We start from the raw sequence: 71,244 nt of genomic DNA, 5'->3' as shown, positions 1-71,244 counted from the left end.
GTTAAAGTGGCTAAACATTGCAATTTATGGATTTTTATGGTAAAAACTTCATATTTTGTAGGTTTAATGATTCAATCATCAAATGAAGTGCATTGAGAAGATATTTGGATGATTGAAAATGGATTAAAGTGGTGAAAATAAAATATGAAGGGTAAAAGGAAAAATGCAATTTGAATCAAGAAAAAGTCAGCTTTGACAACTCAGACAAATTTTCGTATTTTGACTATATCTGGAGCTACACAGATCAGATCAAGGTGATCTTGGTACCATTTTGAAGCTAAGAGATATATCTACATTTGGTATGAAGACATTAAAGTCCAATTCAGCCGTTTTCATAGTCCAAAAGTTGAAATACCGAAATTCAACTCAGCTGTCCAAAGTGGAAAACAGGGCTTTGACCAGTGTTTAGTATTTCGATCATATCTCAGGCTACAAAGCTCAGTTTTGGATGATTCTTGAAGCATTGGAAAGCTAACTCAAAGGGCTACAACTTTTGTGTTTTACAAAAAAGCCAGTTCAGCATTTATGATAGAGAAAATCGCAGATGAAATAAGGCCAAAGTGTATACGCGAGTACACAAAACGTGACTTGTAACCGGTTTTTGTGTAGGCGCGTTTTCTGGCCGCAATTCTGCAATTTGCTCAGTCAATTCTCTTATGTTCAAACTACTTTCCAGCTACAATCTGCAAGAGAATTCGGTGCACATGCCTCAGAAGACAAAAGGGCAATAAAGATGGCTTATTTTCAAGTCAAAAACATTGATTATTGACTATGCTAACAAAGTTAGATTTGAAAATCAAAAGTTGGAATTTGACTTGGAAAAAGAGAGCCTTTGAGTAGTTTATATGCAGAGACATTTGGGAGCCAAAAGAGGATCATACAAATAGCCAAATAATAAGCACTAACAATCACAGAAAGTTCAACCAAACCCAAGGTATAAACTTTAAAAACACATATTAAACATAAAATCCAGAACTTGCATATTAACTAAATTTGGAATCAAGTACAAAAGATAAAGACTTGAAAAGGAATGTAACCCATGTCACTTGAGCTCATCACCTTGCCTTCTTCATCTCCATCTTAATCCTAGTCTAGCAATGTACAAGAGTGGATGAATTACACTAGCTAAACTATCCTACACTAAGGAAATGGAAGAACTACATTTCTGCACTCTTCAAGCTTCTCCCGTATGATCCTCTTTTGACTCCCAAATGTCTCTGCATATAAACTACTCAAAGGCTCTCTTTTTCCAAGTCAAATTCCAACTTTTGATTTTCAAATCTAACTTTGTTAGGATAGTCAATAATCAATGTTTTTGACTTGAAAATAAGCCATCTTTATTGCCCTTTTGTCTTCTGAGGCATGTGCACCGAATTCTCTTGCAGATTGTAGCTGGAAAGTAGTTTGAACATAAGAGAATTGACTGAGCAAATTGCAGAATTGCGGCCAGAAAACGCGCCTACACAAAACGCGGTTACAAGTCACGTTTTGTGTACTCGCGTATTCACTTTGGCCTTACTTCATCTGCGTTTTTCTCTATCATAAAGGCCGAACTGGCTTTTGTGTAAAACACAAAAGTTGTAGCCCTTTGAGTTAGCTTTACAATGCTTCAAGAATCATCCAAATCTGAGCTTTGTAGCCTGAGATATGATCGAAATACTAAACACTGGTCAGAGCCCTGTTTTCCACTTTGGACAGCTGAGTTGAATTTCGGTATTTCAACTTTTGGACTATGAAAACGGCTGAATTGGACTTTAATGTCTTCATACCAAATGTAGATATATCTCTTAGCTTCAAAATGGTACCAAGATCACCTTGATCTGATCTGTGTAGCTCCAGATATAGTCAAAATACGAAAATTTGTCTGAGTTGTCAAAGCTGACTTTTTCTTGATTCAAATTGCATTTTTCCTTTTACCCTTCATATTTTATTTTCACCACTTTAATCCATTTTCAATCATCCAAATATCTTCTCAATGCACTTCATTTGATGATTGAATCATTAAACCTACAAAATATGAAGTTTTTACCATAAAAATCCATAAATTGCAATGTTTAGCCACTTTAACATAAAATGTAGTTTTTTACCAAAACCTTAGTTATTTTACTTATAAAACTAAATAATTAAACCAAAATTAACTAGTAAAACACACTAAAAAATACGTAAAATATATTCCTTGCAGATTGTAGCTGGAAAGTAGTTTGAACATAAGAGAATTGACTGAGCAAATTGCAGAATTGCGGCCAGAAAACGCGCCTACACAAAACGCGGTTACAAGTCACGTTTTGTGTACTCGCGTATTCACTTTGGCCTTACTTCATCTGTATTTTTCTCTATCATAAAGGCCGAACTGGCTTTTGTGTAAAACACAAAAGTTGTAGCCCTTTGAGTTAGCTTTCCAATGCTTCAAGAATCATCCAAATCTGAGCTTTGTAGCCTGAGATATAATCGAAATACTAAACACTGGTCAGAGCCCTGTTTTCCACTTTGGACAGCTGAGTTGAATTTCGGTATTTCAACTTTTGGACTATGAAAACGGCTGAATTGGACTTTAATGTCTTCATACCAAATGTAGATATATCTCTTAGATTCAAAATGGTACCAAGATCACCTTGATCCGATCTGTGTAGCTGCAGATATAGTCAAAATACGAAAATGTGTTTGAGTTGTCAAAGCTGACTTTTTCTTGATTCAAATTGCATTTTTCGTTTTGCCCTTCATATTTTATTTTCACCACTTTAATCCATCTTCAATCATCCAAATATCTTCTCAATGTTAAAGAGGCACTTAGTTAATTTTGGTTTGATTATTTAGTTTTATAACTAAAATAACTAAGATTTTGGTAAAAAACTACATTTTATGTTAAAGTGGCTAAACATTGCATTTTATGGATTTTTATGGTAAAAACTTCATATTTTGTAGGTTTAATGATTCAATCATCAAATGAAGTGCATTGAGAAGATATTTGGATGATTGAAGATGGATTAAAGTGGGGAAAATAAAATATGAAGTGTAAAAGGAGAAATGCAATTTGAGAACAAAAAGAATCAAGGAAAAGTCAGCTTTGACAACTCAGACACATTTTCGTATTTTGACTATATTTGGAGCTACACAGATCGGATCAAGGTGATCTTGGTACCATTTTGAATCTAAGAGATATATCTACATTTGGTATGAAGACATTAAAGTCCAATTCAGCCGTTTTCATAGTCCAAAAGTTGAAATACCGAAATTCAACTCAGCTGTCCAAAGTGGAAAACAGGGCTCTGACCAGTGTTTAGTATTTCGATCATATCTCAGGCTACAAAGCTCAGATTTGGATGATTCTTGAAGCATTGGAAAGCTAACTCAAAGGGTTACAACTTTTGTGTTTTACACAAAAGCCAGTGCGGCCTTTATGATAGAGAAAAACGCAGATGAAGTAAGGCCAAAGTGAATACGCGAGTACACAAAACGTGACTTGTAACCGCGTTTTGTGTAGGCGCGTTTTCTGGCCGCAATTCTGCAATTTGCTCAGTCAATTCTCTTATGTTCAAACTACTTTCCAGCTACAATCTGCAAGGAATATATTTTACGTATTTTTTAGTGTGTTTTACTAGTTAATTTTGGTTTAATTATTTAGTTTTATAAGTAAAATAACTAAGGTTTTGGTAAAAAACTACATTTTATGTTAAAGTGGCTAAACATTGCAATTTATGGATTTTTATGGTAAAAACTTCATATTTTGTAGGTTTAATGATTCAATCATCAAATGAAGTGCATTGAGAAGATATTTGGATGATTGAAAATGGATTAAAGTGGTGAAAATAAAATATGAAGGGTAAAAGGAAAAATGCAATTTGAATCAAGAAAAAGTCAGCTTTGACAACTCAGACAAATTTTCGTATTTTGACTATATCTGGAGCTACACAGATCAGATCAAGGTGATCTTGGTACCATTTTGAAGCTAAGAGATATATCTACATTTGGTATGAAGACATTAAAGTCCAATTCAGCCGTTTTCATAGTCCAAAAGTTGAAATACCGAAATTCAACTCAGCTGTCCAAAGTGGAAAACAGGGCTCTGACCAGTGTTTAGTATTTCGATCATATCTCAGGCTACAAAGCTCAGATTTGGATGATTCTTGAAGCATTGTAAAGCTAACTCAAAGGGCTACAACTTTTGTGTTTTACACAAAAGCCAGTTCGGCCTTTATGATAGAGAAAAACGCAGATGAAGTAAGGCCAAAGTGAATACGCGAGTACACAAAACGTGACTTGTAACCGCGTTTTGTGTAGGCGCGTTTTCTGGCCGCAATTCTGCAATTTGCTCAGTCAATTCTCTTATGTTCAAACTACTTTCCAGCTACAATCTGCAAGAGAATTCGGTGCACATGCCTCAGAAGACAAAAGGGCAATAAAGATGGCTTATTTTCAAGTCAAAAACATTGATTATTGACTATCCTAACAAAGTTAGATTTGAAAATCAAAAGTTGGAATTTGACTTGGAAAAAGAGAGCCTTTGAGTAGTTTATATGCAGAGACATTTGGGAGCCAAAAGAGGATCATACGGGAGAAGCTTGAAGAGTGCAGAAATGTAGTTCTTCCATTTCCTTAGTGTAGGATAGTTTAGCTAGTGTAATTCATCCACTCTTGTACATTGCTAGACTAGGATTAAGATGGAGATGAAGAAGGCAAGGTGATGAGCTCAAGTGACATGGGTTACATTCCTTTTCAAGTCTTTATCTTTTGTATTTGATTCCAAATTTAGTTAATATGGAAGTTCTGGATTTTATGTTTAATATGTGTTTTTAAAGTTTATACCTTGGGTTTGGTTGAACTTTCTATGATTGTTAGTGCTTATTATTTGGCTATTTGTATGATCCTCTTTTGGCTCCCAAATGTCTCTGCATATAAACTACTCAAAGGCTCTCTTTTTCCAAGTCAAATTCCAACTTTTGATTTTCAAATCTAACTTTGTTAGGATAGTCAATAATCAATGTTTTTGACTTGAAAATAAGCCATCTTTATTGCCCTTTTGTCTTCTGAGGCATGTGCACCGAATTCTCTTGCAGATTGTAGCTGGAAAGTAGTTTGAACATAAGAGAATTGACTGAGCAAATTGCAGAATTGCGGCCAGAAAACGCGCCTACACAAAAAGCGGTTACAAGTCACGTTTTGTGTACTCGCGTATTCACTTTGGTCTTATTTCATCTGCGATTTTCTCTATCATAAATGCTGAACTGGCTTTTTTGTAAAACACAAAAGTTGTAGCCCTTTGAGTTAGCTTTCCAATGCTTCAAGAATCATCCAAAACTGAGCTTTGTAGCCTGAGATATGATCGACATACTAAACACTGGTCAAAGCCCTGTTTTCCACTTTGGACAGCTGAGTTGAATTTCGGTATTTCAACTTTTGGACTATGAAAACGGCTGAATTGGACTTTAATGTCTTCATACCAAATGTAGATATATCTCTTAGCTTCAAAATGGTACCAAGATCACCTTGATCCGATCTGTGTAGCTCCAGATATAGTCAAAATACGAAAATTTGTCTGAGTTGTCAAAGCTGACTTTTTCTTGATTCAAATTGCATTTTTCCTTTTACCCTTCATATTTTATTTTCACCACTTTAATCCATTTTCAATCATCCAAATATCTTCTCAATGCACTTCATTTGATGATTGAATCATTAAACCTACAAAATATGAAGTTTTTACCATAAAAATCCATAAAATGCAATGTTTAGCCACTTTAACATAAAATGTAGTTTTTTACCAAAACCTTAGTTATTTTATTTATAAAACTAAATAATTAAACCAAAATTAACTAGTAAAACACACTAAAAAATACGTAAAATATATTCCTTGCAGATTGTAGCTGGAAAGTAGTTTGAATATAAGAGAATTGACTGAGCAAATTGCAGAATTGCGGCCAGAAAACGCGCCTACACAAAACGCGGTTACAAGTCACGTTTTGTGTACTCGCGTATTCACTTTGGCCTTACTTCATCTACGTTTTTCTCTATCATAAAGGCCGAACTGGCTTTTGTGTAAAACACAAAAGTTGTAGCCCTTTGAGTTAGCTTTCCAATGCTTCAAGAATCATCCAAATCTGAGCTTTGTAGCCTGAGATATGATCGAAATACTAAACACTGGTCAGAGCCCTGTTTTCCACTTTGGACAGCTGAGTTGAATTTCGGTATTTCAACTTTTGGACTATGAAAACGGCTGAATTGGACTTTAATGTCTTCATACCAAATGTAGATATATCTCTTAGATTCAAAATGGTACCAAGATCACCTTGATCCGATCTGTGTAGCTGCAGATATAGTCAAAATACGAAAATGTGTCTGAGTTGTCAAAGCTGACTTTTTCTTGATTCAAATTGCATTTTTCCTTTTGCCCTTCATATTTTATTTTCACCACTTTAATCCATCTTCAATCATCCAAATATCTTCTCAATGCACTTCATTTGATGATTGAATCATTAAACCTACAAAATATGAAGTTTTTACCATAAAAATCCATAAAATGCAATGTTTAGCCACTTTAACATAAAATGTAGTTTTTTACCAAAACCTTAGTTATTTTACTTATAAAACTAAATAATTAAACCAAAATTAACTAGTAAAACACACTAAAAAATACGTAAAATATATTCTTATCAGAGACCAAACTCTAGAGACTTTGGAGACTTTCTTGATTTGCCTGTATTTTTCTTTCCTTCTCTTTCTTTCTTCATCTTAGGAATCTTCTTTAGCTTGCTTGCATCAATTTTTCTTGGTATATGTTTTTACAGTTTCATTTTTTGTCATGACTTTTTTGTTCAAGTCAATACTAGCTTTCTTCCTCTTTCAAATGTTTATCATTTTCTATTTATCACTAATCTGTTGGGGTAAAGGTTTAATTTTTCCTTTGTAATATATCTAATGTCAAATTATAAGGTGCTAAATGTAATTACCCTCTAATATCACAAAGCACATTTTTGTCCTCACAGAAGTCTACCTACTTGAAATCAACTTTAAAGTCACTGTTCTAGAAGTTGCTTCCTTATTTTTGAGAAAAAGAATGAGGCAATCAAATTTTTTTTAGAGAATTACAATATGCTAGGAAGTCACCTGAAAATTCAAGGTTATCCAAAATATTTCAATTAATTTCATAGTGTAATAATAGGACAAAAATGTTCTCGTGCATATCACATGAGCTCTACTTGAAATTGCACTCTCATGCCTGTCACATGGTCTTCGTTCAATAATGCACTATCTTGCATGTCCTGGGGCTTCAATTCATCATTTTAAATGGCTAAAATTAATATGTTTTGCATAGACTTTCATCTTTTGAAAGGAGTCACCTACAAGGCTAAGTGATGTACACACATGTTACTTTACAAAAATTAATTTTTGTGTGTACATATATAGACAAACACACATACACACAAAGCACAAGTTACATATTAATTTTCATCTGTTGATCTAATTTTCTTGGAAACTTCAATGGTGATGTAAAACATTTGAAGTAATATTTTTTCAAAGTGCATTTATAAATTGGAAAATAGAGGGTTTTCTCCTTTCTTGGCAAATAAATCAATTATTGATCATTCTTTTGGCAAATGAATCAATTAATGATCCTTCATAATGAAGTGATCCAAGTTCTCTTGCAATAAACGATACCCTTTCATTAGAAAATGATTTCGATCGAAATTCACACATGTTAGTTAATCGTGCTTTTATGGAGCCCATATGGTTTAATTTTTGGTTCATATGTAGGAAACAAACTTCCTTTCTAATATCTGAGTTCCGCATATTTATTTTGTTAAAATTTGATCTCTTGGCCCCACTATAAAAGGTTTTGCCTACTCAAAAACACATAGTGTAGTTGTATTATGCTATTAGTAATTAATTACTTTGAAAAACAGTTGGGAGGTATAAAATATCTATTGTCTTCTCTCTTTTTGATTTTCTAAATGTGGTCAGCTTCTGACATTGATTTTAACTATGCAGATCGATGCTCACTTGGGATGTGACCTGATCCTGCATTCTCTTCACCATATAATCAAATTCTTCTGGCAATCGATTGAGAGGACAAACTCTTGCAGGTCCAAATATTAAAAAAAAAAAATTAAGCTCCAATAGTTTACTAGTTAGAGAAAATAGGCAAATTATCTCTTTACTTTTTCGTCAAATGTCGAACACTATCACCCGGCTCCAAGCAACGTACATTTGAATATCATGGTGCCCCAACATACTCGTTATGTGCTCATCTAAAAGAAGATCCTACTTCTTACCATTAATGACTTTCTTTTTTCATGTGTTGTAATGTTTTGCACTTGGTTAAATTTATTCTTCTTCTTTCTTCATCTTTTTCTGATTAATGCTTTGCGTTTGTATTTTTCACATTAACAAATGATGGGATAAAAGCATGGTTGTTTTATTTTACGGTACCAAGGATTGTCATTGGTGCATTGGTGACCTAATAATTCTTGTGTGAAAATGCATTAAGTGCTGATAGTAAAAGGTAAGTCATGGATTATAGAATTACGATTCTCTATTAACTAAGTCAACTATTCAGTTTTAAAACCTTTTTAGGCTCTTTTCTTATGGCATAAATGGAGAGGGTTTCAATGGTTATGCCATTACCTCTAGAATATGCTTGAGAATGCCTTCAAATAAGGTAATTACAACCGTTCCATAGTGATTATTTATTTAAATGGGCACCTTCTTCTACCATGCCAAAAAGAACTTGTACTATTTTTTCCCTCAGGTGGGGCTGAATCTCAGTGATTCGACGCGAGGTCCGGCAGATTTGGCAGTTAGTCGAGGATCCTGCTCGATTCTCCCATTGCTATAGGGAAGCTAACACAGTAGCTGATGCGTTGTCCAATGTGGGTATATCTCATCCTGAGCACCAGGTCAAAGTCTATGACTGCTTTCGTATGTTCCCGAGGTTGGCCCGCGGGGCAATCAGGCTGGATAGATTAGGCATGCCTTCAGTTCGAAAATTTCGGCATATGTAAACGGAACTTATTGATTGTTTCGGTGGAATAAGAATTACAGTTTGATTAAAAAAAAGGACCTTCAAAGCCATGGGTAGAATGGAAACAAACATGAATGTTATGTTAGTAAAAAAAAAAAAGTATTACAAGATATATATATATATATATATATATATATATAATTGATCTAATTTTTCATTTGAAAACTTTAGTGTTGGCATAGAATTGTAAGATATTTTTTCAAAGTAAAATTTGTTTGAAATACAATTATGATCTAAAAGAAAGAGTCCATCTCCATGATCTTATGGTAAATAAATTAATTTTCAATCATTGTTCATCATTTATATATCGGATCATCTTATTACTTAGCTTGCATTCATTTATTTCTCTAAGTATCTTTTTTGATCAGTTTTTTCTCCTCTTATTAAACCTTTTAAAACCATGTTAGAATCAAAATCTCCATTTGTTTGCAAGTCAGTGGCTCCTAATTTACCATACTTAACACTCAAATTTCAAGAGAGAGAAGAAGGAGGGGGAAAGAGAGGAGAAAGGATGGGGAAAGAGAAAGAAAAAGAAGAAAGAAAGAGGAAGAAGAAGGAAGGTGATGGGTGGTGGTGGGTGTTTTTTTTTTTATTTGTTGTTTATCGTTCTGTTAGTTGTATTTGAAGCATGTATAAATAGTTGTTTTTTGGAAGTGTTTTTAGGAGTATATTACTGTAACATTGTGAAAAACTTATTTTTTAGAAAATTGGGAATCCAACCATGATTTTTATGTACAATAGCTGTAGTAGGGGTAATTTTTCTTCTTTCTAATTTTGCCCACTCCAAGCACCATTTAATGGAATGGAATCTACTCCCTTCATTCCATTTATTTAGTCATGTCCGGTGAATCCAATTTTTTAAGAGTAGTAGTTTGATTGTGATGTTTTTGCTTCTTTTTCCAATTTTACCCTTACAAATTCAAATTTTAAATTTGAATGGTAACATGTATATGATTAGAAAGAAGGATTATATTGAAAAGAGACACTAAAATGTGTTTTGACTTTTCTAACATAACAGTTGTTTTGAAAATCTTAAAAAGAAAAGTATAATACTTTTAATAGGACGGAGGTAGTAAATGTTTTCAAGACAAGTATGACATGGATGGCCCACAATCGTTTATTGTCTTTATGGATATTTGAATCTATCATGGAGCGCCAAGGACACACACACATGCTCCATGGTTGGGCGTGCAATTGACGCACATTACGAGTTGATGTTTTGATTTTGAAAATTCAAGTACACAATAAATAATTAATAGTAACAACAAAAGGTAGAACTTGAAAATCAAAGCGGAAGTTTTGCTATATTGGATAAGTGACAAATATTTTCGGACAAACAAAAAATGAAAGCATGACACTTTCAATGACACTGAAGGGTATAATTTAATTTCACAATTTGTGTTAAATGTATCTCTATACTTTGCCTCATTTGGCTGTTAACCCTAAATTTATGCCTCTTTTTTGAAGATAATCAAATTAAAGGAGAGTTAAATCCATGCCCTTCCATACAAAATCCATACCTTGTACACTTATTAGCCATTTATGTCCTTAGGTTTTAAGTTTATTTTTTGATTCTTGTAGTTTCAAGAAGCATATGTTCTTATAATAAAAATAGGAAAAATAAATGACTACATTGAAAAAGAAAATATATTAAAAAAATTTACAAGGATTTAGGAATGTTTACCAATTTAAAATTTAATATACTAATCCAAAATTTTCAATTACTAATAAGCATGTAAATAGAAATGTTCATATATTTCAATTCCATAAAATTAAAATCAAGCAAGTTCCAAGGTGAAATATGCAATGACATTGATTTCATACTAATATTTACCATTTGGTTACATGCAAGTTTTAAAGAAAGTTTAATAAAAGAAAGATAGTAGGTCATAAGAGGGAAGAAAAAAATTAAATCAACTTTAGAACAACATAAATGTTGGAATGAGAGAAACAAGAAAAGAAATTTCTATATACGACTTAAATAAAGAATTGTGTATGAAATTTTTCTGTAGAAATGATATTACTATTCCCTCTAGAAAGATAATTAAATACTATAAAAAGTGTTGATCTAATGTACAAAAGTTAAGGCCATACAATTGTTTAATAAGTGTGCAGTGTGTGAATTTAATGTGTAGAAGTGTGGATTTAACCCCTCCCATCAAATTAATAAGATGAAACAATAGACTAAAACTCGTTGACATTCACTAATGCACAACTAGATTTTATCTAGAGGTGGCAATTATACCCAAAACCCAACAACCCATCCAACCCACCCACTAATTTAAGAGGTTGGATTGGGTAAATTGGGTGTTGGGTAATAAAAACTCACATATATTTTGGGCGGTTTGGGTAATTAAGTTGGGTACCCATTACCCAACTTAAAAAAACAATGGAGGCCTCTCGTCTGGGAATTTTCAATCCACCACCGTTTTCTGAACTTTAAGCATTTTGGCACATTCTTGTCAACTGCATCGGGCTTGCTGCATCGGAATTGTATCTCTCTTATCAAGTTTCAATTTAATTAGGGCGTGATTGGATCTTGTTTAATATTGGTATAACATTTTTTCATGCTATATTCAATTTGGACCAAAATTGTTTTAGTGTGTGAAAAAAAAAAATTTTGTATGCAAAAATATATTTGAGAGAATTTATGTATCAAAATCTATTAATTAATATATTGGGTCATATTTGGGTCTTGGGTTTGAGATGACCCAATATGACCCAACCCAAAACTAACCCGATTTAAAGTTGGGCAGGTTGGGTATAACCCATTTAAGTAAAAACCCAATATCAACCCGCCCAAAACCCGCCCAACCCGCCCAATTGCCAGGTATAATTTTTTCCCTTGCAGTCAAAATGAAATGAAAATACGGTGTTCACCTAATGCCAACGCCAGACTGGGGCCAATTCCATAAGTTGATTGCGAGTCTTAAATCTTTGTTTCCCAAATTCTTTGTTTTTGTTGTTGAAGCCTTCTTAGATCAGGTTCAAATTATCAAGCCCAGCTTTGTCAAGTCCACCGTGTCCGTCCAAATATTCCCCCGAGAATTCGAAATTGTTGACTGATGTTCCTCGTATTGTTTGTCTCTGTTGCTGAAACATTCTTAGATCAGGTCCAAAAGTCTCAAGCCCAGCCTGGCAGCCTTGACATTTCCACCTTGTATGGTCCACTAATTGCGCTGAGAATTACATCTTTTTAGGCAAAGTTTTCCACCTTTTATTAGTACCAGCGGAAAAGGCACACTTATGTATTTGCAAATTAAAAGAAAAGAAATTCAACAAGATATAAATGACATGTTGAATGACTTATTGGCTTGTAAATATGAGTCTTATTATTATTATTTTCTTTTGGAAGATAGTAATCACTAGCGATTATTAGATATTTTATTAAATAAATCTTATATATACTGATAGTTTACATACTATCACTATTAGATCCATGACTTATGTGTAAAAGTTGAATTGCAAATTTAAATTTTGTATAATTATCATTCATCCAACCCAACGCTGGCTGACAGTGTATAACGAAAGAAAGATTAATTCTATTTTATTGGGCCTACAAATCTGAAGTGGGGAAATGGTTCTTTTCTATCTTTTGCTATGAGGGACTAAGAGGAAGCACAAAAGGTGACCAAAAAGAGATGACACCATTCCTCCTCTTCCCACTTTGTTGCCTATTCTCCGTTACAAAACAATGTAATTGGTCTTTCACGTTTCTTAGAATTAAATTCAATCCTTCATATTTTTAATTTCTTAAAAAAATTAGAGAATAATAATAATAGATCGATTGTAGAACTTGTTAAATATTCATGCATTAATTGGTCACAAGCGACAAAATTACTTCTCTAAAACTCGAATATATATGAAGGGGGTGTGAAGTTTCTTCAATTGGAAAAGGGTTCTTGCTTTATATCTGATCTGATCTGATCCATGGAGTTGCAGTGTTTAGTGACTTTAGTCCATCATTTCACTAGAAACAACTTTTGTGCAAGGCATCTCTCCAATACAAATTTATGTTTTTCTCCCCTAATATTATGAAAGTTTTCAATAATATCATTTATAAGTAGAATTGTTTGCCTCATCAAAAATTTTATATACTTTCATGTCAACTCCAAAGTACATATGAGTGTGAAATTCGCCTTCTCAAAGGAAGTCTTTTTGTCATTGCTTTTGTGGAAAGGTGTGGAAGTTAGCTCTGGCTGATTTTGCTTACCATTGCAGGAGCAAGGTTCGATTCATAATTGATGGGGCCTAATGATATGATACCATTACCCGCATCGTTACTGCAACTAACTCGGATACACATCACCCAGAATACGCCGACATGACATGGAAGAACGGCGAGAGCTCGGTGATATCTACTGTTATGAATTGGAAACAAGAGAGAAAAATCTCAAGACGCGAACTTGTAGCTAAATAGTAAAGCTTCCTCGCCCCTGTGATATGAAATAGTATCACATTTCGAGTACATATCAATCGTGGAAGTCTCTACATAGATAGGAAAATCTAAACCAGCCAACAAAACTAAATTTACTTTTTATCAAATCTCCATGGTCCTAACCTCTACTTTTTTTTTTCAAACAAGAGGAAGGAGACTTGAAATTTGAATAATTCTTAATGAAGGACGGAAATATGAATATATATTACAGTTTCGCCTTCAACTATTTTCTTATATGAATGTTGATTTAAACATTACACACATAACACATGTTACATATTTAACCGTACAATTAGAGTAGATTATTTAATATTACAATTTGGTGATTTTATTTAATGGTAACTTTGAATTTTGGTTTTGGTTTAACCAATTAAGTAAAATAAAATATTTTATTTAAAACATATTTTTATTCTTATACTTAAAGTTGTATAGGCTTGTTTTGCAACTTATCATGGATAGAATTATATTATTTAAATTACATTTCTAAATGTTTTTCTATAATTAATTGTGTATTTTAGTTCATAAATATGCTTAAATATATATACTTGTATGTTCATGACTATGCACACAGATGCATAGAAGACCAATTTTAGTAATTCATCCACTGTGGAAATAGATTAAATTTTGTTAACTGATTATTCAAATATACTGCAAATTAATAAGTTTGACGAAAAAACTTTCTTAGATTTATGTGACGCTATGGATTTACTATGGACGTCAATACTGATAGGTTAATTGGATTTGTTATTTTAAGGGCATCAGTTCTGATACTTTTCGAATTTATGTGATTAATATCAAAACATTTTACAATTTTTCTGAATTAAATTATTCTATTATTAATGATTTTGAAGCCCAATATTATTCATCTAAAGGTTTAAAAAAATGAGAAATATCATGATTAAAATTTTTTTAACTCCACGAACCCTAAGGAAAACATAATTAAGGTTACATGTATCTTGAAGGCTGTAAGGCCAAAAATTGATGCAGCTTTCGAGAGCATGAAGATGGTGATGCATAGTATCTCTCCAATATTCAAAATCATTTCCAGTTAGAGAAGGAGAACTTGTGTACATTCTATATCCCTTTTTTCCAGTTTTAGCAGAATTCTTGCAGAAGATAGCTTTTTCGTCAATGGACATACAGAAGAACTCTTTGCCCATATTTATAGCTTCAATCATTAATTCCCTTGGTACTCCATGGTTGATCACCTATTTCACGGATGCCATACAACCCAATTCACACTTATAATTCCTAATTTTTTCAAAATAGTATACTACATACTACCAAAAAATTAAATCTTTTTTTTTTTGATAAAAAACCCGCAGCCGCTATCCAAGAGTGTGCACTAGGTAAACCCCGCCAAGTATACGGAGGGGTAAGATACATTACGCAAGCCTATGCAATAGACAGATGTTCCAGGAGAGATTCAAACTCGAGTTGGTAGGAAGACATGACTGAAATATCCCAAATTCTTGACTTGCTTTGCTTTCATAATTTGTTGTAATAAATCAGTACGGTCATTTGCATTCCAAGATCAATTACTGGCATTTCATTGCTTATTGGAATAGGAAAAGCCCCTGGCCTTTCTTCTGCAGGGGCAACATATTTAGCAGGCAAGGATCCCGTGGTGGAAGACCAACTTGAGACAGGCGATGCCTTTATTTTTGTGTTTCACCGTCCAGAAACACAGAGTACAAATGTAGCTTGTGCATGTAGGTAAGGAAACCTTAATATAGCACTCAGTGTTGAGGCAAATTCTAGCACGGACCATGCTTTACGCGGCATCATTTGTCACTTATTAAGATGTGATGTGGTGTGAACTCATGGATTATTTGAGTCATAATTGAAGTCACGTCAATTTTTTTAGTGTAAAATAGTACTTGTTGGCGTTACCTGATGTCACATTTTAAAGTGTACAATGGTGTGAACTCATAGATAATACGAGTCGTTAATGAAACCATGTCATTTTTTCTGAAGTGGCGTGAACTAATAAATTGTGTCAGTTATAAATAAAGTTATGTCATTTTTTCTGAAATGGTGTGAACCAATGAATCATGTAAGTCATAAATAAAATCATGTTATTTTTTTATGTATAAAATGCTGCTTATTGACATTATTTGATATCTGATATTACTTTTTGCAGTGTAAAGTGGTGCGAACTCATAGATAATGTGAGACATAGATGAAGTTATGTGAGTCAAATTATTTTTCTTATTTTTTTCTCTCTTTTTGTCTTATACTCTCTCTCTCTCTCTCTCTCTCTCATTTTTGTTTTTTATTTTTCTGCAGTTCTTCTTTATCATTTATTACTCACTATATCGCTATTATCAACTGATCACAAACAAGCTCTTAAGTTCTATATTCATAGCTAAGTATTTTTAATTTCTAGGTTATACATGTTTTGTAATACAAGAAACTAACTATAACCAACAACTAAATTACCACCGGAGTTTGTGGCAATTAAAATAATTAACAAAGGCAAAAAACTTCCAGCACAATAAATAATGACCAGAGAAAATTAAGAAAACCAAACTTTTAGTGCTGCAATATGAAATCACTTTTTTTATATGAAATTAGTTGGTAGAATATCTATTCTTATGAATTTTGGTATTTTATCTTCCATTTTTTTTTTTTGCCTGCATAAATTTTAGAATAGTACGAATTATTTAATATGAAGTTGGCACTGGAGGAGAAAGAAATCTGGAGGGAGGAAGCTAAGTGCAACTAACTGTTAGAACAACCATTGTTTTTATCAGATTTTTCTCTTCTAGATTTTCTTTGCCTAAACAATTATTAGAATAGCAAGGATAAGTTGATATATTGTTGCCATAAAAAGACTAAATAAGCAGATGGTCTAAGTGCAAAAAAATTTGCTAAAATAGCCATTCTATTGCAGCGATTTTGGTTTTTCTCTTCCGTATGCTTTTGCCTAAATAATTGTTAAACTAATAAAGGTGGTTTGTCAATCCAAACATTTTTAGGTGATTACGGATCCCATCTCACTGATAAAGAAGGTATGTGACATTGCTGAAACTTGAAGGTTTTTAAATAGTTATAGCCCAAACCTCAAGGGAGGTTTTCGAAATTATCCCTATCCATAAATATATTGATTAATTGAATTCATGCCTGAAGTTCAGTTGATATGAAATCAGATACATAAAGACTGCACAGATAATGTTTTTTAAAGTACAACAAAGTAAGATAGTTTTTCTATTCCAAGAAGCAGAAAGCTATATAGATTAAATCTCACAAGGCAACAGTATCATTTGCTGGCTTGGCTTTTGATTTTGAAGTATTCACCTGTCACTTCGCTGTCTGAGTTGTTGCCGAAAAGGACCTCAAGATACTCCTCCATATGGAATGCTCCGAATGCTGGGGGATTGCTTGGACTAACAAGTGACTTTACAGGTTCAATCAACCTGTCAGATGGACAGTTGACAAAGTTTACAAGTGATGTCCTAAAACAAGCTGAATTTGTAACCACTCGATGCACTGCGCTTCTTAGCTTTCCATTGCTAATTACCTGCAAAAGACTCATGATTCATATATAGTCTTATTTCGCAGATATTAGTATTGTAATTTGTACCATCATAAAAGTGTAGTTCAAGTTAATTCTATGTCTTTACAGCTCCAAAAGCATTTGTACATTTTTCCTTTAGTCTTTTCTCCTTTCATTTCTTACTGATGAATCAACAAAATTGTCATCCGAGCTTTGCACCAGCTAGGAATAAAAGAGATTACTTGGATACAGATATAGGTCAGGAGACTTGTATATATACCTCCATTGAAAAACTTATAGGGATGCCAAAAGCATTTGGAAGAGGTTCCACACCAATCCATTGGCCATCCTTAAATAGTTGCAGACCATAAATATCCTGCTGAATTATGGTTATGAGGTTAGCATCACGGTGTCCAGAAACTCCCAAGGCTGAGCTAGGATCTGGACATGCCGGGTAGTTGTGAATCGTCAGGAGCAAATCATGGTAGTCATAATTTTCCTCGGTCAATCCTAGTCCTTCATAGATCATATCCAGAATTCTGATACCCAGCTTTCTCACCTCAACTGTATATGGACCTATGGTCCCCCTGCAAAATTGAAAACTTAATCCATTTTGTCCAGAAAAATAAAGTAAAACCAGTTAAAATTGTCTGTAAATGAAAGGAGATAAAAGAAGCCAGGAAATGGCCTTCTTGATCAATATAACACATACATTTTCCTCATCTATAGAAGATAATGGCTTACAAAGCTGTATTTTTTAATATTAACAAAAATAGGATTTCTCGTCATGAAATATCTTATCTGGGCGAATATTCAACAGAAGAAAAGGATATCATGATTAATTGTGTACCGGTATCCTGCTGGCTTATCAGGAAAGATATTAGTCCATTTCTCAAGTGGATGGCAAGGGTGTTGCAGAGTATCCCTCCACAATCCGAAATCATCAGATCCATAATTTCCAGAACCTGTGTAAACTTTGCATCCCTTTCGTGAATCCTTAGCAGCAAAATTCTCCATTTCCTCAGCAGGCATGGAAAAGAATTCTTTTCCCACATTCACAGCATCAATCATCAACTTTTCCGACACTCCATGGTTGATCACCTGTTTCATAATCATACATCATACCAGTTAGGAAGGTTTCAAGTACAATCACAAGTTCATGTTTCGAAAATGTTAATGTCGGATAGAAACCTGAAAAAAGCCAAACTCTTGACTAGCTTTCATTATTTTCTGAATTATACTGGCTCGATCTCCCTCACTGAGATCAATCGCTGGTATGTCCTTGCTTACTGGAGCAAGTAATGCTCCTGGCCTTTTCTCTTCAGTACAATGTATTTTTCTGGCAAGGAATCCAGGTCGGAAGACCAACTTGAAACAAGATTTGTCATGTTTTCTCTCAGAGAACAGTTACACACTTGCACTGCTGAAGTTTGGTGGATCAGCAGGTCTTAAATAGCCAAAATGCTTGTGCTTATCCAGCTACCAGCCAAAAGAAAGTTCAACAATAGTCTTACCTACATGAGCAACTGGGACAAAAACATTCATTACTTTCCTTGTAATCAGTTAGAAAAAGTCATCAAATTAATTGGTTTAGCTTTAGATTACAAATTAACCACTTTGCATCTTTGCATAAATTTATGAGTCTTGCCAAAGGAAATCAGTTTGTGTATATTTAACAAACATGATGCACATCCTTGAAATTGGTCTCATTTTAAGTATTTTGCAGCAATCCCTATAAGTTTTCTCCAGTTGTAAAGTTAAACTTGACATAGAGTACACTTGCTATCTATTATCTGTATTTCCATTATTTTGAACATAGCTTCACTTACCGACCCCCCCCCCCCCAAAAAAAAAAAAAAAAACAAAGAAAAGACATTAGTACAAGAGATGACAACATTACCTTACTCCAATTATATTATAAATTTCATGTTATCCTTAAAAATTTTATTATGAAGCTCAGTTTGACTTTCACCGATTCCTGCCTCGGTCTTAATTTGGAGTATACCTAAATTTAAAAATTAAAAAAATCCTCTTTTCCTTTTGTCTTATCTTTGAGAGAAGATCGATTGTTTGTACACATATATGATTGCTATTCTTGACCATTTTCCATAAGAATTTGTTGGACTAGGGTGCGAGCATTTCTGCCTAAAAACCTTAACGCGGATCCTTTTTGTATTGAATATATCTTGTATTCTGGCAATATATATATATATATATATATATATATATATATATATATATAAAATGAACCCAAATTGCAGTATTGATTTGCTGACAGATATGTTACTTACCATCTTGTGTCCTGTTATGAAGGATAACGTTAATAATATATGGCTTTAGAAGAATTTTAACTTCTTTGATGTTGGCTGCAGGCCAATAGCCAACTTATACCTTTTTTTCGATTTAACAATGCATGTTTTCCTCCATACCACACTCCAGTTTCTTTCTTGTTGTATCCCTAATTATAGTGTACACAAATCTAATCCACACCCTGAAGTAATGGATCGGTGTATGGTTTATTTATCATCATAACGTCTAGTCAACAATGATGTCAATGTTATACTATACAAATTTTTTGAACCCAATATTGTTTCAAATCTCTACTTTGTAGGGTACGTTTTGAACACGAATTTCAAAATATAAATGACTGTTTTGCAATTTAATGGCTGCAAGCTTCATCTGTTGGCAAATACTATATTTTTAAATTGAGAACTCTCTCTGTTGTATTTGAGCCAATCAGGAAATTCATAAGTTTCGTGCCTCGCATTGAGTTTTAGGAAATCTACTTTGCCTTCATAATCTTGATAACTTCTTTAAGCTGAAGACTAGTATTGATTCAGCACTAGGTAATATGAGGTGGTGTAGATCAAAAGGTTAGAATCCTAAGCTCAGGGATTGATTTGTGTTCAAGGGAAAGATGCAATTACTGCTAAAAACACATTCAAATATCAATTGAGTAACTCGAACTTATTTTCCACCAATTATATAGTTTTATACTGCACATTATACAATGCCAACGAGATCCAGCATTACGGTAGAGAATTTGTTTTAGTTGACAAGTTCTGCTGAAACTATAGCTTTAGGTAAATCATCAATATTCCAATAGGTTGGGGGGGGGGGGGCATATAATCCAAGACAACATTATTTGTTGGTTTAGTTCTTGATTTTGAAATAGTCAACTGTTGGATTGGTGTCAGAATTCTTGCTCATTAGAACTTCCATATACTCTTTGAATAAGAACCTTCTGTATACCGGCGGATTGCTTGGACTGACAACTGATTTTGCAGGTTCAATAATCCTCTCAAACGGAAGATTAAAAAAGTTGGCAAATGATGTCCTAAAACGATCTGAATTCGTAACTACTCGATGAAAGGCACTTTTTAGCTTTCCATTGCTGATTACCTGCGACAAAACATGAGGAAGACAGAGTCAAATTAATATTCATATATAGATTCTATTCGTCCAATTCTGTCCGATGAAAACCGTAGCTTCAGATTTCCATTTGCTAGTGTTTTTTCAAATCCAGTCATTCTTCTCAGGATAAGGATATGTAGGACTAAATCAATTCATCAGTTGGACAAACTTGGAGAATCCTACTTTCATGAAATTTTACAGGATAATTTCCAACAGGCATCTCTTGAATATTATTATTGTTTAATTAACTTTTACTTGCTCAAGTATCAAGAACAATAACTCTCAAAGTGAATAATACCTTGGGCTAGCATTTTTAGATGCTGAAGACAAACAATCAAACAGTCCTAATAAAGGTCCTCAATTAGTTGGGAAAATGGGCAAGAAATCCATGTATGCGTATTCTTTTGCATAAAGATGGAGGTATACCTCAAGGGCGAAACCTATATTTATCACGAATGCATTTGGAAGAGGCTCAGCCCCAAGCCACTCGCCATCCTTGAATAGTTGTAGCCCATAAACATCTTGCTGAAGGAAAGTTATTAGGTTCCCATCATAGTGTCCAGCTGCTCCCAAAGCTGAACTGGGATCTGGGCATTCTGGATAATTGTGGATCATCAAGAATAAGTCATAATTATCAAAATTATCCTCAGTAAATCCTAATCCTTCGTAGATCAGTTCCAGAACTCTCTTGCCCAATTCTCTCACTTCAACTATATATGGTACCATAACCTTTCTGCAGAATAAAACTTTCTTATTCAGCCAAAGAAATTTAGAAATTACATATTAGTGTTTTTACAGAGACGAAGAAGTTAGATGGAATAAAATGACCTTCTACAAAAAATTAAGAAACAACTCTGGTTTAGTTTTTAAAAAAAAATAGCGAAGGCATATAACTGTAAAAAAGATTCTAAAATAATTTTTGCAAAAACTCGAGAATCAGATGAACTACAGGGAACAATGATTGTACATATATACCGGTATCTTGCTGGCTTATCAGGCCAAGATTTGATGCAACTCTCAAGAGGATGACACGGATGTAGCAAAGTGTCTTTCCAGTAGTCGAAATCTTGGGTGCTATATTTTCCAGCACCTGTATAAAGCTCCCATCCATTTTCAGTATCACCAGCGCTAGCAGTCAACTTCATTTTCTCCTCAACAGCTATGGAAAAGAATTCTTTCCCCACGTCCATAGCATCAATCATCAACTTCTCTGTTACTCCATGGTTGATCACCTGTTTCATTATATTCATAAGTAAATTCAATTAAGTTCAACTTCTGAAAACATCATTTTGCAAATATGTATATACAATACATACATACATAGACACACACACACACACATGTCGAATGTGACCGTGTACCTGGAATAATCCGAATTCTTGACTAGCTTTTATGATTTTCTGAACTACAGCAGCTCGATCTGCTTCACCTAGATCAATTACTGGTATATCCCTGCTTATTGGAGCAAGCTTTCCTGGCCTTTTGCCCTCTGGCACAGCATAATTTTCAGGCAAGGATTTAAGATTGGAAGACCAACTTGAAAGTAGGGATGCCATTTTTTTCCTCTCAACAAAGCTTAATTTGGCAAACTACGTTTTGGTGATGCATGTCATGGATTAAGACAGTCTTATGTAGCCCAAAAAATAAAAAAATCTTGACTGCTTCCCAATTATTCGTCAGCAAGGAAAAAAATTTATCAGTCAACAGACCAATGAGCTTGATATATATGACTAAAGATAATGATGAATTAATCACCAATGGCGGATAAATCCAGTTAATAAGTTACTTATCTACATGTTAAACATTCTCATATTCTTCACATATTAATAGGATATTAATTTGTATTCACATTTATCTAGAACTAAAATTAAAAAACTGGAGACTTGTATTGGCAATGCTATCATTTCATTCATATTATTGGATTGTTCCCATTAATGAATTTTCCAGTAATATTTTCTTGCAGTTCCCTTTATTGTTATCTTTTGGAAGAAATTATGTTCATCAGTTAAACATCCTAGGCTCCCAAACATCGAGTACAAGAGAGACAGTGAATTAACTTTTATCAACAATGCTACTACTATGAAATTAAAATTCTGGCCCCAAAAAAAATTAATATTGCTTTTGCTAATTAATTTCTCTCATATCATTTTATGTTATTTAGCGATTGCCTTCAGTCAACTTACATGTATTTTTTTTTTATAAATTGTGTTTTCTCCAAATATTATACTCCCCAAGTAGCCGTTTTGTTTGACACGTATAAATTATATCTAGTCGCTATTAATTTAAGTACTATAATGCATATATAATGCAATGACACTGGTTTCTTCCACAGCATTGCCAAAATTTTCATTTATTCCATTCTTAATTTTATTTTTTTTCGGACAACGATAACATTTGTATAATCTAATCTATCATATTCTACAGGGAGAAAGAACCATCTGACTGGACCAAAAGTATGTTCTAACATCTCCTTTGAATTTTTTTTATGACTGGACCAAAAGTATGTTCTAACATCTCCTTTGAATTTTTTTTATTATAGGTAGGGTTCGAATCCCAACCTACTTTTTGATAGGTACTGAGCTAAAACTCAGCGGTTCAATTCTATTTTTTAATTAATAAGGCTGGTGTCACATACATTTTTTCCTCATAAAACCCGCCAGTGTACTCGCCGGGTTGACCCCAAAGGCCGAATTCTAATGCTGCAATAATAATTGGGACGTGAAAAACATTTTAGAGTAGCGGAAAAGAAAAGGCTTGCGGATTGAGCTGGGCATGGCTAGACCTTGAATTCTTAAATTCTTTTCTCTAATATTTGCCCTGCATGCCAGGGAAGACCGAAGGCTACCAGGTAACAACTGAAAATGCACACTTTTTTTATATATGTGACAAAGAAAATAAAGTATTCATAAGATGGGGGGAAAAAAAAAACTAGGCAACTATTGTTTGAAATAACAATCTACTCATACTAATAATCCAATCATTTGTACTAATACAACAAGTACACATATTATATTGGTAATGTATAATTATAATACATAAATATAAATGGTTTCATGTTTATATTTGCTCAAATCGTATTTTTCAGTTCACTGGCCCAGAATCTAGGATTTTATAACAGTTGTCTTGGTTCTTAATCCAGCATACTACTCCTAGATCTAGTCTAGGCAAGTGGAATTGCCAAAGTTGCTGCTTTTTTCGGTGGAAAGTTTCAAGATCCTAGCTTTAACGATGGTCAGTTTTGCTTCTAGGTATCTTCTAACTTTTCGTGAAGCAAATCATCAGCCTTGCAACTCTTCATCTCAGAGAATCCCTCAAACATGGTGACATCCTCCACCTAATTGCTATAAGTTAATTTTGATGGCTTCATCTTGCACACACGAGCGAGCTTTTGGGATAGGAGTGGTGATTCGTAATCATGACTGGCATTTTGTAGCAGGAATCAATTCTAAAAGTTTTTTATGTTATAGTTTTTAATTTTTTTTTTCCTTTTTTATGTTTATTTGATTTCATTCCTCAAGGAATTTTAGTTTTTTAGGAAGAAGGGTTTTTTTATGTTATAATTTTTAATTATTTTCCTTCTCATGTTGACTTAATGTCATGTATATATCAAGTGTAAAAAGTAGGACTGTTAATGGGGTCGGGCCAACTCAAATTCAATCCATTTGACCAGAGAAAAAACTCGATGAATCTAACCTTTTATTGAATTGGACTGAACTTGGGCCTAAATATTAGGCTAGAATTAAATGTAAGTCAAGTTTGGGTCTTATTAGACTCAAAATCGATATAGGTCCGACCTTTTAACCTGCATATGTGTGTGTGTGTTTGTGTGCATATGTGGGTGCCAATATAGTTGTATTGCGTGCGATTTAGCTCGGTTATTACACATATTCAATTTTTCTTGTGTAGAACTATATAATAATGTTTATATATCTAAATATATAATACTAATACTTCATACTTATGAGTTATGCATCAAAATATATTAATATATATAAGAAATATTAAATATACAAAATTATGTCCAAAGATTCAGAAGGACAAATCTTAGTACAAGCAAATTAAGAACCTTTAAAAATGTATTAACTGTTGATCGTGTTTTATTATTATTTTCCATGTACTTTGAACTAATTGAATATATTATTGTTAAAAAATTCTCGGTTTATATACTTTTAATGAACTGTTATTCATTCGTGTATAGTTTTAACGTTGCAATCCTATGGATGTTAAATCAGCTTTCGAACTTAATGATATAGTAATTATATTAACGAAATTAAAGAGCAATAAGTGAGCTTGACCTAAGCCCAAATTAAGCTCACAACTCAAGTATTTTTTGAGTCAAGTATCAGCTTCACATTTATCAACTTGAAACTCAAAAGATGGTACTAATTATATGAGCCTAGCATGAACTTGTTAAACTCCAACTTAGATGGCTAGACTGATAGGTGTAGTCAAAAGATTTGGAAAAAAAAACTAAAGCAATGTTTCAATTTTATCTCTTAAATATATATATGAGGTTATCATTTTAGAACTAATTTACTTCATTCCTAAAATGGGATGGACTAATTTGTTCTATTATAAAAGTGAGGGGCTAAAAAAACTTTCACCAACAGTCATTTTCCCATATTTGGTTGTAAAAGAACTTCTTCGACTGATGGCTGCAGGCCTTGTTACTCTATTATCCCCCTGCCAAAAGCCAACTAACATTGGTATCTCTTTTTTTTGTTCGAATACGGTAGATTCTATTCAACACCTAATGAGAAAGAGGGATCCAAATGGGTTCAAAGGATAATCCGAAGGAGACTGAACCACCACCAAACTAAACGAATGTCTATGCACCTGCGGATGAAATTTCAAAAAAAACCTGAATTTTTTAAAATGCAAATCAAAGGATTTGAACCTGGTATCTCGACGTCATAAAAGGAGAGTTTTGAATCAAGTTCTTATTGTTATTTGATAGTTGCTAAATAGTTTGGTTTCCTTAAGTTTGAGTCGTTGAATAGTCCAAGTCCGTTTTGGTTACTGATTTAGGATGCATTCGATCCGAGCTAGTCAAACAATTTTCTCACAAATTCATAGTTTTATCATTCACAAAATACTATGCTAACGAGATCCAAAATGCATTATATAGTAGACAACTTGTACAAGCAGATAAATTTCTGCTGAAATCATGGCTTCAGGTAGTTTGCCATTCCAAGAAGCAGAAGGATATTATCCAAAGACAACATTATTCGGCAGCTTGGCTCTTGATTTTGAAATAGTCAAACGTGGCATCCATGTCAGAATTCTTGCTTATAAGAACCTCCATAAACTCTTCGAATAGGAAACCTCTGAATACTGGTGGATTGCTTGGACTAACAACTGACTTTGCAGGTTCAATGATCCTATTGAAAGGAACATTAATAAAGCTGGCAAATGATGTCCTAGAACAATCTGAATTTGTAACAACTCGATGCAGAGCACTTTTTAGCTTCCCATTGCTGATTACCTGCAACAAAAAAAATGAGCCAAAACAAAGTCTAAATTTTCATATGTACTATTTGTTCCACTGTCAGATGAAAATTGTAACTTCAGATTTCCATAACCCACTGATCCAGTCATTCTTCTTAATGGGACAAACTTAAAGCATCCCACTTTCATGAAATTTCAGAGAGGGGTTTCAAACAGGCATCTTGAATATATCTTTGTTCATTCAACCCTTTGGATTTGTCACATGCTAAGGTATTAAGAAAAATAATTTTCAAAGTAAATAATTAGTACTTGAGCTGGCATTTTCAGATGTTAAAGTCAAACTATGGAATAGTTCTAATAAAGGGCCACAATTAGTTATAGAAAAAGGCAAGCAAGCAACGTAATGCATATATTCTTTTGCAGTAACGATGGAGGCATTACCTCAAGGGCAAAAGATATGTTTATCACGAATGCGTTTGGAAGAGGCTCAACCCCAAGCCACTGGCCATCCTTAAATAGTTGTAGCCCATAAACATCTTGCTGAAGTAAAGTTATGATGTTTCCATCATAGTGTCCACCCGATCCCAAAGCAGAACTAGGATCAGGGCATGCTGGATAATTATGGATCATCAGGACCAAGTCATAACTATCGAAGTTTTTCTCAGTAAATCCTAATCCTTCATAGATCAGTTCCAAAACTCTCTTGCCTAGTTCTCTCACTTCAACCGTATATGGTCCTATAACCTCTCTGCAAAATAAAAAGTTACTTATAATTGAGCCCTGTTGGCTAAGAGAAAATAACTCGAAAAATTAAAAATTCCAAATTTGATTTTGCAAAAACTCAAGAATCAGATGAACTACGGGAAGCCATGATGTTACATACATACCGGTATCTTGCTGGCTTATCGGGCCAAGATTTGACGCAACTCTCAAGAGGATGGCATGGATGCTGCAAAGTGTCTTTCCAGAACGCAAAATCTTGGATGCTGTATTTTCCAGAACTGGTGTAAAGTTCCCATCCATGTTGTGTATCATCAGCAATCAACTTCTCTTTACCCTCAGCAGCTATTGAAAAGAATTCTTTCCCCACACTCTTTGCATCAATCATCAACTTTTCTGGCACTCCATGGTTGATCACCTGTTCCAGTATATTCATCATAGGCAAACGCAATGAAGTTCGACTTTTGCGAACAACATTTTGCAAATACATAGATGTTTAAACTCAAATGTAATACCAGACCTGGAATAATCCAAATTCTTGACTAGCTTTTATGATTTTCCGAACCACAGCACCTCGATCTGCATCACCAAGATCAATCACTGGTATGTCCATGCTTATTGGAGCAAGCTTTCCTGGCCTTTGGTCCACAGGCACAACATAATTTGCTGGCAAAGTTTGCAGATTGGAAGACCAGTTTGAAACCAGGGATGCCATTTTTGTTGTCGCTCTCCTCTGCAACAACAATTATGGGAAGTATGTTTGTTGGTGCATGCCAAGGATGAAGACCTTCCTATATAGCCAGAGAAATTTGGCTTTTATCCACCTATGAGGCAGCCAACAATAAGATTCATATGAGATTCAATGGATTGAATTTCAACTATCATTCATGTCGTGTCAGACCGGTAACATCATAAAATATGTAGATTTCTTACATACTAAAAAGATACATTTGATTATTTGTTGCATAATTTTTAGAAATAGGACAGCGCATAAACTTCAGTGACAAATAAATCTCTTCTCTATCTTTCCTTACGAGTATTAACACTAGTTGTGATACTGTCATCTATAATTTCTTAGTCGGTCTCAGGAAAGTAATAATGCTTTTCACAGGGAAAAATATACAATTAAAGCAGCAAAAAGCTTTAATCATAATTTGGATTATACTCAATTTGTCCTTTGTTCTTACTATGAAGAAGATGTGTTCATAACTTTAAAAATTTTTTCTTTTGGCAATTTCTTAATCATCCTTGTTTTCTCCAAATATAATACTCCCACACAATAGTTATGTCAGGAACATGCACGCATTAATTTAATCCAATCTCTATTAATTTAATTAGTACTATTATGTCATTGACATTTGAGTTTCAACTAAGCAATGACAACTGTATTCTCTTAATCCATAATTAATCCTATTTTTACTAATAAGAATGTTGTACAAACAATTTTTTTTTTTTGGTACCACTGATTTCATTATATGATTTTGGCTTCATATGCCTTGTGAATAGATATGCATCTCCCATCAGAGTTCGAGAATGTAAATCATTCCATATCTATCTCAACTTGAAAACTAGGCTTCTTAAAGATTTTATCCGAAGAAACTTGTGTTACATCTTTATTACGGTGGAATTTTTCATTTTTTTTTTTAGTATGAAAGTTTAATTCGATGGAAAAACATAGATAAACCACTAATCCCTGTGTTGCACTTGAAACATGCAAAAATTTTCAACCCTATGAATCTTTTCCATTTGTTAGTTAATATCTTCTGTTTCTGTAAATAATTCATCTATTGCACCATAGGTTTCTTTTATTAAAGTTGATATATTGCACAATAGTTTTTTGCATGTTTCACAGCTTCGTTGACTTCGAACATGGCTGGCTCCAGGTAGATGATTAGCTATAAATAAGGCAAAATAAATGGGATAGATGGTTTACCATAGTCCTGATAAAATTGTTTAATCCGAGTTGTTAGGCTGTCTTTTTCTAAAATATATGGATGATGCTATGTATAATCCATTTGATTTCCAATTTATACGTTTGTCTATGTCTATCTTCCTTTAATACGTTGGAAATGGTAGATCAAAGATTGAATTATGTGTTTTTGTTAATCCCATGACATCAAAGCTGCAAAAGGTCAAAGTTACAAAATAAAACTTTCTTTTATGCCTATGGCAATTTGTTTATTAGACCTTCAATTATTATATTAGATTGTCTCATGTTTATCCTACATGCCAAGTAAGACCAAAAGCTACTAGGTAACAACTAATTAACGACTAAAATAAACACTTGTGGAAGAAAATGCAAAATCCCAAGAAAGGGGTTAAAAAAAAAAAAGAAACCTAATGCTTGAAAAGTAATCTATTTTTTGGAATCTGCGAATCCCAATCAAACTTCCATTGTGAATTGTAACACTCACATGATATATGGAAAATAACAACATGACGGCCCGTAATTTGATGCTAAGTTACGGACAAATGCTGACCGTTCACTAGGCCTGTCAATCGAGCCTTATGAGCCGGACCTTTAAAAGTTCAAACTCAGTTTATTTAATTTATAATATTTTCGGATATCGAGTCATGAGTTTCGAGTTAATAAATGTAAAGATTATACACAAGTCCAAAAATACTCGAGTTTTGAATCTTATTTGGACTTAGATCAAACTCACTTATTACTCTTCAAATTTCTTAATACAATTGTTATAAGTTATAAAACTAATTTAACATTCATAGGACTACCAACATTAAAACTAAACATGAACAAATAATAGTTCTTAAAAAGTATATAAATCAAGAATTTTTTCAACAATATTTAGATCTAATTTGTTCAAAGTACATGAAAAATAATAATAAAATATGCGATCATAAACTAATATATTTTCTAAGGTTGGAACTTTTTCGTAACCTTGTGACTTGGATCTAAACATACTTGATGATTTATGTTTTTAGACCAAAAATAAATCAAACAATATTTTACCAATACAAAAATTTACTCAATCAACAAGTGCTTCAGGTGTTTGACAAACTCTCGCCTCTTGGGATGCTCTAGTATTCTTGTGACTTTATTTGAAGTGATTACCAATATAGGCCCGGGCATATAACACTTCAAGACTCTTCAGTGCCTAGAGCCTCTGTTTCTTGTGAAGAAAAGCTGAAGCCTGAAGTCGTGATGGTCGTTTTTTTTGTCGTGATAGTCCGTGATAGTCTTTTTTTTTTGTCGACAAAAAAAAAAAAGAAGTCGTGATAGTCCGTGAGGCTTTTTGGGTATATTTAGTTTTAGTTACTAAATATTATATATTTGAATATATAATTGATTCATTGTATATAACATCAAAATTTAAATTTTATAAAAATATAAATATTATAAATATTATCTATATATATGTAATTATAGGTCCAGACCTAATTAGTTTAAACATAATAAAATTCAAATTTGACTCATATTTAATTTAAACCTAATTTTTAGACCCATATTCAATTCATTTCACTGATAATTTAGACTCATCAGATCGAATGGGCAGACTTGAACTGACTCGACTCGATCCTATTGACAGTTCCCTGTTGAAGGGAAATAGGCTACCGGTCAAACCAGTCAAATTACAGTTATCCCACTCTTGTTCGCTCTCCCTGCAAAACCCATCACATCATCATCCTCATTCTTCAGCCACTGGTGGACTCCTTCTCTGCCACCCACCATGTAAGTACCAACCATCTCAACTCCAAAATTTTCCTAATAATTCAGCCCATCTATGAGCGGCCTCCAACAAACTGAAATTGACATGATATTTTATTTGAAACACCCAGTTTTTATTTGCATCTTTTGCTGTAAAAGAGGATGCAATGGTTATGAGAAATGGAGTAAAGGCTACTTGGAGCAATTGCCGCCGGTTTAGGAGAGATGTTGTAGGAAAGACTGGTTCCATATTTAAAAAAAAATGGTGGCTGAAAGCCTGAAATACCCAATGTGCCTTTTTCTCTTACCTGCAAATGCTTTGGCATTTTGTTTATAAAAGCAAAATTTACATCTTCAGTTTTGCCATAGTTGTTGTTGCTGCAGGTGGTGGACTTGACTGCTATCGCTGGACCCTTAAATTTTTTAGATGATGGAACCAATTAGTACATTAGTATCTCCCGCGAATTTGGCATGAATACATGATAGGTTTCTGAGTTCTAATCGAGGAGGTCATTGGTCAACGATGATCTATGGTCCACTTCAGTATTGTAACCGGGTAGCATTCTTTTATTTATTTTTTTTTTTTGGAGCAACCGGGTAGCACTCTTAGTACCGAGGCTTTAAGAGAGAGAGGGAGAAGAGTCGATTTTTTTTTTTTCGACACTGTAGGTATCCGGGGCCACCCGACTAATCGCACAGCGCTCAGGCAGAGCGGGCCTGACTGATGCCTAGGACGTAAACAACTGAATTGCGGACTGGAATCGAACTCAGATGGACTTGGAGTAAAGACCCCGCCTCCACCATCCGAACAACCCAGCACGGGCGAGAAGAGTCGATTGGGGTTGGGGAGAAAGGCACAAAGGAGAAGAGGAGATGTTGGATAGCCAACAACTGTGGAGTAGAGTAGAGTAGTTCGCTGCCAGGAGGGTTTTAAAACTGAATTCTTTGACCTACATTTTTGTCCAAAATTTTTTGAAAATTTCACCAACGGATGCAAAGGAGGCCTCGTTTGGTTCGGTGGCAGTTTAGTTCCCTTCGAATTTTTCATTAATCCCCTTGGTCCATTCCTTTCCTTTAGTATAGGCTGTGTAGCATAGGAGTAGGTCTAGAATAGAATTTTAGGAAAAAGTGATGTTTAATTGTAAATTAAAATATTAGAAGCACTCGTTTGATTCAGTGACGGTTCAGTCCCCTTCGAATTCTCCATTAACCCCCCTGGATCCACCCCTTCTCTTTAGTGTAGAATAAAAGTAGGTCTAAAATAGAATTCTAGGGAAAGGTGGTGTTTAGTTGTAAATTAAAATATTGGAAGCTGTTCTTTGTAATATTAAGGTTTAACAAAGCATCAGGCAATAGCAGGTGCGTGTAATTTACAAGATGACAGTGTCTATCATCTAACTAGTACTATATGTATATATAGTACTAACCTATCTATGCATACCACTCACATAATATATTACTAACCTATACATAGCATTATATATTCATATGCATACCTTATCTCTCGGTTCACTGGTCCAGATTCCAGAATTTCATAAACTAGTACATTTGCATTAGTCCTTAATCCAGCCTATTGCCAGTAGTTTTAGTTTAAGCAAATGATGATATTATCATAGCAAAAATTTTTATGTCACATTAAAATTGATAAGACTTCACCTCTCACCTCAATCTGGGATGGTATTTGATTTGACTTCGGAAGGGTAATTTTGGTGTATTATCAAAAAATTATTGTGCCATCAAAATATGGGATTTCGCAATAATATCAGCCATTACTCTAATCCCCTTTTTGAAATGAGGATCCATCAAAATATGAATTATCAAACAGCTTTTTCAAGATCAAACAGCTTATAAATTTTAGGTAGGATAGGGCAATGGAAGGCCAAGTTGAGACAAAGGGATTCCATAATTTTTCACCCAATGAATACACATGGAGCTGGTGTATTTCAGGAATGAAGACATGATTTATGATGCATGTTGATTGATGCATATTGTCCAAATCTCAGTTAGCCAGCATTCAAAGTAATTGTTTTGTCAAATTAGTAGATGGTGACTCTAGAAAATTTGATTGTTTAACCTGCGAGGAATTATCAATTTGAAGGAAGTTGGAAGACTGATTCAAATTCTTGTTTGCTTAGATCCACATGTATGAAGATACAAATCAAATTTTGACAAATTAATACATAGATATGATTGTTAAACTAAGCAGTAAACTTAAGACAAGGATATTAGATAGGTAATTCAGAATCTGTTTTGATACAATCCAGACGCAATTTTTAAATTTAATAGAAGCAAGCAGAGACTTTTTTTTTTCCCTCTTTTTCTTTAAGGAGGATAAATAGCGATTATCCACTAATCCTTTAATAATTCGAAGCCGTGATCTCTTGATTACAGATGAAGGTTCTTGCTAGCTAGATCACACTTAGTTGTCAGTGTATAACTAGTTGAAACCAAGCATTGTGTGGTTTAAAAACTGCACTAATTCTATTCCTGGAAAGGCTGACTAAGAAGCAGTGAAAATTCAACAGGTGAAAAGGGTAAGTCCATTTACCTCAAAAACCCAAACCACTCAAGGGGAAAAAAGGAAATGAAACCAGCTGTTAAAAGAATTGCAGATGTGACTTGAAATCTGCCAACTTTTTTTTATTAACCTTGTGTTGGTTCATTGGAGAATAAATTATGTTAGCTTGTTTAAAAGATGCTTATTAATTTGAGGTCCCTGCATGAAATAATAAACCATATTACTGTTATATTTTATCTCAGATAATTGTACATAGATGTACTAAACTCAGGGGATGAAAAAAATAGAAATTTATGCCAAGAAATTTATCTATTCCTTCAAATGCTTCCTGGAGATGAAGTGAATATGCCACAGGGATGCGCCCAGAAGCTGATTTTTATTTATAAATACATCCTGGAGTTGGAGACGTTAGACACTTCTGAACCATAATTCTGCTTAATCTGAAGCAGTAATTTGTTGCTAAAGAAGCTGAATGCACTCCGCATGCCCAATGAATTTACAGCCATTACTTGAACAAAGGAGAAAAGAGTCTCTCTAAAACCAGCTCAAAATCTAGTAAACCTTAAGAAAAACACTTTTGCTTAAAGGTGGGTGAAAATGAATTATTTTTCTTCAGAAGACAGTCATACATTGGTCTAAGTTTCAGCTTTACCCTCCTCTCATTCAATGCAATATCCAAGCCTAACTTTCACAAACACAGCAATTTTTGCAGCCACTACAAGATAATCCACTGAGTGACCATATATAGGAAACATCCTCTCATGTAATCCATAATTCTTGTTCAAATAACCAGAGTTACAGGTTCCTATCATAACAAAGTTTCACTTAAAAGTTCCAGTTAGGAGTATACTAATATTTACACATAATATATCTTAACCATGCTAAGTATATGGGCAGGGAAGCAAAGCATATTAACAAAAACTTTCAATTCTTAAACGCTCTCCCTGGAAAACCCACAAAGAAAGCGCCTATGCTAGAGAGAACTACAATTAACTTTTTAACATATTAAAATGAGCTTGTTCTTCGAAGCTGATATCTTGGTTCAGAAGAGGAATCTAGTGGCAGCATCTTTTCCAATTCCTGCACAAAAGGTACATTTAGCATGAGCTGACATCACCACAATAAGAACTGCTTGCACTACATCATTTTGAATATATGCAAATAAAAATCACAAACAAGGATCTGTCAAAAGAGACACTGAAAAGGTTCCACCAAACTTGCAAAAGAATTTGATATAAATTATATGCTCTATTATTAAAAAAATATGTACAGAAGATTACAGCCTTGACATCCTAGATGGTTTCCATTTTCCCTTTTTTGTCATCTCTTTGTTTTTAATCCATCAATCCTGAATTTATGATGTAATCTTGCACATCTACAGCAGTTATCAATCTGGTGAAGGTTCACCAGGCCTGTAAGGTATTAAATCTCATGCTGATTTTAGCCAAGCACTTCTAAAGTGCATGTACAAAACCACACCACCAACCCCCCCCCCCCCAGGGCCCTCTTTTCTGCCTCCCTTCCACAGACAAGAACATTAAAGGAAAACAGTTTCCATTTATACGCAAGAAGAAACCCATTCTCCTGAGCTGCCTTTAAGAGGTAATCTTTCATTATGGCCGTCTCAGATACAAAGTACCATATGCACGATAAGAGCACTAGCAATGTCATTTATTTGATCCTATCATTGTTATTTTACAAAGGACCAAATTGCGTCAAGTAATAAGCTGATGAACGCAGCATTCTTCAGTATTAACTTCATTGATCGCAATAAATGCTATGACTAGACCCAAGAAGAAGTTATATGTGGTAAACATGGCAATTAATGCAAGCAAAATTTAGTTTAGGGTTCCAATGAACTCTAATCACATCAATTTTCAAGCACATCCTGTATCTCTAAAGTCATTGGACAGTGACAGAGATCAATACAACCATGAGCAAACTAGAAGCAGTAAAGTGCATGGCTTTGTCAAACATGTAATTGGGGCATTAACTCGTTTTATTCATTCCAAATCCTGAGAAGAATTGTGGGGAAAAAATAAAAGGATTCATGTATATGGTAAACGCCACACTAAGATAACAGGCTAGAACTCAATTCAAGTTTTAAAATTTGAGGCTATCTCTAATTTGACTTGACCTACTTAACAAACAAAGCTCAAAAAGCTATAGCTCAGGTTCAACACGACTCCTCTGCAGTGACCAAACACATGATACTCAGGTAAGCATATGCAGATGGGTCAAGTACCTCTCTTGGAATGTCAACCTGAAAAGGATTCCTGGGTCACGTTTTTAATACTACCATGGTTCCTAATACTTGGCTAAGTTGCAGATGGGTCATATGAAGCATACTTTCTTCACACTAAGTGCAAAATTATCCTTCATATGTCACTCGATCGATCTATCTATTTTGAAGTTAAAATATGCACAATTTCTGATCAGAAAAGCATGAGACAGACAAAAGCACCCATGACTTCATCCCAGTTCATCGTGGATCCAACTCCAGAGAAAGCAATATAAGAAAAGTTTTCATCCCAAATTGTACGTAGGCACTTAAGCTGAATTATAAACCACTAGTCTAGATCATTTCTTCCTGATACTCTTATTCTCCATTAAATTTGCAAATTATTTGCTTGGCCATGGCTCCTATACCATCCGGTCATGACTCATGCCTCAAAACCCAAGAGATGAATCCTTTGAGCTGTTTGAGCTTGAATAAACTTTACATGGAATGATTACTGTTCATAACATATTCCTTCTAAGTGAATATCCATAATCTAAAAGAACAAATGACATCTCCCAACTTCAAATTACTAAAGACTTGAAGACTTGCAACATTCCTACCACAACTCAAGTAAATATAGGATCCGATAGAAAGCTTAAAGCTCTAGCTTCAACAGAACCTTTCTCCGCTGAAAATCATAGTGCTTTAGAGACAGATATAGTAACCATTTACTTCTAAAATTGCTTAAAACTCCATTAACTTCCATAGCCAGCTATATATCCTTCTTTTACATTCAAACAATAACCATTACATAATGAGCTAAAGTCCAAAATGTAGCAAAACATCTCATGAATTGTTCAATCAAGGAAAAACCCAACATGGTCACACCCAGAAATCATGATGTTCTATGCCTGTTTGGCTCACGAATTTTTTGCCTAGTCTTTCTACTATGAGTTTTTTAACAACTTTAGCTACAATAACCTCAAAAAAGTTCTCAAAGATTTTAAAATATACACCTCAACATATCCAAAAAACGCACAAAAAATTTCCCTTCTTTCCTTTCTTTTTCTTCCCCCCACAACTTCAACCCACCACCATCTCCGCCGCCAGCCAGCGCCGCCCGACGCCAATGCCAGCGTCTCCCTTTTTCTTTCTTTTTTCGCCCTCTCCTCCTCCCTTCCTTGTCCTCCTCCCTCTCCTCCTTCCCCTCCTCCTTCTCCTCCCCCTCTCCCTTCCCCCGGCCCCCCTCCCCCGCCCCCCCCTCTGATCGCGCGGAGTGGGGGGGGGAGGAGGAGAAGGGAGGGAGGAAGAAGGAGAAGGAAGGCAGGAGGAGAGAGGGCGAAAAAAAGGGGGTGAGGTGGTGCCAGTTGCCGGCAGCCGGTGGTGGGAGGAAGGGAGGAGGAAGGGAGGAAGAAGAAGAAAGGGAAAAGAAAATGAAAAAGAAAGAAAAAGAAAAAGAAAATGAAAAGAAAAAGGGAAAAAGAAGAAAAAAGAGATTTTTTCTCCAAACCCTCAAATCTACTAAAGTTTTTCTACAAGTTCTATAGTAAGCTATAGTAAAGTCTTATACAAACACCCAAAAAACTCACCATCCAAATGGGACAGCTACTTCATTACACACACGTGCCGCGATACTATTTAAAATCACAGACCATAAGGCCCTTCTTGGGCTTAATAGGAAAGAACCAAAGTGAAGCGAACACATAATTGAAGCCAATGCATTGTTCTGTATATGGTATTATTTTCATGTAGAGATATGCTTAAGCAATGATAACATACATAAATATTAATAAATAACAATTGATGTGTATATGATATATTATGCAGTAGCATAGAGGTAATAATAGCATCAAAGACTAGAAGTACAAACTAAAACCCCATAACAAACAACATAGGCAGGATTAAAGAAAGATATAGTCAAAACAGTGGAAGCAGATAACTAAATCTCAAGGTTGAAGCGCTTAAAGCAATTCAAAATGAATGCCTATTCAACTCTTAATGATCTTAATCAATCAAGTTGATAAAAATGGACGGTTTACACTACTTATTATCCATTATCCTATGCTTTTGACCCCATAAAGTAATTATGCACTTCACTAGTCAATTGTCAAGAGAAGACAAAAAGAGCAAAAATAGCTTAAAGAAAAGAGATGCCAACACAGGAAAAAAAAATTCAAGAAGTGTGCTTTTTTCTTTTAAATGCGCTTCATGTGCTTTGTCAAGGTTGCATCATTTTTTTTTTCATTGTCACTTAGATGTGCACTTTTATCTTCTATGTTTTCCATACTGTAAGAATTTCAGTCTCTGACTCAGCAATAACTGTGTGTTGCTGCAATTTAATCATTTCACCACTTCAAAAGGTTAGTTCCTTGTCCATCCTCTGGAAGCCTGGAATTGCAACATTGCAAATACTCATCCATTTTCAGAAACTAGAACCATTGGTTGGCAAAAAGTTGACAGGACAATGCCATCGCTTGTCATTTGCTACTATGCCTCTCTATTTTATTCAGCAAACATTTTGAACCAGTTATCTTTCTAGAAATTCTGTTGGATGCAAGTGGATACATTGATTGAAGACGTAAATCATTCTAAGAACTAAAAGAGGCATCTGAGAATTTCCAGTATAGGAGTCCTCAAAAATATTACATTTCATGTATGGAAAACATTAAATGCCTCGATCAGAAGGAAGCGCAAAATCAATTTTAGACCCAAACTATTGATGTCTATGTGAGGTCTAAGCATGAAAAAGTTAAAAACAATTCTTTCTGTCTGAATTAACTGTATAGAAAATCGAGCACTTAAAACTGCTGATGTGTACCTGAGGTCTGAGCATGAAAGAGTTAAAAACAATTCTTTCTGTCTGAATTAACTGAACTATAGAAAATCGAGCACTTGTTCTCCCCCATTCCCATAATTCTATTCACAAATTAAAATACGGGAGTAGGTTGTATCAAGTATATGATACTCAGTTGTTCCATGATCATAACACTTTGGAATTGTTAGATATCCTATTTAGTTCATAGTAATGCTTGTATATTGAAGACATAAGCAATATAACTCGATCATATGCTCACATTTGCATTCAACAAGTTGCACATGGAGTTTGGGGAGGCCACTGTTGACCCAACCTAAAAAGTAATGTACAAGCTGATAAATAGTTACAAACATTTGGCAGTTGTACTGCTTTAAAAGAGATCCAAAATAAGTCAATCAAGTTTTCCAGAAGACTTTAATAGAGTGATCAACCAACTTCATGATTGGATGTACCTTCCCAAGGTATGGATTGCAGTGTTGTACCAGTTACTGAAATTAGACCTCTCTAGTTGAAGTTATCTCTCATCAAGTTTATGGTTCTCAGATGTCTCATCAACTAGTTACCACAAGATTGGAAGCTCAACAGAATGAAAAATTAGGGTGAGGAAAAATGGCAGCGGTAAGCGACTCGCAGGCTAGGAGGAGTAAGCTCCTATGGAGTAAAGACATAGGGGTCAATGGCAGGCTTAGTCCTACTGTTTGAATCAGGGGTGCACACGTTTTAGTATAAAGGCTCTAATGCAAACCAAAAGCAAAGGTAATTGTATTCTCGGTACCAAACAAGCTTAAAGGAGAGCCTTGTCCTTTTCAGAGCTACTAGGATGTAGGACCAGATCAAGATATCATTTCCTAGGTATGCTACTAGAGCACTTGAAGAGGATGGGGCTGATTCAGAACTACACCCATTATATTAACAAAGGGTAAAGAGGCGAAGAACATCTTCCAGACTTTGTTCAGCCTGTGGACTTCGTCACCAAGTCATGACAGCAGATATTTGCTGACTTCTACAAGGGTTGCAGTCTGATTTGGCAGGAGTTTGAGAAAGTTGCTAAATGTCTTCACTGGATTGGCCCGCCTAGGCAAGCTTGGGGTCCAAAAGAAGGAACAAAGCCCAACCTCCAATTCATGGAATAAGTAAAATAACGTTAAAAGTTGAGGTGCTTCACTTCTGCCTTTGAGCTCCCACTTATCCTACACCTCCCAAGTCATTTCACATTAGTCAAGCTAGAGTCAAGCTCAACATCCTCTCGCACTGATTCTGCCAAGCCCATTCCCTTGGCTGTGGTTTAGCTGGATAGTAGACAGGGACAGTGGGAATATTGTTATTCCATTCATGTGCATCACTAATTACTGATGTTAGCCATACATGAAAAGTTCAGCATTTGTTGGGGCCTTAAAGCTGTTTTAACATTAACAAAGTGGGCCGGAGACTTCTCAATATGCACCAGTGCCAGACAGATATTACCTTCCAATGCATGCAGTTCACCAAAACAAGCTAACTCCACAGAACCTCTACATAGAGGTTTCTCCAGAAGAAAAGATGCAGGAAATAAATGACTGCTAAAAAAGTAGCAACAGCAGCTCAATAGCCATAATAAATTTGAGGACAACGGCAATAAAACCAGACAGACCAGGTGAAGTCATATCAACACAATACTAACATGTTTAACCATTCTCAGAATGACTCGTGTGAATGTCATACAGAATAAAGTTGCAATGTCAGACAACATTCCATACTTAAGTAACCAAGGCTAAAATAACATCAACAAGCAAATATGACCTATCGACTAAGGCAAGCGTCACGAAATTAATTTGAGCAAGGTCAACAAATTTGTCCTTTATATCTGACTAAAGCCTTTCCTGGTCAGGTCTAGAATTTTTTCATAAAGAAACATCTTTGAAAGCAAATGTTGCATCTAAAACATAAGCAGCCTGAATAATAATAAACTAAATAGCATCGGTTAGTTTTATAGCAAAAAGTTTTTAATAGTTGAAAGTGACAAAGACATGGGGCAAATCAAATTAGTAAATAAAGGACAGCGGGAAACATATGACACCACGTCCTTTTTCTTCCTGTAAAGCATCAGACTAAAGATTCCTGTACCTGAATATAAGGGCAAGAAAGATACTTTTATTTGGGAATGAGGTATAACATAACGTGGAACATTTGAAAATACTAAATTTAGCAAGGATTAATACACTATCAAGATAAAGTTAGAAATCTATCCTGAATAGGAGATTCTAAACTCTACAAATACCATACAGCATGTCTTTATTGTCAGAAAGGATAAGCATTAGCAGAGAATGAATGCACAAGTATTCTCAACATGCTTAGGTAAGAAATTAGCAGAATACAAGGTATTTCCCTGACATTGATGCAGTACAGTATACTACTCCAACTATTATACTTGAAACTAAGAAAAGTCTCACAATTAAAGAGTCCACCCTACTTTCTAATCAAAACCTTCTCAAAGAAAACAAGATTCTACTCAAACGAAAAGTGTTAGCCAGGATCACAGATTTGTAACTAATAATGAAATTAGACTACAAGAACTTTGCACAAATAAGTAAATAGTGTAGTTCAACTGTCATCCCTGCTAACTCAAAAACAATGAAATGGTTCATCCTTAGCAGGCATTGCCTGACAAAAGTAGTAATAAGGAATAACTATCATCACCTACTCCTAAAGCCAATGCCAATATAAATCTATGGGACAATTCTTTTACATAATTTTCAGGATTGTTCCAATCAGATTCTGAACACTGATCTCAAGTCATGTTCAGAAACCATCTTTTACATAATTCTCAAGATTGTTCAAATCAGATGCTCAATAGTTACCTCAAGTCATGATCAGATACTGCCTCCAACATTTTCAACTAAATTCAAGATAGAAGTACAACAAGAACAGATAGGTGATGCAAAAGAACAGAGGTCAAAGGTTTTACCTTCTCTTTCTTCAGCTTTATATTTTCCTCTTCAAGACGTGAAACCTTAGTCACCAGCTCATTGTGGTATGCCTGTAAATGACCAAAAAATCCTCTAGGATCAATCCATCTTATAAGGCCAAAAAAAGGCTGAATGGAAAACCTAGCAGAAAATGGCAAACCAAAGCAGCAGCCTTGCCTGTTTTCTTGCTCGCGAGCGTGCAGCAGATTCCCTATTCTTGATTTTTCTTCTTAGCCTCCGTTCAATTGTTTTCTCTACATCTGCAGAATTCCTCTTCCTTCCAGGCAAAGGGCTGTCTGATAGAGCATCAAGTGAAACAGTTGGTGACAAACCAATTTGTGGAGTAAAATTCTGTGCAGTCAACGAGCTATCCAACACCATTTCAGGTGCTAAAGAAGCATCAGCGACAAAAAGCCCTGCTTTTACCAAGAAATCCTCCAAAGTCGTTTCCCCAAGAGTTGACTGACTATCAATATCCTCAAGGCTCTTCATCTTCTGGCCTAACTGGATAGCTCTCCACACCTCATCAACTGTCTTCCCGCTAAAAGCCCTGGCTAGGGTGAGGCTAGCCTGTCGCTGAAGAGCAGCTGCTGGCGAGGAATTACTGATGTCCAACCCAGTATTTGCCTCTGCAGTGCACACATTTTTAAGCAATTCATCAAGGTTCATGCTACCAAGTGGTTTACCTAAGTTACCCAATTGATTCTCTACTTCATCAAGTGTCAAACTAAACCAAGAATTCTGCCTGGCCAATGGTGGTTGTAAGTGTGATTGTTGCCCGCTTCCATGAGAACCCATTGTCTGAAACCCCATCCACCAACACTTCCAACCTCAACAACCAACAAAGAACCTACTCTGAACAACATAACTTCCATCATCAAGACAAAAAGCAAAGTGAAAACAAAAATGGCCGTTTCCACATCAAAGCATAAAAACCTAAAATTGATGTCAAAAAGTTGCAGTTTTTACACATATATAGATATAATTGGAAAAAAGGTCAGCTCTGGAATCTCCAATTAGACTCCCCAAATTGCACACAAATGCTCCTATTGAACATAGACATCACATATGAAGGAAAAGATTTTTAAATCCCAGTTCAAGAAAATAAATATCACACTGAAATTCTCTTTCTCATAATCGCTTTGAATTAGAATCAAAGGGAAGTAAAAACACGAGGAACCAACAAATACATATGCAAGAAAAGGAAGGGAAGAAAAAAAAGAGAGAAAACTAGAACAATAATTTGCAGCAGCATTAGCAAAAAGGAAAGAATAACAGTAAAATTATGAAATATTGGACAAACAGTAAAATTATTACCTGGCAGCAGCAGAGGATCTTCTGATCTGAATTTCACAGAGAGAGTGTGTGAGTGGAGAGTTGCAAAAAGAGCCTTTTGTCCTCCGTATGTGGATCCACGTACGAGGTGAGAAATGGACCAAAATTCTCTCTTGTACCTATTAGTTTTTAGTATTTTTATAGATTCTCTAGACAAAGGATTAATCACAAAAACTCCCCCAAGTCATTTTCGCATTTTATCCCCTAAACTGTTAGTGAACTGTTTTTAGTATTTTTATAAAAACAGTTTTTAGTATTTTTATAAATTCTCTTGACAAAGGATTAATCACAAAAACTGCCCGAAGTCATTTTTGCATTTTATCCCCTAAATTATTAATCAATTCTAATGTTGTGCAATAGTAATGTCAAAAAGATATTTATACTCAAAGAGTTAAGTACACTAAATCCCTTTAATATATAACTTGCGTTTTATCCTCTAACATTATTTTTTTTCTCAATTTGTTTATTTGTTATTAAAATCGTTACTGAAATCCAATATTTGATAACACCCAACACAAATAATGTCTAAAAAGTTAATATTTCTTATTACATAATAATGAAAAATAATATTTGTATAGATATGGTCCTAGTTAAATTTCATTCCATAATTACAATTTTTTTTATTAAGGGGAATATCTTGCTAATTTGACATAATAGTGGGAAAATTGTTATTGAAAAATTAGAATGTGAAATATATTTAAAAGTCCAAAAATGGGCGGGATATTGTCAATTTCTCATTGCAAATGTGCATATCTATGACGGCCCCACCTTCCTTTAAGACGAACCAAAGGGTTCGGCGGACCGCCTGCCCAACTCTCGCCAGGACTCACTCACTCACTCATAGTTCAAGCCAAATAACGTACATCCATAGAAAATGAATAACACATCCACTTCAATTTAATATATACATTGATACTCAAATCCAGACACAAAGTTTCTATAAACCAAAAAAAAACTTCAAAGTGTTTACATTTCGAGTACAATCAACCCTAGTCGGGTACTAGCGTGAGTATAATTACAAAATTCAAAACAATTAGACTACGCTAGTCTGTGCAAGTCACAAGCCTCGCTCGTACCCCCTGTAAGGAAAACAAATGACGTGGAATGAGTTAAAAACCCAGTGAGCTTCCAAATAGCAATTTGGTCATCAAATAAAATAAAAATAGCATATAGTGAAATAGCGAGCATACCAAGTTTATGAAAGTGAGCAATAACACGTCAAATAGCAAATGTCAAAATGAGTTTGTTTTCCAAAACAACAATAGCACTTCGAATAACCATCAAAGTATAAGGATACAGATGGCTCTCAGGAGCCAAATTTCCATTGCATCATCAGGAGTTTGATCACGTAATAGTTGACACTCCGTCAACTTTCAAGTAAAGAAACCAATCCAGTAGAGCACCACGTACACTACTCTCCGTCTACCATTCAAACCCCCTACTGGGCCCAAAATCCTCAATAAACATTAGTGGTAATACTCGAGTATACCGATTAATCGAGAAGATATCACTCCACTCGACAAAACAAAAGACCCAGGGTTTGTTATCCAATCGACCAAGCCCTTGCCGGCTCGACTCGAGTAACTTGCCACAGGGTTTCTGGAATTCCAAGAAGTGCGCACCATATACACAAATATATCACATCCATTGCAACAATAAACAAGTGTATCTCATATTAGGGCAAGTGCGATAAAGTACACTCTTGCCCTAATAAACAAATGACATATCATTAAATCACATTGGTCAAGTATTGAAAACAAGTATCCAATTCAATCAGGTATTTGGAAGCACTCACCAAAATGAAGTGTCCCTAGTGATCACGTCTGGATTATACTCCGGTTTTGGAGTCCAAATCTGCGATAAAACTCTTGTTTAAGAACTTTGAAAAATGCCTAAGATTCGAAACGTAAACGTTTCGTTCAATAAGAATCAAGTAATTAACATTCATTTGGAGAATATTCGTGAAACACTTGCTCGCTTTTCAAACTATGAAAGTTTGTAACATTTATATTTGGAAATATCATTTGAGTCGAAAGTACGAGGAAAACATATTCCTAGTAGTCATGATTTCATTTCCCAAGGGTACACGTTCGGCCAAGTGCTAACTTATATAACTTGATAACGAAAACGCGAATATCCTATATGGGTCAAGTGATAATCACTCTCAAGCCTTACGCAAGTCGCAAGTATCTACCTAATCCTCAAGCGTAAATTTGGGCAGCACGCCCTTTGAATTTACCTATTTTCCAGCCATTTATGGTTTCATTCTTTTCCTCAATCAATCCCAAAGTTACACACAAAATAATCTCATTTCAATAGCCGTTCAATAGGCTCAAGGTCATGCAAGTACAAAATCAAGCTAACGACATGTGCGGAAATGAAGTTTAGCAAAAGACAGATTTGATGTTATTTTACGTAACGGACACAACTGAAACTACGCTTATCGGATTGAGGTGTAATTTATACCATTTCGAAGCTAAGGCAGAGAGCTACAACTTTGATGAAAATCACCTAGTCCAGTTCATAGTGTATCTAGGTCAAAATTTCGAATTACTAAACCAGAAGCGCACAAACAGGTCAGTTAACTGCGCTATATTTAAACAACAATAACTCAGGCTACCGAAATCCAAACGAGATGATTCTAAGGGCGTTGGAAAGCTAAGATATAGTACTACAACTTTCGTGTTTTGGCTAAATGCTAATTCAGTACACATCAGGGTGAACAGACACGGTTAGTATTGTGAAATATCAAAATTGTCCATTGGACTAAACCTATGAGAGTCAGGGGTATTTTTATCTTTTCACAGGATACGTTACTCCGATTGGGCTGAAATTTTGTAGGAAATTATAAAACATTATTCTCTACAACTTTCATATTTTATGCTAAGCCTAATTCGGCTTCTAACATAATGAACTGGAATCGGGCAGAACTGAAGCTACAATTTCCAGAAATCTGGAATTTTGTTATATTCAAGCTATAATTCACATTTTTACCTTAAAACTACCACTACTTTCTCCTTTACAAGATTATATACCATATATATACATCATATAACACCTAACCCACAAGAAATATAAGTGAATCAATCAAAACCCTAACTCAAAATTCATCACTCCAATCATCAAAACCATTTGAAACAAGTATCACAAGCACAATTCTAACATTAATACCCAACTTGATCATGATTAATGGAGAAAGAAAGGTTGATCAGCCATTATATCTCAAGACAAGAGCTTGCAAGAAGGATCCTCCACTTCTCCTTGAAATTTTTTTGGTTCCTCAAGCTCCCCAAGCTTCCAAACTAGTGATTAATCGGTTTAGTTTTTCTTGTTTGCACTCAAAAGGTTGGATTCAAGGTTGAAAATTGAAAACTCTCTTCACTCTTTTGCCTCTTCTTGCTCTCGGCCAAAATAGAAAAAAAAAATGGTGAAGAATGAACTCAAATGAAAGATAAGAAGGTAAGACATTGGTTTGGTCAAGGAACCATAGGTGGCTAACACTTGTCACCACCAAAACCATCTAAAATTTTGTTTTCTTTTCCTTGCATTTTGGGTCAAATATTTCGGCTATAAGGGCTGAGGATGAGGGAGATATTTTGCAACAATATCAAGGATATGTGGTGGTAGGGAAGTGGTAGGGAAGTGGTAGTCAAGTGGTGTGTTCAATCGGTAGTGATCGATACCCGTCGGTTTGAGCCGATTTTTCTTAAATCGCGTATACTAGGGTTTTTAACTTATAATCACTAACTTATTATTATCACTTCTAATCATATAATATTTTCTCATCCAAAAGTCACTCTTACCTACTAAATTTGATCCTCACTCCGTACCAAATAATCACACTACGAAAAAACATGAAAATCCTAATTCGCTCTAACTTGAAAACAGACAACGGAAACCCTTACTTCTATATTCATTTACACTTATGGTGGGGTGATTGGGTAGTAGGGTCATTATAAAGTAATAATTTCCAAATAAAAGGGTATTTTTAAGAAAAATATAAAGAATTTTACGGGTCCTCACACTCTCTCCCCCTTAAAAGAATTTCGTCCTCGAAATTCATACATGCAATCCAAAATAACGTAAGGTATTTTTCTTATATATCCGTTTCTAACTCTCAGGTCTCACTGTAGCCAAAACTTAGTTAAACAATAGAAATCACGAATCGTACCTTCTACTATCTCCGATGGTTTAGGTAATGTCTGTTGGTCCAAGGCGTACACTCGAGGTGGCACTCTTGGCTTAGTCCCTCCTACATTTGCTGGTTCAGGGTTTAGGTGTGATCTACGGGGACAAGTTGCAATCTGGTGCTCGGTACCCACACCATAAATATTTTCCTGCCTTTCGCCAACAATCATTCTCCGTGTGATTGGCCTTCCCACAGTACCCACAAGATACTCGAGGGGCTGAGGTCTGACCTCCTTGTGAGGCACCTCTTGCTTGCTCCTTGCCACGCGAGGCTCCTCTTGGAGTAATTGTGAGAACTCGAAAAACTATTATTTTTAAATCCCTATTTTTGGTTAAATTAATTATTTATTTAGATTTTTGCCACGAATAATATTTTCTAGCCTTATTAGGCCTAAGTACATGGTATTATAGCTCCGTTATATTTTTAAAGTGCCTCGTTTCAAAAATTATTTTCTTAGAAGCTTGTTTAGTGAAAAGTGAAAACGCGTTTGGAAAATTTTAACCGATGGAGAGTACAATAAGTTTGAAAAATTGGAAACTTGTACAATGGTCCTAAAATTAGGTATTTTAATGTTTAAATACTCAAGCGATAGTTATTAGTATTATCGCTATAAGAATTTCTCGGAAGTTTCGCGTTATCGCGCTCAAATTGGAGATAAGCGTTTTCACACGCGCAATTTTAATTGAGGGACTTTAGACCCTTATTTTGGCACAATTAAGAGTGAATAATATTTGTATGAATATAAGTGTACTAGAGGTTTAGTGCACTAGTGAAACAAACGCGAGAGGAATAGAGCACGAAACGCGCGTGAGTGCGCGCGTGTAGAAGAGTTGACTTTTGCATCAACATGGGCTACACGTTTGAAGCTTCTCAAGGAAGCTGAAAATTGATCAAATTTCCCTCTCTCTTCCCTCTCATGTCAGCCGGCCAAGGAGAGCAACAAGAGCACCAAGTTCTTTCAAAACTCTCTTCACCAAAATCATCATCAAACTTCACTCAAATCCTACCAAATTTTCACAGCACTTAGCTCTACACTTAAGGATCATTTTGAGCTGCAAAGGGGAGCTGAAAATCACGGTTTTGCTGGAGTAAAGGGGGCTGAAATTCTGCTTGAACATCAAACCCAAGTAAGTGATGATCCACTCTTGAAAACTTGAAGTTTGGAAGTTGTTTTACACTTATGAGCTTAGTTATTCATGTGGGTGGCTTGTTATTGTTGGAAAATTGTGAAGGTGGGTTCTATGAATTCCCACTCTTGGATGATGGCTGATGTGATGATTGATGATAGATTTAATGTTGGTTTAGTACTCAAAATGGTAGATTAATGTTGCATAACTACAGGAAACTTCAAGGGGTGCATGGAGTAAAAAGTTCCGATTCTGCCCCTATTTTGAACGTACCTATTTCTGCGGAATTTTGAGGGTTTAATAGATTGTATATGATGTTTATATGTTGTATAGATGGTGTACAAAATTTCATTGAAAAATATTGAGGTTTGGTTGGTCAAATGAATTATTTTCGTAAAGGTAGCAGACCTGGAAACTGTTCCCGTAATGCTCAGACCAGCTTTCTTGTTTCGTCCATAACTCTGTGCTTCGATGTCAAAATTGAGTGCCGTTAGCGGCATTTGAAACTAGACATTCCCACCTTTCCAACGGTATAAAATGTATGTTCTAATTCCATGTATGTGAGCCGAACCAACCATTTAAAGTCGGCTGTTCTATTTCTCTATTTTCCTGGAACGAAATGCTGAGGCTGCAACTTATGGCTCGAATTCGAGCTAGTTGTGTACCGAATTTCAAAATAATTTCTTCTGTGAAATTATATCTCTATGAATGTATTTTCCAACGCCATAAACTATACTCAATTCTGAGTTAAGTTGAGTGATTTGTGATCAAAATACGGAACCTGCCCTACTCTTGAAAACCCTAACTTTTGGACAGATTTGATGCAAGGCTTGGTGTAGACTTGCTAATTGAATTTTTTTAGTGTTAAACACTTACCAAATGTACCATGAATGTTCCTTAGGCTTTGGCTACACTAATGAACTATGTTTGGATGATTTTTCTTGACCAAATATTTGGAATGGAAAATCAAAAAGCTCAAGGCAGTTCTGCCTTAGGATTTTCGAAACTTTGGGTGTTTGGTTGACTACCTTCCCGAAGGTATTTTTCCATGAAAGTTGATAGAGAAATGCCCTTTATATAGGAGTATTATACTGCCAAATTTTGTACCAATCCAAGTTCATTTCGATACCCAACTAAGGTCCCAAATTCGGAAACTCAAATCTGAAAATTTGTTCAGCAGTTTCGAATTTTCCCAAATTTTGAGCTGCCGTATCTCGGTGCTCGAAACTCCGTTTCTTGTTCCGCTTATTTTGTTGTAAACTTGGATTACAACACTATTAGAGTTGCAAATTTCAAAGGCTAGTTTCACTGAAGTGAATTTTACCAAATTTTCAAAATTGGCCAAAAACCAACTTAAATCTGCCTTATGAACCAAAACAGCAATTTTGAGCTCATTTTTGAATGTTTTCCATTTGGAATCTTAGAAAAGTGTATTCTAAGAACTTTTAGTACTTTCAAAGAGGTTTTCAACGGCATCCAATTTTTCAATTTCTGACACTTAGAATGGGAGATACGATTTTTCAAAGTATCGTATCAAACCTGAATTTTTTCCCCAAATTTCAAGGGAAGGGAGTTTTCAAATACTCCTTATTCCTTCAATATTTCTTGAACGTTTTATACTTGATTTCCCAAAATGATAACTCGATTACTGTGTACTTTAAAAAACTCCATTTAAATCTCGATTTACGAGTAATTAAGGTTCGTTTTCATGAAATTTTCTTAGATTGTACTAGTGTACAATCTTTCTTGATAATTGGGATATATGAGTGATACTTCACTATTATTTGCTCAGGCACACACGAGAACCCTCAAGAGGATCCCACCGTGAACGCTTAAATTTCAGTTGAGACTACTTCTATTTGGTGAGTGTCAAGTGCATGTCTACTTGAACTCTTTGGACTTGATTCATGCTTGGCTTATCTGATTACATGCTTAGCCTACTTGGTTTTAAAAAATGGAGTCGAGTGTGTACTTTATCGCACTCGTTCTCATTTGAAACAAATGACTCATGCTTAACATGTTTTGCCTGATTTACATGACTTGAAATACATGCTTAAACCTGTCAAATACTTGAATACATGACACGGTATGCTATGGTTGCATACGTCGTTGGAGTGAATCTCCTCGACACTTACATGATACAAGGGGGACGCCCAAACTCATAGGCCGACCTTGGAACTCGAGCCGGCATGGACTTGGTCGGGAACCTTGGTGAGCCATGAGAATTACATGATAAGCTTGATCTATTTGAGAGATCTTGCTTGGCATATTCGTGAAGTATAGCCTTCTAAATGTCGTGTGGGCCCGGAGCGGTGTATGGTGAACGGATGAGAAGTAAGTGGTGATCTACGGATTAGAAATATCAATCCGGTTGAAGGAGAGTCATCGCGGGGAGATATACGAATGACATTGGCAAAACATGTTGAACTTAACTCCTGAGAGCTACCTTATCCTTGAATTGTTTCTGTTTACATTTTGTTGGCATTGTTAATTACTTGCAAGTTATCACTTGAACTGTTACTTGGGCTTGTTACCTGAACTATGTGTCTGCATGTGTGTTCTTGACCTCACGAGCGATTTGTTCACCCTGTAGATTTGTTTTCCTTAACAGGATTGAACTCGGAGATGTATTGGAGAAACCCTCCTGATGTACTTTTGTTTAGGATTTCTATTATATTTTGACTATGTCCTTGGTTTTGGGTTGTTCTTTTGGAATTGAAATGTAACTTTTGGGGCGTGATGTATATTTGGGATTCATGATGTACTTTGAACACCCGACGTGCGGGTTGGATAATGGATGACTATTGTTAAGTTTGAACGCTTCCGCATTTACTATATTTAAGATATTTACTTGTGTTGTGTAGATCGATAATAAGTTTGAATGGAATTGCTTGACTCCTGGCGAGAGTTAGGCAGGCGTCCCGCGAATACCCTTTGGTTCGCCTTAGGGAGAAGTGGGAGCGTCACAGTTGGTATCAGAACGCTAGGTTAGCGCTAGGTTAGAGATCTATATGGGAGACATATTAGATACTCTACCCTTAAGACCTGAAATCGGATAATTAAGTTATACCTTAAGGGGTATTTGGAGCATACTAGTGATTGGGTTAGGCATGCATAAACGACATCCGGACTGGATAGTGATTTAATTTCTAAGCCGAAAAGTGCTATTATTTTGCAGGGATGGAAAACGGAAATGGAGTTCCGGCAGCTAACGGGAATGGCCATGCAAATGGTCATGTAGTGCCTCCTAAGCCTATCTACTACCGAGTTTTAGGTGGGGGAGTTCGTGTACGCTATTCGCCTGCTACTCGATACCCCCGATGTGCTTGTAGGGTGACCTTTGCTTACCCAAACCACGTTGTACTGGCCTTGGACGACGAGTGTCGTCAGTTGGTGAATGCCAACTTGGACTTACAGGTTGGGGTGGATGAGCTTAGACATATGGTTAGCGCTCAGGGCGAGAGGATCGCCGACCTCGAGGAGGTGATTGAGGGCGAGGTAGCTACATCTGCTGTTGTTAATGAGGAGTTCCGGAGCACTAGGACTCAGCTTACTAGTTTGAGGGAGGAGGTCCGTGATAGGGATTTCGCAATCCTAGCTGATGCCACTAGGCTAGTGGAGGATGCGATGGAGGTAGCTCCTAGTTCTGAGGAGGAGGACCCGGAGGAGGTTCCCGAGGAGGAGGTTCCCCCTGATAGTCCTACTACGGACTAGGTCTAGGCAGATTGACATCTCTTTTGATCCTTTTGACTAGTATAGTTAGAATTAGCTGGGGTGACGCTAAGTGCTGAGACCATTGTATTTTGAATGACTGTGTGGCCTATTTTTGAGACACTTGCTTTTACTTTAGTTTTCTATGACTAAAAGTACTCTTGTGGCACCTGTATGCTATATTTTTGTGACTACCCCATGATTTGCTAATTGTATGAACTTGATATGTTAATGAATGTAAATTATTGTTATTTCCAATATTTTCTTGATTGGTTCCTGCTCTCTACCTTGCATCGCATAATTTATTTATTTCTTGCACTAGGCACGCCTAAGTTATGGAAGGACTAAGAGGTGGTCGAGACCGTGGTCGAGGTTGTGGGCGAGGGACTAGACAGGGTCAACCTCAAAGGGATGACCAGGGATCAGTAACTGGACCGATCCAAGGTCAGGAAAATATTGAGGGTAATCAAGTGGCTACTGCCATTAATAGGATGACTGATATCCTAGAGTGTTTAGCTGATAGACAAGGCCCTGGACCGTTCAACCAACCTGGGGGTCAGGAAAGAGGAAAGGATAGAGCCTTGGAAAGGTTCCTAAAGTTCAACCCGTCTAAGTTCTTTGGCGAACCTGATCCTGAGGTAGCGGAGAATTGGTTAGAAAGGATGACCAACATATTCGCCGCTCTAGATTACACTGAGGATGGGCGAGTGAACTTCGCTGCTTTCCAATTTGAGGGAGTAGCCCGTGCTTGGTGGGATCTGATAAAAGAAAAATGAGAGAGAACTCAAACCCCTTGGACTTGGGAGAATTTCACAAGGGAATTTAATGAAAAGTTTCTTCCGCCTTTAATCCAAGAGAAGAGGGAGGATGAATTTATCAAGCTGAAACAAGGAACTCTTAGTGTAACTGAATATGAAGGCAAATTTACTAAACTTTCAAAGTAAGCTCCCGAATTGGTGACCAATGAGCGAAAAAGGATTAGACGGTTTGTTCAGGGACTTAATGTAGAGATACAAGAGGGCTTGGCTGCAGCCCAAATCTCTACGTTCACTGAGGCACTAGAGAAAGCTCAAAGGGTAGAAAATGCAAGGATGCAAGCGAGGGACTTCCACAATAGAAAAAGAAACTTTTCTAGCCATACCTCTAGACAAGCTAGTAAAAGTACACAACCTTCCAAAATGTGAAGAGGAGCGGGAGGACCGAGGACTGCTGGAGCTTCTAGGGGAGCTTTATCTAGAGGAGGTCATAGTGGACTGACACAGGCAAGGAGAGCGCCTTCTAGTGGTTCAGCGGTGACCCCTCAAGTTACGTGTGGGTACTGCGAAAAACCCAACCATTCTGAAAATGACTGTTGGAGGAAGTCTGGGAAGTGCTTGGCCTGCGATAGTATCGAACACCAGCTCGCGAACTGTCCAAACAAAATGAAAATGGGAGATGATACCCAGAGACCGGAAAAGTCAGCCTCTAAGCAAACCAGTGCCGGAGAGAGCCGACCGAAAGTACCGGCCAGGGTTTATGCACTGGATTATCAACAAGTTCCTGAGGCGACTGAGGTGGTAGAAGGTACAATCCCAATCTTTCACCGTTTAGCTAGGGTTTTAATTGATTCAGGTGCTACACATTCTTTTGTAAATCCTAACTTCATGAGTGGGATAGACTTGAAGCCAATTAAGTTACCATATGATTTAGAGGTTAAAACGCCTATTGGGGATCAAAGTCTAATTGCTAACTTGGTGTATAGAGATTGTGAAGTCTGGATTGGGGAACGAAAATTATTGGTTGATTTGATAGGTTTAACGATTAGGGGATATGATGTAATCTTGGGGATGGATTGGTTAGCCCGTTATAATGCTCAGTTGAACTGTAGGACGAAAATTGTAGAATTGTGTATTCCAAGAGAAGTAACCCTGAAATTGGATGTAAGGGGTAAATTGGTTTCGTCTGCTCTTATTTCAGGAATTCGGGCTAGAAAATTATTAAGTAAAGGAGTTCAAGGGTATTTGGCTTTCCTTATCAACACCCCTAGTGATAAGGTGAATTTGGAAGACATGCCTGTAGTGAAAGAATTTGTCGATATTTTTCCTGAAAAATTGGAGTCCCTACCCCCGGAACGGGAAATAACCTTTAAGATCGATGTAACTCCGGGAGTAGCCCCTATTTCTAAGACGTCATATCGGATGGCTCCAGCGGAATTGATAGAGTTGAAATTGCAACTGCAAGACTTGCTGGAAAGGGGTTTTATAAAAGAGAGTGATTCTCTGTGGGGAGTCCCAGTTTTGTTCGTTAAGAAAAAAGACGGGATTTTGAGGCTATGTATAGACTATAGAGGCTTGAATAAGGTCACTATTAAGAATAAGTACACATTGCCCCACATTGATGAATTATTTGACCAATTGCAAGGGGCTGTAGTATTCTCGAAATTGGATTTGAGACAGGATTATTATCAGTTGAGAATTTTGGAGAATGACATACCCAAGACTGCTTTTAACTCGAGATATGGGCATTTTGAATTTTCCGTAATGCCGTTTGGGTTAACGAATGCACCTGCTGCTTTCATGAATTTAATGCATAGGGTCTTTAAACCTTATTTAGATCAATTTGTGGTGGTCTTTATTGATGACATATTGGTGTATTCTAAGAATGTAAAGGATCACGAGAAGCATTTGAGAATTATTTTGTAAACTTTGAGGGAACACCAATTATATGCTAAGTTTAGCAAGTGTGAGTTTTGGTTAAAAGAAGTGACTTTCTTGGGACACATAATTTCTAAAGATGGGATTAAAGTGGATCCAGTTAAAGTTGAAGCTGTTTCGAAATGGAAACGACCGAAAAACCCTACCGAGATTTGGAGTTTTATTGGATTAGTAGGGTATTACCGGAGATTTATCAAAGATTTTTCTAGAATTGCTGGACCAATGACCGAGCTGACCAAGAAAAATAGGAAGTTTATATGGAGTTCTAAGTGTGAAGATAGTTTCCAGGAATTGAAACAACGGTTGACAAGGGCGCCTGTGTTAGCTTTGTCAAACGGAAAGGATAGTTTTGTGGTTTACACAGATGCATCTAAGGAAGGTTTGGGATGTGTTTTGATGCAAAATGATAAAGTGATAGCATATGCCTCTAGGAAATTGAAACCGCATGAAGGGAATTACCCGACTCATGACTTGGAGTTAGCGGCTGTGGTCTTTGCTTTGAAGAAATGGAGACATTACTTGTATGGAATAACGTTTGAAGTCTTTACTGATCACAAAAGCCTTAAGTACTTATTTTCACAAAAGGAACTGAATTTGAGACAACGTAGATGGATGAAATTTCTGGAAGACTATGACTGTACGATTAAGTATCATCCAGGGAAAGCTAATATAGTGGCTGATGCTTTGAGTCGTCAAGTACAGATGGCTGGATTGATGACTAAGGAATTCCAATTGTTGGAAAAAGTTAGTTATTGAAATTCTCGACTGGAACCGAGGAAAGTAATTTTGGGGAATATTATATTGAATTCCACTTTGATGGAACGCATTAAGGAATCTCAAGAAAAGGACACTAAAGTGCAAAAATGGGTGGAAAAGGCTAGAATGGGAGACAAGACGGATTTTAATTTGGGGTCCAATGAAATATTGAGATTTCGGAATCGGATAGTAGTGCCAAAAGATAAAGCACTTAAAAAGGAAATTTTAGAAGAGGCATACCAATCGAAATTTACGGTACATCTTGGAGGGAATAAAATGTACCAGGACTTGAAGAGTCTTTACTGGTAGGAGAATATGAAGAAGGAAATAGCCCAATTTGTCCAAACATGCTTAGTTTGCCAACAGGTTAAGGCCGAACATCAGAAACCGTCGGGACTTTTGCTAACCCTTGGAGATACCTGAATGGAAATGGAAAAACATCACCATGAATTTTGTATCGGGATTGTCAAGGACACAAAGAGACTATGATGCTATTTGGGTAATAGTGGACAGACTGACCAAGTCAGCTCATTTTCTGCCAATTAACATGAAGTATCCATTGGAGAAGTTGGCCAAGTTGTATTTGGATGAGATCATTAAGTTACATGGAATCCCTGTCAGTATCGTGTCTGATAGAGATCCAAGATTTGTTTCGAGGTTCTGGCAAAAGATGCAAGAAGTGTTAGGAACTAAACTGAACTTTAACACTACTTATCATCCCCAAATCGATGGACAGTCTGAAAGGACAATTCAAGCCCTTGAAGATATGTTGAAAACTTGTGTTCTGGATTTTGGGGAGAGTTGGAGTAAGTTTTTGACTTTAGTGGAATTTACCTATAACAACAGTTTCCACTCTTCTATTCAAATGGCTCCTTATGAAGCACTTTATGGTCGAAAGTGTAGGTCTCCAATTTGTTGGGACGAACTAGGTGAACGGAAAATCTTAGATCCGACTACAGTGTCATGGATTGAGCAAGCTAATGTGAAGGTAAAGTTGGTACGCCAGAGAATCCAGACTGCTCAGAGCCGTCAAAAAAGTTATGCCGATAATCGGAGAAAGAATTTAGAATTCGCGGCTGGAGATCTAGTGTTTCTCAAAATCACACCGTTGAAAGCAAGTTTACTGTCTGGAAAAGGAAAGAAATTACAACCAGGGTTTGTAGGACCTTACAAGGTTATTCAGCGTGTGGGAAATGTAGCATACAAATTGGAATTGCCGCCGAGTTTATCTCGAATCCATAATGTATTCCATGTATCTATGCTTAAGAAGTACCATCCATACCCCTCTCGTGTTTTACAACCAGCGAGTATAGAGATAGATGAAACCTTGACCTATGAGGAGAAACCGGTACAACTGCTGGATCGAAAGGTGAAAGAATTGAGGAACAAGCAGATACCACTAGTAAAAGTTCTTTGGAGGAACCACGGAGTTGAGGAAGCAACATGGGAAGTTGAAGAAACGATCAGAGAGAAGTATCTAGACTTGTTTGCCAATCAAGGTAAAATTTCGAGAACGAAATTCTCTTAAGGGGGAGAGGATGTGAGGACTCGAAAAACTATTATTTTTAACTCCCTATTTTTGGTTAAATTAATTATTTATTTGAATTTTTGCCACGAATAATATTTTCTAACATTATTAGACCTAAGTACATGGTATTATAGCTCCGTTATATTTTTAAAGTGTCTCGTTTCAAAAATTATTTTCTTAGAAGTTTTTTTAGTGAAAAGTGAAAACGCATTTGAAAAATTTTAACCGATGGAGAGTACAATAAGTTTGAAAAATTGGAGACTTGTACAATGGTCCTAAAATTAGGTATTTTAATGTTTAAATACTCAAGCGATAGTTATTAGTATTATTGTTATAAGAATTTCTCGGAAGTTTCGCGTTATCACGCTCAAATTGGAGATACGCGTTTTCACACGCGCGATTTTAATTGAGGGACTTTAGACCCTTATTTTGGAACAATTAAGAGTGAATAATATTTGTATGAATATAAGTGTACTAAGGGTTTAGTGCACTAGTGAAACAAACGCGAGAGGAATCGAGCACGAAACGCGCGTGTAGAAGAGTTGACTTTTGCATCAACATGGGCCACACGTTTGAAGCTTCTCAAGGAAACTGAAAATTGATCAAATTTCCCTCTCTCTTCCCTCTCATGTCAGCCGGCAAAGGAGAGCAACAAGAACACCAAGTTCTTTCAAAACTCTCTTCACTAAAATCATCATCAAACTTCACTCAAATCCTACCAAATTTTCACAGCACTTAGCTCTACACTTAAGGATCATTTTGAGCTGCAAAGAGGAGCTGAAAATCACGGTTTTGCTAGAGTAAAGGGGGCCGAAATTCTGCTTGAACATCAAGCCAAAGTAAGTGATGATCCACTCTTGAAAACTTGAAGTTTGGAAGTTGTTTTACACTTATGAGCTTAGTTATTCATGTGAGTGGCTTGTTATTGTTGAAAAATTATGAAGGTGGGCTCTATGAACTCCCACTCTTGGATGATGGCTGATGTGATGATTGATGATGGATTTAATGTTGGTTTAGTGCTCAAAATGGTAGATTAATGTTGCATAACTAGAGGAAACTTCAAGGGGTGCATGGAGTAAAAAGTTTCGATTCTGCCGCTACTTTGAACGTACCTATTTCTGGGGAATTTTGAGGGTTTAATGGCTTGTATATGATGTTTATATGTTGTATAGATGGTGTACAAAATTTCATTGAAAAATATTGAGGTTTGGTTGGTCAAATGAATTATTTTCGTAAAGGTAGCAGACCTGGAAACTGTTCCCGTAATGCTCAGACCAACTTTCTTGTTTCATCCATAACTCTGTGCTCCGACGTCAAAATCAAGTGCCGTCAGTGGCATTTGAAAATAGACATTCCCACCTTTCCAACGGTATAAAATGCATGTTCTGATTCCATGTATGTGAGCCGAACCAACCATTTAAAGTCGGCTGTTCTGTTTCTCTGTTTTCCTGGAACGAAATGCTGAGGCTGCAACTTGTGGCTCGAATTCGAGCTAGTTGTGTACCGAATTTCAAAATGATTTCTTCTGTGCAATTATAGCTCTATGAATGTATTTTCCAACGCCATAAACCATGCTCAATTCTGAGTTAATTTGAGAGATTTGTGATCAAAATACGGAACCTGCCCTACTCTTGAAAACCCTAACTTTTGGACAAATTTGATGCAAGGCTTGGTGTAGACTTGCTAATTGAATTTTTTTGGTGTTAAACACTTACCAAATGTACCATGAATATTCCTTAGGCTTTGCCTACACTAATGAACTATGTTTGGAGGATTTTCCTTGACCAAATGTTTGGAATGGAAAACCAAAAAGCTCAAGGCAATTCTGCCTTAGGATTTTCGAAACTTTGGGTGTTTGGTTGACTACCTTCCCGAAGGTATTTTTCCATGAAAGTTGATAGAGGAATGCCCTTTATATAGGAGTATTATACTGCCAAATTTTGTACCAATCCAAGTCCATTTCGATACCCAACTAAGGTCCCAAATTCGGAAACTCAAATCTGGAAATTTGTTCAACAGTTTCGAATTTTCCCAAATTTTGAGCTGCAGTATCTCGGTGTTCGAAACTCCGTTTCTTGTTCTGGTTGTTTTTTTGTAAACTTGGATTACAACACTATTAGAGTTACAAATTTCAAAGGCTAGTTTCACTCAAGTGAATTTTGTCGAATTTTCAAAGTTGGCCAAAAACCAACTTAAATGTGCCTTATGAACCAAAACAGCAACTTTGAGCTCATTTTTGAATGTTTTCCATTTGAAATCTTAGAAAAGTGTATTCTAAGAATTTTTAGTACTTTCAAAGAGGTTTTCAACGGCACCCAGTTTTCCAATTTCTGACATGTAGAATGGAAGATACGTATCAAACCTGAATTTTTTTCCCAAATTCCAAGGGAAGGGAGTTTTCAAGTACTCCTTATTCCTTCAATATTTCTTGAACGTTTTATACTTGATTTCCCAAAATGAAAACTCGATTACCATGTACTTTAAGAAACTCCATTTAAATCTCGATTTACGAGTAATTGAGCTTCGTTTTCATGAAATTTTCTTAGATTGTACTAGTGTACAATCTTCCTTGATAATTGGGATATATGAGTGATACTTCACTATTATTTGCTCAGGCGCACATGAGAACCCTCAAGAGAATCCCACCGTGAACGCTTAAATTTCACTTGAGACTACTTCTACTTGGTGAGTGTCAAGTGCATGTCTACTTGAACTCTATGGACTTAATTCATGCTTGGCTTATCTGATTACATGCTTAGCCTACTTGGTTTTGAAAAATGGAGTCGAGTGTGTACTTTATCGCACTCATTCTCATTTGAAACAAATGACTCATGCTTAACATGTTTTGCCTGGTTTACAAGACTTGAAATACATGCTTAAACCTGTCAAATACTTGAATACATGACATGGTATGCTATGACTGCATACGTCGTTGGAGTGAATATGCTCGACACTTACATGATACAAGGGGGACACCCAAACTCATAGGCCGACCTTGGAACTCGAGCCGGCATGAGCTTGGTCGGGAACCTTGGTGAGCCATGAGAATTACATGATAAGCTTGATCTATTTGAGAGATCTTGCTTGGCATACTCGTGAAGTATAGCCTTTTAAATGTCGTGCGGGGCCGGAGCGGTGTATGGTGGACGGATGAGAAGTAAGTGGTGATCTACGGATTAGAAATGTCAACCCGGTTGACGGAGAGTCATCGCGGGGAGATATACGAATGACATCGGCAAAACAAGTGGAACTTAGCTCCTGAGAGCTACCTTATCCTTGAATTGTTTCTGTTTACATTTTGTTGGCATTGTTAATTATTTGCAAGTTATCACTTGAACTGTTATTTGGGCTTGTTATCTGAACTATGTGTCTGCATGTGTGTTCTTGGCCTCACGAGCGTTTTGCTCATCCTGTAGATTTGTTTTCCTTAACAGAATTGAACTCGGAGATGTATTGGAGAAACCCTCCTGATGTACTTTTGTTTATGATTTCTATTATATTTTGACTATGCCCTCGGTTTTGGGTTGTTCTTTTGGAATTGAAATATAACTTTTGGGGCGTGATGTATATTTGGGATTCATGATGTACTTTGAACACCCGACGTGCGGGTTGGATAATGGATGACTATTGTTAAGCTTGAACGTTTCCGCATTTATTATATTTAAGTTATTTACTTGTGTTGTGTAGATCGATAATAAGTTTGAATGGAATTACTTGAGTCCTGGCGAGAGCTAGGCAGGCGTCCCACGGATACCCTTTGGTTCGCCTTAGGGAGAAGTGGGGGCGTCACAGTAATTTTCTTAGATGTCCCTGAAATTTTCTCACCATTATCTCTTCGACCCATCTTAGAGGGTGGCGTATCTAAATCACCTTATCCTTGCCTTTGACTTCCACCAGGCACACCTCTCCTTTTTGCATGAAAAACTCTCACTTGTGCTCTAGCAATTTCTATTCTTTGGGCCTTCTCCAAAACCTCTGTAAACGTATTAATCTGGACCGCCGTCAAGGCCTCTTGTATCTCCACATTGAGCCCTTGCACAAACCTCCGGACTCTTCTTTGCTCCGTAACTATCAGTTCAGGCGCAAATTTAGACAATTTCGTAAATTGGGTTTCATACTCAGTTATACTCAAAGTTCTCTGCCGGAGTTTAATAAAATCGTCCTCTCTTTTCTCCTGGACGATAGGGGGGAGGTATTTCTCATTAAACTCTCGCACAAAGTTCACCCAAGTCCATGCAGTCCCCTCTCTTTCCCATTTAGCCCTAATTACATTCCACCAGGCTTTGGCCGGACCCTCGAACTGAAAAACGGCAAATTGCACTTGCCTATTCTCTGCATAGTTTAACGCGGCAAAGATATTGATCATGGTTTCTAACCATCTCTCTGCTTCCTCAAGGTCTGGTCCTCCTAGGAACTTAGAAGGAGAGAACTTTTGAAATCGCTCTAGGGCCCTATCTTGCCCCATATCGAGGTCCCTAGATTGATTCACAGGGGTTTGACCCTGTTGCTCCACCAATCAGCAAGAATATTAGTCATCTGTTGAATCGCAGTTGCCACCTGATCCCCTTCTTCCATCCGGGGTCTAGGTTGCGGCTCAACCGTTGCACCTCCCTCATCTCTCGATTCTCGCACCGGTTCTTGTGCTTGCCTACCCCCAGGACCACGTCCTCGAGTAGTTCCCCGATCCTGACTTCTTCTACCTTCCATGCTTCGCGACTAATCAACTATAGCAATATAGTCAACTAATCAATGATAGGTTATAGCCACTAAGTAACTATATAAATATAAACAGAATAAAATAAAGCTCAAAAAAATCGTTCCAAAGCATAAAACAGGGGTAATGCACCACATTCAATCAAAACAAGTCACATCAAAACAAGTCACATAACCTATAGGACATTAACCCTAGGTATTTGAAAATTGAAAGGTTGGATTCAAGGTTGAAAATTGAAAACTCTCTTCACTCTTTTGCCTCTCCTTGCTCTCGGCCAAAACAGAAAAAAAAATGGTGAAGAATGAACTCAAATGAAAGATAAGAAGGTAAGACATTGGCTTGGTCAAGGAACCATAGGTGGCCAACACTTGTCACCACCAAAACCATCTAAAATTTTGTTTTCTTTTCCTTGCATTTTGGGTCAAATATTTCGGCTATAAGGGCTGAGGATGAGGGAGATATTTTGCAACAATATCAAGGATATGTGGTGGTAGGGAAGTGGTAGTCAAGTGGTGTGTTCAATCGGTAGTGATCGATACCCGTCGGTTTGAGCCGATTTTTCTTAAATCGCGTATACTATGGTTTTTAACTTGTAATCACTAACTTATTATTATCACTTCTAATCATATAATATTTCCTCATCCAAAAGTCACTCTTACCTATCAAATTTGATCCTCACTCCGTACCAAATAATCACACTACGAAAAAACGTGAAAATCCTAATTCGCTCTAACTTGAAAACGGACAACGGAAACCCTTACTTCTATATTCATTTACACTTATGGTGGGGTGATTGGGTAGTAGGGCCATTATAAAGTAATAATTTTCAAATAAAATGGCATTTTTAAGAAAAATATAAAGAATTTTACGGGTCCTCACAATATCGCTAAGCTTAATTTTAATAGCTAGATATTTCTTTATATAGGAGTATACATTTTTGTTGGTAATACTAAAAAAAAGAGATACGTGATTGATTCCGGTTTCAAAGTTTTCATGGTTATTCTTTTAATACACAATACTTAGATGCTATTAAAATTTACTTGGATTGCTAATTTTTTTTTTAAAAAAAATTTGTATCATAAATACGTTTTCCAATCATCATTTTATTTTCTTTTTCAATCATCTTTGTCTCACATACATCAAATTGCATGTATCAGAAATACGTTTTCCAATCATCATTTTATTTTTTTTTCAATCATTTTTGTCTCACAAATATCAAATTGCATATTTTTTTTTAAAAAAAATTCAAATAATCTTCAATCCAAACAAACCCCAGGAGACATAGTGCGGTTCCCAATAAAAGAAAAAGAAAAGAAAAGAAAATAGTGACATATATAGGCTTAGATCTTTTCTTTTCTTCTAATTGAAACATATATAGGCTTAGATAATAGTTGTTAATAAAAATTAGTCTTTTAGATACATGTTAGAAGCGTTAATGCAACATGCATTTTAAATTTACGAGTATAAATAATTTTTTTTTTTTTTGTAATTGAGAGATTTTAAACTCAAGATCTTCTACTTACAATTCATTCCACCTTCCTACCCAATCCAACCCTCTTCCGAGTATAAATAATCTTCTATTTGATTTACATGTAATATCAAGCATATAATTGATGTACATGTAATATCAAGCATACCCCAAATTAGATATGGTTGTAATGACCAATGAGAAACTTCGTTTGGAGATGCAGAAGTCAGCAGCTATATAGGAATATTGTTGTCTCTCTTTCTAGTGCGAGCTCTTAGATAATACTTTTTTTTTTCCTGCAACGATAGATGTCCTATAATCTAATCTAGCCTAATCTAGAGGAAGGGGTAAAGGCAGATGGTCAACTAAGACCAGCCACATATTGTGGCAAATTTGTGGGAGGCAGGGGTTGAACCCCTGACCTCCAGCATCACCAAATATGGTGATGACCACTGGACCAAATGGCCAGTGGCTCTAGCTCTTAGATAATACGTGACCTGCAAAGAATAGAGTTAAGATGCAGACCACATGCAAGACCTAGACAGGTGCTGAAGTTGTGCTTGGAACTAGGTGTATCCCTACATGTGGTCTGATAGTATAAGTTTTGGTTTATGTCCTAGTTGCATGGCTAGTATATTGTACTGTAGGTGATTCTTGATGTATATCCAATGGGGGTGTCCCCCCTCGTTGCTTACACTTTACTGGTGAACAATGACATGGATAGAATGTACAAAAGGAAGAGAAAGAGAGACACTTTACTCTCTCTATTTACACAAATGTTTTTTTTTTTTGAAATAAGTGGGAGGTTTTGAACCTAGCTAACCACTCAATCCAATCCTCTCTGGTACACATCTTATTTTAATGACTTCAAATAAGAAAAATGTGGGAATTAAACGGGAAATGTAAAAGTTGTGAATGAACATATGGTTGGAGAAATTTTCGAGCCAAATCCAATTCAAAAATTATCATATTTGAGCTCAAATTCAAAGAAAAAAGAAAAAATGTGCTTGAATATGAGCTAAAATTCAAAGAATATCTTAGGATAAGCTTGAGGTTGACTCGTGACTCGTATGTTTTGTCAATCTTACTAAGGCTCAAATTTAATCTTACTTGAAATCAAGTTTAAGCTTAATTGAATTTGAGTAACACTAGAGAATATCTTCTATTGTTTACATGAAAGATATAATAGTCAATTCACACTAATAAATATATAATTTTACACGTAGGCATGCCGTGTTTACTTAGGCACCATTTGGAGGGAATGGAAGAAAAAGAAAAGGAGTGAAATTGAAGGGATTTGGTTTTTGATATTTGGATTGATTTTTAAGGAGGGAATAGGTTTACTTATTTTGTCGAGTTATGTTTTCCACCAAAAAATGGGCAGAAAAGGAGGGAAATGAAACAGAATTAATTTAAATAATTCTAAAATTTTTAAAGATTAATTTTTACCTATATTTTCCAATAAATTAGCACATGATATTTTCCTTTCCTCTCCTTTCTTTACTTCCTTCAACCCAAACAAAAATTCAGAATTTTATTTCTTTTCCTTTCATATTTAATCCAAATTGGATGGACGGAAATCACTTTTTTTCTAATTTTCTTTCCTCTCCCTTCCTTTATTTCAATCAAAACGGTGCCTTAGTGGTTTGATTTAACACAATGAGATTTCAAACTCCAAATATATACAACCTCAAACTTGTCAATCTACTCAAAATGCTCAAGTTCAATTCAAACTTGATCAACTCAAGTTTCAACTCAATTATTTAGGAGTAAGAATGTGAATTAGTCAATTCAACTCGATTGAATTGCACCACCATATATAGGGGTGTTCAGATTTTGAAAAAAAAAACAAAAAAAAACCAGCTAATCCAATCTAGATTGGATTCCAGATTTCGGTAAAATAGAATTCTGTAAAAATGAAATATATCCCATTTCAATATTTGGTAAAATGATTCAAGAACGGATATTAAAAATCCATTATCGAATTACCGATTACTAGCCGAATTTCCAAAATTTTTACTATATATATATAGACACACACACACACTCATCTATATATATGTATGTGTCTCTCTGTGTGTGCGAGAGAGAGAGAGAGAGAGAGTTTTATCCATACATATTACTAAATACTAATTAGTAAAAGTAACTAATAATTACTTAACTAATTACTGTAACTACATATTACTACTGACAAATTTATTGATTAGTTTAACTATTAACTATTCCAATATTGTGTACTAACTACTAACTATTTGACATTTTAGTACTGGTTGCAGTTGGAGTAGTGGAAAGGCAAGATGCAATGTTGACTTGTTATTTTTTATTTATTTAATGTGATGATATGTTCTAGTGTTCTTTTTTATTGAATTTTGTAGGAAAAAACATATGAAATATTATTTTGGTGCAATAACGTTGTTAGAGAATATTACCAATATCCAATTTATCAAACTAAAATTTGGACAGTAATCAAATATTAGCCTTGATACGCCAATTACGGAATTCCCGAAATTTTTTTTTTTTACCAAACTACTGATCACCGGCCAATAAATGCCCCTAACTATACTGTAGTACAAATCGTGGATTGCATGCCCAATTAAATCTACACACAAAGACAAAGTAATACAAACACAACCCTAAATCCACGAATCTCCTCAAAGCTCTTGCCCTCCCGAAAGGTCTGACTCCAAAACATTTTATTAGGCCCAAAAGTTTGTTAATAGCGGTGTAGCAGCTTCCACCCAAACCATCGTGAATTTCATTTTCTTATTAATAATCAGGCCCACATAAGTATTAGCCTCTGGAAAATTCCTCATCATCCATTTCCCCCAATTTCTTCGTCTCCAAACCCTAGCCTCCGCCGCGGAAAAAACCCTAGCTCTTTTGTTCTCTCTTCGATCTTCCCCCATGGCGAAGAAGAGAAAGTCTCGAACCTCTGAAGCCACCCAACCCCAGCCAGAACCCGTACAAGTCAAACCCGAACCAGAACCAGAACCGGAACCGGAACCGGAACCCCAGCCTGAGCCAGAACCTGAGCCCCAACCCGAGAATGAGCCAGTTCAGGTCAAACAAGAAGAAATGGAGGCAGATCAAGAAGAAGAAGTCGAGGAAGAAGTTGAGGAAGAAGTCGAAGAAGAAGTAGAGGAGGAGGAGGAGGAGGAAGATGATGGAGTTGAGGAACAACAAGAAGAGGAAACCCTAATTAAGACGGAGACTACCGAAATTAAACAATCCAATGGCGGAGCTGAAGAGCAACTGAACAGTAAGGATGAGGATTTGGATGACGAGCCGTTCGAGAAACTGCTGGAGCCGTTTTCGAAGGACCAGATGGTGGTTTTGATAAAAGAAGCGGTTTCCAAGCACCCTGATTTGATGGCGAGTGTTAGAAAGCTAGCGGATGCAGACCCAGCTCACCGGAAGATCTTTGTTCACGGTCTTGGATGGGATACTACTGCGGAAACCCTAACTAGTGTGTTTGGGAAGTATGGGGAGATTGAGGATTGCAAGGCGGTTACGGATAAGGTTTCAGGGAAGTCGAAAGGTTACGGTTTTATACTGTTTAAGAGGAGGAGTGGGGCGCGAAAAGCATTGCTTGAGCCACAGAAGAAGATTGGGAATAGGATGACTTCTTGCCAGCTAGCTTCTACTGGCCCTGTCCCTGCCCCACCTCCTACTGCGCCACCTCCGGTGTCTGAGTATACTCTGAGGAAGATATTTGTGAGTAATGTGGCAGCAGAGCTTGATCCGCAGAAGTTGTTGGATTTCTTTACGAAGTTTGGGGAGATTGAGGATGGGCCTTTGGGGTTGGATAAGCAGACTGGGAAGCCAAAAGGGTTTTGTTTGTTTGTGTATAAGACTGTTGAGGGTGCGAGGAAGGCGTTAGAGGAGCCACATAAGAATTTTGAAGGGCATACCTTGCATTGTCAGAAGGCGATTGATGGGCCTAAGCCAAGCAAACAGTTTCCTCAGCAGCAACAGCAGCAGCATCAGCAGCATTATGCTGGTGGTCAGCACCATCAGCAGCAGTATTATGGGCATCCTTCAAAGAAAGGGAAGTATTCGAGTAGTAGCGGTGGTGCAGGGTCTGCTGGACATTTGATGGCTCCTACTTCTGGCCCAGCTGTGGGTTTTAATCCTGCTGTTGCCGGGGCTGCGTCTGCATTGAACCCGGCTCTTGGGCAGGCGCTAACAGCCTTGCTGGCCACTCAGGGTGCTGGTTTGGGTATTGGGAATTTGCTTGGAGGACTTGGGGCGCCAGTGAACCAAGGTGTGCCGCCTGTTATGAATAATGCTGGGTATGGAGGACAGGGTGTTGGTGGCTACGGGACTCCGCCTGGTATGCAGGGAGGGTATCAGAACCCACAGATGGGGTCGCAGGGCGTTCGGCCACCACAAGGTGGTGCACCTTATATGGGACATGGACACTAGGTCAGTTGGAAGGTATGTCTTGTTTAACTGATCTCGTGCTTTGTAATGCTTCTATTTGTGGTTAGATAAATATATTTCTAGATTTTTAATCTTAATATGCTGAAAAAGAAATTGCTTGGAACAAAATGGAATACGTTCATAAAATCAAGTGAGAGTAGATATACATAAGTTGCCTGTTTTAGTTGGAATCTTGTCTGTTTATGTCCAGCTTGTAGAGAAGTTATGCATTTATTGTGGAGGTATTTGTATCTGATTGGAACTTGTAATTTAAGATGATTAGGATGCTATGCTTTTATGCTGAAGTGAAGAAAGGACAGTAAACAAGAGAAAAAGTAAAAGAGAGCTTTTCTTGCTTGCTTGAGATTTTGGAGAGGAAAAGGCCTTTGATTATCCTCTTTTTTTGGGATTTGGATAGAAAAGAAATTAGAAATTTCTTGTTCTCATGGTTCTTTTTTTTGGGTGTCTAAGAATGATTATTACTTTTATTATGAGGACTTGTCTTTTCCCTAACTTTTTCTTGAATTTGGAATGTTATAGCACCTTCATTTTTTTGTGGTCCCTTCATTTGATTCTTCCTGGATCAGAAAAGGGGTCTTTGACAGGTTAGGGAACCATTGAGTTCATCACAGTCACCTTGTACTTGCACTTTTGGGGATTGAGAAGCATGTTCTGTAGCAAATTTTTTTCTGCAGTTTTTAGCATTGACCTTTTTATCCATATGAATATGTAGGTTGATGTATGTAACTTTGTGAGTTCAGAGGACAAAACTGGGCCTTGAAGACCATTGTCTTCTCTTTTTTACTTGTTGAAATTGGACCTTAATAGCAGAACTGTTAATAGGACAAGAAACGCTAGAAGCATGATTTTGGTAGGGCAATAAGGTTTTAACTCAATCTAAGATTTTATTAAATAATAAATGATTTTGAATTGATCTCTACCTCGTGGCAAAAATATGGCCAATATAATTTTTCTTGAAGATTAAGGCATACAATCAAAGTGCACAAGAGTTTTAACAAAAAGTCTAGCAGTGCAGAATTCTGATATTGGTGTTACCACAGCCAGTTGTAATGCATTAAGCATTGTCTAGATCAACTGTGAGGCCTAGGTCTGCTTTCAACATGTCAATTCATATTGGTTGGTGTAACTGTTTTACTAATGGGTTATTGATTAAAAATGTAAATAGTTAATTTGGGTCTAAGTTTGGGGCTTTTTTTGTTTTTTTGGGGGGGGGGGGGGTAGGAGGGTTGGATTTATAAGCCATTTGTTGATTTGGAGTGCCATGTGTAGCATTTACTCTTTTCTGTTGGCTTTTGATGTTTATTGTTTTTACCATTATGTCACTGGTTTGGTTTCAGCCATTTGTTGATTTGGAGTGCCATGTGTAGCATTTACTCTCTCTGTTGGCTTTTGATGTTTATTGTTTTTACCATTATGTCACTGGTTTGGTTTTCTTACATGACATCTCTTTTTGGAGGTCCTCAATGACATTTACCAGGTACACTGTATCATGTTGTTTTGCACGTTGTAAGGTAAACATATTGGTTATCAAGATAATTATGGTTTAGAAGCAGTGGCGTTGCTTTAGTGGTTTCTGATTGTTATTTGCAAGTACAAAATAAGTGTATTTGACTGCTCTTGATGCCAATTATTTGGATTAGCTTTTACTTTCAAACTTATTCAGTGTCAATTTCTTCTCCTCCATATGCATATTCATTAATGAGACAGCAAATTCGACACTCTGTCCCTATAACCTGTGATGCACTTAAAATATTTCCAAACCATCATTTTAAGGGAATGGAACTTGTGAAATCTTGTCCTGTATTATCATAGAGGGTGTATTCCTTTGCATTTACAAGCACAATTTCCATGTTCACATACAATATTTCCTGTTCCACTATTTGTTTATATTTGAGGTGAAATTTCAAAAGGTAACTTCTGGAATTAATGAAAGCAAAATATTAATTATTGTTCTTTTCAAGATTATGTTTTGCAAGGTATTGGCTTGAGCTGTGAGCAGTTATCTTGTCTTTTCTCTAAAAATTGGTTTTTTCCCTTCAAAGTGGGGTTTTCACACTTTAATATTCATTGTGCAGATTCCTTCATAAATGCACCAATCTTTTATTTTGGACTGGTGATTCATCTGAAGTTCCAGGCTCTCTTGCAAATGAAGTCTTTATAACGTTGCAAAAGTTATTGTTTGCTTAAAGACCAGATTTAAACATGTATTTTCCTAGCCAAGTATTTCGCTTTTGTTGACTGCTTTTCAAAATTATGTAGTACTTTGTTTCCAATAATTTTCTTTTTCAAAAATATATTGAGAAGCAGGTCAGTATCTCTAACTTTGATGGATGGTTCTTATCAAAAGTTTTAGCTCTATTTGAGGACTATGTACCTTTAGATCCGAATCTGATGTTAATTCATTTGTAATTCTCCTTTCACGTTGCTCAACATCTTCCTCTCGTACATTTTTCATTCATTTTTTTTAGATTTTTTAAGATGTTACGTGCATCAGGCTTTCAATGAAATGCATGATTCTGCTTCTTTTACCAAATGTTCTAGCAGGCGTCTTTTTTTTTTTTTTGGTAAATTGTAAAATGGTATAGATTTTATGTTTTTTGTATGACGGATGCTGTTGCAGGTACTTTATACTGGGAAGACAGATTATAGTGTCTTAAACATCAGGGGTCAAGTTACTGTTTGATTTTGTTTTTTGGTTTCTTTCTCACTGGTTTCCAAAACTGAAGCTTGTTTACACAGATGCTATTTTGTAAAAAACCTAAACTTGAGGCTTCGTTACAGAAATGTTATTTGTTGCTATTTTTCTTCAACTTGCTTTTTAGAGTGGAATTGTGAGCCTTCTGAGACTGGATCTTGATGTACTTAGTTCTGTCTGAAGTGTCTGCTTAAATATAGAAGCCTTACCATGATAGTAAGAATCAATATTATATATCCAAATAACTAGTGATTTCAAACTTGGAGAATGGGAACTTAAGGTTATCCAAGCTTCAAGTGCAAAAAAGTTTTTCTTTTCCTTCTGAGACTGTCCTGTGAGGTACTGTTACCTCCATTTCTAGATTTTTGGTTTTTGTCCCAGTCAGAATTACTTTTCTATTCCTCCTGAAGCTTTCCTTCCTAGTACTCTTTATACCGGACAAGGGTTCTGAGTGACTTGGTTTACTGAAGCTTTCAAACCATAGGATTCCTAAGAATCTATTGATGCTGTGAGAGCTTCTAGTTTTTTCTTTTTTTCTTTTTTTTTTTTTTGTGTTCTGCATCGACAGGTGCTCGCAATGGTGGCAATGCTACTGTGATCTGCACCAAGATATGTTTGGCGCTGGAATGCTGTTCCACTCATTTCTCCCATCATTTCTGGAGACTGATTCTTTCTCACAGAAAGTGACAGTCTATTTGAGTGGCTATTTTGATCTTTTTTTTGTTTGGTGAATGGATTTTGAGCGTTGCATGCTTTTGGATCAGATTTTCCAATCAAGCGTAGCTATAGTAGTCATTTCATCCTGACTTACATGTGCCCCCTGCACATCTGATCTTTTATGTTTTATCCGACTATTGCACTTTTTAGGCCTTAGCTTTCGAAAAAAATGGAGACAAGATTTGTTGTCTTTGACAATAGCCAAATAGGTATCTTGCCTAGTAAATGATGAGCCTAGTCCACTGCAAAATTCAATATTTAGTAATTTGGTAAAAAAGTAAAAAGAAGGAAAAAAAATTGATCCGTGTTTTGATTAACTTAAAATGGACAAAGAAATATATAGTACGGTAAGGACCTTAGAGGGCCAACAATAACAATTTTTTTGGGACCAAGGTATCCTGGAAGGGCCTGACGAATCTAACAATTATATAATAAAACACGAGTTTCTCCCATAATTGAGTCGAGGTTTTTTTAAAGGGGGTAGCATTTCAAAAATCAGTGTACCCGTAAAAGCTAAAGTACGAAATGAATGAACTGTAATATTTTGTGGTAATTCTAGGTAGCTTGATGAAAGGATTCCTTTGCTCTCTTGCTGGATTTTGGACTTTTGTTAATCTTTAAAAATTGAATGACCTCAGTTAATTCTAGAAGTAATATCATGCCACTTGATTCTATGGTATTTCAACATTAAGGGTTGGGTGTAAGATATTTTCCAAAGACAATTTTTTCAGAGAAAATAAATGCTTTCCTATTCATTTTCTGGTGTTCGGTTGACTAGTTTGGCCTCCTAGGTGTTTAAACCTGTTAGATCCCGAATATCCAACCCACGGCAACACCTTGCGTCCCAGTATACGTTTTGCCCCGTCATGCCAGCAAAGCTGCCTACCGTACGTATTCTTTTTTCCCCTTGTTACCACAGTTGCAAAAGCCTCCTCCTAGTCCCACTATCACCACTATTGCCACCACTTCCTCCTTGCTAGCCCCAGCACCATCCCCGCCGCATCCTCGCGGCAAAAGAAATTTATGATCAATGGGGAAGTCTTGTGAAACAAGAAGAAGTTTTTCAAAAGGATTATCGGATATTGCAGAAATTAAGGTTCATCGAATTAGTTCGTCAATAAAGGAGCATCTTTTCTCAAAGATCCACACTCCAATATCAAATCATGATCA

At 36.0% G+C, this 71,244-nt stretch overlaps 5 protein-coding genes and 1 long non-coding RNA gene across 8 annotated transcripts; 1 reads left to right on the top strand and 5 right to left on the bottom strand.

The window, feature by feature from the left end:
* Nucleotides 1–191: 191 nt before the first annotated feature.
* On the bottom strand, nucleotides 192–1,180 carry LOC140021479 (uncharacterized). The gene is made up of 2 exons (XR_011825301.1): nucleotides 1,060–1,180; nucleotides 192–683 (listed from the first exon to the last, which is right to left on the bottom strand). It is a non-coding gene; the product is annotated as an uncharacterized lncRNA (long non-coding RNA).
* Nucleotides 1,181–16,601: 15,421 nt separating this feature from the next.
* LOC113724563 (hyoscyamine 6-dioxygenase) lies at nucleotides 16,602–18,047 on the bottom strand. Its single transcript, XM_072072411.1, has 3 exons — nucleotides 17,801–18,047; nucleotides 17,231–17,537; nucleotides 16,602–16,974 (listed from the first exon to the last, which is right to left on the bottom strand). The coding sequence occupies exons 1-3, from the start codon at nucleotides 18,019–18,021 to the stop codon at nucleotides 16,714–16,716; spliced, it is 789 nt and encodes a 262-aa protein (XP_071928512.1). The 5' UTR covers nucleotides 18,022–18,047; the 3' UTR covers nucleotides 16,602–16,713.
* Nucleotides 18,048–19,873: 1,826 nt separating this feature from the next.
* On the bottom strand, nucleotides 19,874–21,948 carry LOC113694256 (hyoscyamine 6-dioxygenase-like). The gene is made up of 4 exons (XM_027213157.2): nucleotides 21,726–21,948; nucleotides 21,340–21,596; nucleotides 20,791–21,097; nucleotides 19,874–20,352 (listed from the first exon to the last, which is right to left on the bottom strand). Exons 1-4 carry the CDS (start codon nucleotides 21,918–21,920, stop codon nucleotides 20,104–20,106), a joined length of 1,008 nt encoding a protein of 335 aa, XP_027068958.2. The 5' UTR covers nucleotides 21,921–21,948; the 3' UTR covers nucleotides 19,874–20,103.
* Nucleotides 21,949–25,421: 3,473 nt separating this feature from the next.
* On the bottom strand, nucleotides 25,422–27,378 carry LOC113689337 (hyoscyamine 6-dioxygenase-like). The gene is made up of 4 exons (XM_027207123.2): nucleotides 27,053–27,378; nucleotides 26,700–26,950; nucleotides 26,254–26,560; nucleotides 25,422–25,849 (listed from the first exon to the last, which is right to left on the bottom strand). The coding sequence occupies exons 1-4, from the start codon at nucleotides 27,245–27,247 to the stop codon at nucleotides 25,589–25,591; spliced, it is 1,014 nt and encodes a 337-aa protein (XP_027062924.1). The 5' UTR covers nucleotides 27,248–27,378; the 3' UTR covers nucleotides 25,422–25,588.
* Nucleotides 27,379–33,572: 6,194 nt separating this feature from the next.
* Nucleotides 33,573–42,154, bottom strand: LOC113703782 (ABSCISIC ACID-INSENSITIVE 5-like protein 2). Its single transcript, XM_027225275.2, has 4 exons — nucleotides 42,016–42,154; nucleotides 40,876–41,553; nucleotides 40,698–40,769; nucleotides 33,573–33,797 (listed from the first exon to the last, which is right to left on the bottom strand). The coding sequence occupies exons 2-4, from the start codon at nucleotides 41,509–41,511 to the stop codon at nucleotides 33,723–33,725; spliced, it is 783 nt and encodes a 260-aa protein (XP_027081076.1). The 5' UTR covers nucleotides 41,512–41,553; nucleotides 42,016–42,154; the 3' UTR covers nucleotides 33,573–33,722.
* A 22,696-nt stretch (nucleotides 42,155–64,850) lies between these two features.
* On the top strand, nucleotides 64,851–70,264 carry LOC113703764 (UBP1-associated protein 2B). Of its 3 annotated transcripts, none has more exons than XM_027225252.2 (2): nucleotides 64,851–66,656; nucleotides 69,283–70,264. In XM_027225252.2, exon 1 carries the CDS (start codon nucleotides 65,124–65,126, stop codon nucleotides 66,642–66,644), a length of 1,521 nt encoding a protein of 506 aa, XP_027081053.1. In that variant the 5' UTR covers nucleotides 64,851–65,123; the 3' UTR covers nucleotides 66,645–66,656; nucleotides 69,283–70,264. The 3 variants fall into 3 exon arrangements, with proteins under 3 accessions (XP_027081053.1, XP_071912018.1, XP_027081044.1); XM_072055917.1 differs by lacking the exon at nucleotides 69,283–70,264 and adding an exon at nucleotides 67,229–68,833; XM_027225243.2 differs by lacking the exon at nucleotides 69,283–70,264 and adding an exon at nucleotides 68,738–69,092 and having other exon boundaries at nucleotides 64,852–66,656.
* Nucleotides 70,265–71,244: the final 980 nt, after the last annotated feature.

Source organism: Coffea arabica, chromosome 1e (assembly GCF_036785885.1).
Source record: "Coffea arabica cultivar ET-39 chromosome 1e, Coffea Arabica ET-39 HiFi, whole genome shotgun sequence".
In the NCBI taxonomy this organism is placed as follows: domain Eukaryota; kingdom Viridiplantae; phylum Streptophyta; class Magnoliopsida; order Gentianales; family Rubiaceae; genus Coffea; species Coffea arabica.
Note: the sequence above shows the minus strand (reverse complement) of the source record. Positions and strands in the feature narration are given on the sequence as shown.

What these genes read in the sequence shown, in the direction of transcription:
- LOC113724563 (XM_072072411.1), bottom strand. Translation starts at nt 18,021, where the DNA reads ATGATTGATGCTGTGAATGTGGGAAAAGAATTCTTTTCCATGCCTGCT. An exon ending in GATAAGCCAGCAGGATACCG is followed by an intron (nt 17,538 to 17,800) that starts GTACACAATTAA and finishes TCAATTTTGCAG; the next exon opens with GGGGACCATAGGTCCATATA. An exon ending in CTATAAGTTTTTCAATGGAG is followed by an intron (nt 16,975 to 17,230) that starts GTATATATACAA and finishes AGTCTTTTGCAG; the next exon opens with GTAATTAGCAATGGAAAGCT.
- LOC113689337 (XM_027207123.2), bottom strand. Translation starts at nt 27,247, where the DNA reads ATGGCATCCCTGGTTTCAAACTGGTCTTCCAATCTGCAAACTTTGCCA. An exon ending in AAGAATTTGGATTATTCCAG is followed by an intron (nt 26,951 to 27,052) that starts GTCTGGTATTAC and finishes ATACTGGAACAG; the next exon opens with GTGATCAACCATGGAGTGCC. An exon ending in GATAAGCCAGCAAGATACCG is followed by an intron (nt 26,561 to 26,699) that starts GTATGTATGTAA and finishes TTTATTTTGCAG; the next exon opens with AGAGGTTATAGGACCATATA.
- LOC113694256 (XM_027213157.2), bottom strand. Translation starts at nt 21,920, where the DNA reads ATGGCATCCCTACTTTCAAGTTGGTCTTCCAATCTTAAATCCTTGCCT. An exon ending in AAGAATTCGGATTATTCCAG is followed by an intron (nt 21,597 to 21,725) that starts GTACACGGTCAC and finishes ATAATGAAACAG; the next exon opens with GTGATCAACCATGGAGTAAC. An exon ending in GATAAGCCAGCAAGATACCG is followed by an intron (nt 21,098 to 21,339) that starts GTATATATGTAC and finishes TTTATTCTGCAG; the next exon opens with AAAGGTTATGGTACCATATA.
- LOC113703782 (XM_027225275.2), bottom strand. Translation starts at nt 41,511, where the DNA reads ATGGGGTTTCAGACAATGGGTTCTCATGGAAGCGGGCAACAATCACAC. An exon ending in GCTCGCGAGCAAGAAAACAG is followed by an intron (nt 40,770 to 40,875) that starts GCAAGGCTGCTG and finishes GGTCATTTACAG; the next exon opens with GCATACCACAATGAGCTGGT. An exon ending in TAAAGCTGAAGAAAGAGAAG is followed by an intron (nt 33,798 to 40,697) that starts GTAAAACCTTTG and finishes CCTTTTGTGCAG; the next exon opens with GAATTGGAAAAGATGCTGCC.
- LOC113703764 (XM_027225252.2), top strand. Translation starts at nt 65,124, where the DNA reads ATGGCGAAGAAGAGAAAGTCTCGAACCTCTGAAGCCACCCAACCCCAG.